The 72089-nt window shown below is 44.0% G+C and overlaps 5 protein-coding genes across 6 annotated transcripts in view; 2 read left to right on the plus strand and 3 right to left on the minus strand.

Annotated features, from left to right (window-relative positions):
* Positions 1-7630: 7630 nt before the first annotated feature.
* Positions 7631-9191, minus strand: LOC308321742 (tubulin alpha chain-like; the record flags this gene model as incomplete). Its single annotated transcript, XM_080772829.1, has 3 exons — positions 7631-8608; positions 8723-8871; positions 8966-9191. 3 exons carry the CDS (start codon positions 9189-9191, stop codon positions 7631-7633), a joined length of 1353 nt encoding a protein of 450 aa, XP_080628955.1.
* A 5736-nt stretch (positions 9192-14927) lies between these two features.
* Positions 14928-39148, plus strand: LOC308321743 (period circadian protein homolog 2-like; the record flags this gene model as incomplete). The annotated part of the gene is made up of 20 exons (XM_080772830.1): positions 14928-15244; positions 17229-17318; positions 17768-17922; positions 18198-18319; positions 19148-19349; positions 20480-20531; positions 21075-21217; positions 22647-22725; positions 23438-23544; positions 23822-23975; positions 24121-24229; positions 24986-25244; positions 26000-26153; positions 26352-26431; positions 26692-26886; positions 34461-34691; positions 35412-36712; positions 36968-37245; positions 37685-37835; positions 38993-39148. The coding sequence occupies 20 exons, from the start codon at positions 14928-14930 to the stop codon at positions 39146-39148; spliced, it is 4335 nt and encodes a 1444-aa protein (XP_080628956.1).
* A 6380-nt stretch (positions 39149-45528) lies between these two features.
* her13 (hairy-related 13) lies at positions 45529-48586 on the minus strand. The gene is made up of 4 exons (XM_080771507.1): positions 48202-48586; positions 47985-48071; positions 47717-47798; positions 45529-47613 (listed from the first exon to the last, which is right to left on the minus strand). The coding sequence occupies exons 1-4, from the start codon at positions 48295-48297 to the stop codon at positions 47120-47122; spliced, it is 759 nt and encodes a 252-aa protein (XP_080627633.1). The 5' UTR covers positions 48298-48586; the 3' UTR covers positions 45529-47119.
* Positions 48587-55440: 6854 nt separating this feature from the next.
* her8.2 (hairy-related 8.2) lies at positions 55441-57816 on the minus strand. Its single transcript, XM_080771479.1, has 4 exons — positions 57657-57816; positions 57433-57528; positions 57226-57304; positions 55441-56382 (listed from the first exon to the last, which is right to left on the minus strand). Exons 1-4 carry the CDS (start codon positions 57720-57722, stop codon positions 55994-55996), a joined length of 630 nt encoding a protein of 209 aa, XP_080627605.1. The 5' UTR covers positions 57723-57816; the 3' UTR covers positions 55441-55993.
* Positions 57817-61567: 3751 nt separating this feature from the next.
* Positions 61568-72089, plus strand: part of cab39 (calcium binding protein 39) — an 18941-nt gene continuing 8419 nt past the window's right edge. Inside the window, exons 1-6 of one of the 2 annotated variants that reach the window (XM_080772620.1) lie at positions 61568-61771; positions 67652-67809; positions 68080-68244; positions 70415-70533; positions 71333-71501; positions 71871-71930. In XM_080772620.1, coding sequence (XP_080628746.1) covers positions 67696-67809; positions 68080-68244; positions 70415-70533; positions 71333-71501; positions 71871-71930 — 627 coding nt within the window. In that variant the 5' untranslated portion in view covers positions 61568-61771; positions 67652-67695. The remainder of the gene's footprint in view (positions 61772-67651; positions 67810-68079; positions 68245-70414; positions 70534-71332; positions 71502-71870; positions 71931-72089) is intronic. The other variant, XM_080772621.1, reaches the window with a different exon arrangement.

Here is a 72089-nt window from a genome sequence, read left to right on the forward strand (position 1 = left end):
ATTTTTGCCGTATCCCCCCCGCCCCAGGATTAGCGGGGGTTCATGTGGTTAAGATTAAATCATGCTGCTGATATATTTTCATATATTGTCAAGGTTGTGCACTGTTTTCCCATAACAATGGGCCTATGATTATTATCAATAAATTAATATTAGACTATATCCATTATCCTAAATAACCTTTTTATCATAGATATATAGGCCTAAATGCCTGCAAACATATTTTCATTAACCTATTTTTTCCTTTATTCATTCATGAATTTAAAAATAACTTTACAAACTGTCCTTGCAGGGAGGTGACAGCCAGACTTATTTGATACAGTCTGTTCCTAGCGGAAATTCAGCAGCAGCGTTTTGATTGGTTTCTTGTAGTCAGTTGATTCTTCATATCCAAATGAGTGAAATGGCCGGGATGATTTGTTTATTTTTCAAACAGTTCTTAACTTCTTTATGAGGCGATCTGAAAAAACCTAATGGGGATTTCATGCAAATAAAAAGTACATGAACCCGCGGAACTACAGCGCCCTCTATCGATATTGACGTCAGAATCGGTGCTCCCCATACAGGGAGTATTGTCCGAAATCATCACTATAGAGTCCACTAGAATCTGGATCCCCGTATGGGGGATAGGGAGTAGGGAACAACCCTAGCAATTCGGACGCAGCCCATGTAAATTGCACACTGCCTTCATGATTTGACTGAGTCATTTTCAAAAATCCACCTGTTGGTGGCGCTCCTGTTATCCTGTTGAAGTAGACTACTGGCCTATGAAATAATGCAGCACCAATGTGAACTTCCTTTTGTTTTGTTTATTTAAAAAAAACGGCCCCACCCTGCCCGGCCCTTCTGGCAAATGCCAGAATTGCCAGACCGTCCAATCCGTGTCTGCATAGGGCCACCTGACTCCTATAACCGGCACTTCCCAGTGCAGGTAGACAGACATCACATTTCCTTTTTGGGTGTCAAGCTACCAGTGGTTTGGGAACCACATGGTTTAGACAACTTTAGAGGCCCTCCAATGTGTGATACACATTTTGGGCAGACAGGACACTGCATTCATGATTTGGGCCATTTCTTCGGGCCCCTGCTACAAAGTTTTGAAGCCAACCATAGCTAAACGGAATGGAGTATAAAAGGTGCATCTCACAAGATTGTAGACAAGATGTGTACCAGTGTTGGTCACCATGACCATGATGTTTAGACTCAACATGATCAAACTATTCATAAGGTCTATAGACTACAGTTTGATCATGTGGTCAGTTGCCTAATATTATATGAACTTGAGACAGTCAGTAGGTCACCGCTCCACACACACACACACACACACACACACTGTTTAGGTTCCCGAGGCGACATCAATGATACCAGGTAGGTACCTGACGAAGGCCCCTGAGGCCCAAACGTTGTATTGTTTTCCACTCTGTTGTCAATAAATTGTTTTGGGAGCTTTTAAAACGGCGTGCGGATATCTCCTCTTTCCTTTCTTATTCTTTTTGATCCTGCACCCATTGAAATGTGTGGATGTGCGTGCAGTGGTCACCTCTTGACCATCCCAGCCCTTGACTTCGTTCAGAGCAGCACCACTACCACCTGTTGTTATTATAGGTTGATGTTCCAATGTAACGGATGACCACTGTTCCATGTGGTCGGAGGGCAGGCCTTCCTGACTGAGCACATAGTCCAGGACTATGATGAAGAGGAAGGACTCTGCTCCTCTTTTCACCACGAGGAGGGGTAGCCGGCGGGGGTAGCTGAAAGCAGAGTATAGCATGCAGCAAGGACTAACTGCAAGCATGACTGGGGGGGGGGGGGGGATTGTGTTTTCAATGGGGCCTTTTGCATTTGCGATCCCACAATGAAACGGAAAGCTTTGTGGTGTATGTGATTCATCCGCTGGTTCAAGTAGAGTAATCTTTTGATGAAATTGGTTTCTGTGGACTTATGTAAGCATTTTGTCCACAGAACAGGTTCGCTCTTACTGCAGTAGCTCTGTGTGAGTCATCTTCGTTATATACTGACTGTTTTGTTTTTTTTCATCTATTGTCAATCTCCACTAACATGCTGTAAAAGTATGAAAAACATGTTTTTCATTTCAAGATCATTAAGGTCTTTATAACGTCATGGTCCAGAATGCTAGCTTTTGACCTAGTCTTGTTTTATATAAGCAGGTGTTTGTGGAAATTGGGGCCTGTATGGGAAGGATTTGTCGGCAGGGGGTTGTGACAGTGCGATGCCAAGCTACTTCCTGGTTTTGACATTTGGTGTTCCTCAGCATCTGTATCTGTGTTTGGTATTTTTGAGCGGTGCAAAGCGCTCCCAAGAGTGACTGTGTGTGTGTGTGTGTGTGTGTGTGTGTGTGTCTATGTCTGAGTACGACCTATTGTATTGACCCCTGCAGATGCACACCGAGCAGTCAGCTAATTGGTGTGGCATGGGTCTCACACACACACACACACACACACGCACACACACACACACACACACACACACACACACACACACACACACACACACGCACACACACACACACACACACACACACACACACACACACACACACACACACACATTGATTGATTTAAGTATTAACAGTTTGCAGAATTACAGTACATAAAGAACAACTAATTACAAAAACTGCTTGTATTGGGTGAGCTTGTAGATCGGCTTGTAGATCAGCATGCAACCAAGGGTAAAATCAGGCATTACGACGCCATCAAGCCCCGACAAAATACATTTTTGTCTACAAAATCAACTGTAGATTTTGTCAACTAAAATCTTATGATTTAATAATAAGAATTTACACTACAGTCTGCTATTCATAGCATATTCCACAGACTCCACTCCAATGATCACATAAACCTGCCAGTCAAATGCAATGTCTAATTTTATGCACTGTTCCGCAGTCTCCTTCTTAGGATGACCTATACTTTTTGTCTTATTTCTGTTCTATTGCAATGTGTACACTGTCACTTATATTGGTGGTGATGCGGCTCTGCAATTGCCATCCTAGCTGAAATGAGTACTAATGACACAGTCATTTCAGCACGATTTGTGTTAGCCTGGCTAATAAGCCACACTAATATCACACAACACTTTTTTTGCCAACGGCTGATTTGGTCTGGCTTATTAGCCAGGCTAGCTTTGTGTTGTATGTGGTGGGGTCATCCACTGAAGTAGGCTAGTCAAGTAGACTAACACTTTGATTCAGCAGAAGAATGAAATTGGTTTCTTTGTATGTCACTTTGTACGTCACAGTATGACAGCATGAAGCTCGAATTCAGTCAATTCAAATTGAACAAAAATGTTGAACTATAGTGAGTCAGTTGAGAATGAATTGCCTTGCATTTATTTCCATTGAATGTGAACAGGCCCATAAAATTGACTTGAAAAGACACAAATGACATTGCAGCAGAGAGGACAAGGAAGCTGTTACTGGGAGGGGAGAAAGTCTGAGTAAATCTTGAATTTATACTTTGTGTTGCACGCTGACGAAAGGCCAATCTACAGCCACAAACGGCCAATCACAACACTTTTTTCATTCGCAGAGAATGTAAACTGATTTGTAAAGCATATCAACTTAATTTCCTTGGGCGATACTTCCGCTAAAAATCCCGCAACTTCCGCCCAAGTCTTTACAGCGTAGGGCCCAATTGCCTCCCTCAAGCCCTGAGCCCTGAACCCTCATTGGCTGGGTTTCTCAAAGGACATTTCTTACACCTCTTCTTAAGAAGTGCATGGTTCTGCACATCATGTGCAGAACCATGCACTTCTTAAGAATGTGCAGCACATGGTAACAAGACAACTCACCCTTTTTACTCTTTTTGGTAGTTGTACGGGCAACTCACCCCGAACGTGAAGACAACTCACCAGGGGTGAGATGTCTTCACTTTCCGAGGTGAGTTGTCTCAGACAACTCACCCCGGAAAGTTCAGACAACTCACCCCGCCGTCTCAGAAAGTGAGACAGACAACTGAGCTGTCCAGTATTCCTGCACATGCTCCGTTGCTCCTCTAGGCCGCACACAGAATCCTGTGAACATAGACATTTCGTGAATAGATGTGCCACGCAATGGTAGGCCTCAGACCTGGTATAGGCCTCAGGACTCAGGCTTGAGGCCTGGTATGGCCTCAGGTCTACCATTCTGAAATTTAATTTAATAATATTTGGACTGCTGGACATTCGACAGTAGGCTCTCTTTACTCTTGAATGAATTGCATTTTTATAGCGCTTTTCCAAGTGCTCAAAGTGCTTTACAATGGTTCATTCATTCATACATTGGGAGGTGAAGCGGCGAACAGTCGACGCCAGCGTCCTCACTTCCCACATTCACACACCAATGGTGGCGAGCTCACACCGACCAACTCATTGGAGGCAGTGTAGGGTTCAGTTTCTTGCCCAAGGACACTTCGACATGTACACCGACAATGGGCCCCATTTCAATGCAATCAGATAGGACTTGAATGGGCTGTCAACTTGACAGTACTTTCTGTCCTTGACAGTGTCAGGACAGAAAGTACTTTTTTGACACTGTCACGCCCATACGGTCTTCACGATCCAACATGCGTTTCCACGTGCATTGGGTAACACTTTTATGAAAAAAGGACGGACAGCGATTCCGACCAATGAGCTGCTGTTACTAAAGCTGCGTCACAGGTTTCCCATGGAACCACAGAGCGCTGGGATTGGCCGATAGTTTAAAAGTCCAGGCTGGGCTTCGGAAAGTCAGTACAGTGTTGCCACCATGGCAGCTTATTATAAGCGACTTTGGGCTTATTTTTCTGTAAAGTAGCTTGTAAATAAATTGATTGATTGATTGACATTTTTATTTCACAGCATGCTGATTACAGAATGGGTACATTTCAAACAAAAGCACAAGTCAATACAAAAACTGTTACTTTGTGGACGAATCATGATTAAGCATTAGGCTGCTACACTTATTTACAACAGGCCGGAACAGGGTCCACCATTCACCAGAACATTAATTTTATTGTTCAAATTATACAAATTGGGAGGGGGGCGGGGTACAAAAACGGAACTGTTTTGACTGAACTGCTGTAGTAACCTGTAAAATGAATAAAAACAATACACTTCTATAAAAACAGGAAATCATCATATAAAGAAAGTAAAACAGGGAAAAACAATGTACAGGGGGGGGGGGGGGGGGCTTGTTTCTAAATTCTAGTTTGCTTCCTATTTGCCTCCAATTTGTTTTCATTGTTATTCAAACCAGTGGTTCTAAGTGAAACAAACATTTAAATGTTTTGTAAACTCTGAATAAAGTTCAATTAAACCAGGGAGCCCCTCAGCCCTAGACTATAGAGCAGGGGTGTCGAACTCATTTGGGGCGAGGGCCGCATTGGTCAAAAGGTCACTTGATGGGGGCCACAACCAGTTGCGGACGCACGCTCGATGTCTCAAGCCCAACACACACCGGCTCCGTCCGACGCGGCGCGTCAGCGCACGTCGGACGCCGCCGGTGTGCGATAGGTTCATTGAAAATGATGTCTGTTTTGACGCGCTGCGTTCGCAGACGGTGTGGGAGGCCCTTCAGTCAGTCACTGCTATAATATCTATCTATCTATCTATGCTCAGACCCAGCCAGCCAGCCAGCAAGCCACACACATAGTGCTCAGACCCAGCCAGCCAGCAAGCCACACACATAGTGCTCAGACCCAGCCAGCCATCCAGCCAGCCACACACAGTGCTCAGACCCAGCCAGCCAGCAAGCCACATACATAGTGCTCAGAGCCAGCCAGCCACACACATAGTGCTCAGACCCAGCCAGCCAGCAAGCCACACACATAGTGCTCAGGCCCACAAAGGGATTGTATTATCATTAAATGTTCTTGACATGAACTTAGTGTTTTTCCAATCTTGGGTATCATGCTTGCCAGGAATACTGGACAACTCACCCCGGTGAGTTGTCTGTACTTTCTGCGGGGGCGTGTTGGGCTCACCCCCGAAAAGTGAAGACAACTCACCCCGGTGAGCTGTCTTCACTTTTGGGGTGAGATGTCCGGAGAGTTGTCCGGACTTTCGGGGTGAGTTGTCTTGTTCAAAGTTCAAGGAGTTTTGTCATTCCATACAAGTACAGAACGAAATTTGATTACCCAGGTCCTGGTCAGGCATAAAATAAGTAAAATACAGCCAAACTATTCTATGAGATTATTGTTACCCTTGTGAGAAGATCTGTCTGACTCTGTTCCTGTATTTTCTCCATTTGTGTTCACTGCATGTGGCCACAATTAAAATATTTTAACATTCATATCTAGAATAGTGAGTGAAATACTCCATTAAAACTTACTAAAAAATCACCTGTGTGAACTGAGTGCAACTCCCCAACATACAGACAGGCATAGGGACAGACGGACATAGCTGGCTGTAGGAGTGGTTGCACCACTAAGAAAAAGGTATAAATGGTACAAATGCAGTCAAGGTCCCACAATTGACTACATTTCTCTGACTGTTGAGTGTGTAGACTCCTAGAAGTTTCGTTTTCTAATAAATATGTCTGTACTCTTTCTGTAAAGCGACTTTGGGTACCTAGAAAAGCGCTATATAAATCGTATATATTATTATTAGAAGATTTTTAAGATTTGCTAAACAATATTAGATTAAAAAAAAGAAAAAATAAACTGCCATTTTTGAATAGCCAAAGAAAGCTAAAATGACAGCTGCTTTCCCAGTTTTATGGGTTAAGAGTAAGACCAGACAATCTTGACTGAATTATATCAGCAGGCATAGAGAAGCTGTCCAAAATGTCCCCATTTTTTAGGACAATTAATGTGCTACAGTGTTAGCATAGATGTTACTGTAGCTGCTCTCCCTTGAGACTTCATACTGTAACATGTGTACATGTCATGCTGTAAGGTCTTCCTGGCATGGTGCCCGCATGCTTGACCCCCTTGAGCAGTAACAATGGCTGCGGTTACATGAGGGCTTTTTCATTAAGAATGAAAACTTCAGAATTACGTTTTTTGCTGCGTGTTTACATGGGAAATGGTCATTCCGAATGAGTGTTTACATGACAATACTTTTAAATCCCATTATTTCATTCCACATCAGGTTTGGGGCTGGGAAGGCTTCTAATTGGATAAGTTTACGTCCAGTGGTACTTTAGCACTCTACTAAAATAAAAAAATTGAGGTATTTCCACTTTTACTCCCCTACATTTCAGGTAAAACAATAAAAAAAAACACTTTTATGCCATACTACTTTATATTTGTTGTATCCTGTAGCCTATGAGAGGTTGCTCTCACAGATGTGAAATTAAACATGTCTAGTTTCTTATAATTAATCGCAAAACAAGCATAATATAGCCATACTAATTACATGGAAACAAGCATGCACAGAAAGAACTTCAATTGTTTCAATAGGATTTAAAAATGGAATAAACCGGTCAGTTACATCAGATTCAGATCTAAGTTTAAATCAGATTGGCCATGAAAACACACAAAACCTTAAGTCAAAAGAACGATACACCAGACAAATTAACTGCTTATACCAATTGGGTCCATTTAATAAAAGTTCACACAATCACAGGAATGAATGCAAAACCGGAGCGGATCTCACATGACCCATTTCACCCCCCATCCTATTACTTCCGGCCAACAGCAAACCGAAAGACAAGAGCCTAGAAGTCTTCCTCATCATCCTCGTCCGCTCCAGCACTGTCAGCGCCCACCTCTTCGTAATCCTTCTCGAGGGCAGCCATGTCCTCTCTAGCTTCAGAGAACTCCCCCTCCTCCATCCCCTCGCCGACATACCAGTGGACAAAGGCCCTTTTGGCATACATCAGGTCAAACTTGTGGTTAAGGCGTGCCCAGGCCTCAGCGATGGCTGTGGTGTTGCTGAGCATGCAGACAGCCCTCTGGACCTTGGCCAGGTCTCCTCCAGGAACCACTGTGGGAGCCTGGTAGTTGATGCCCACCTTGAAGCCTGTGGGGCACCAGTCCACAAACTGGATGCTGCGTTTGGTCTTGATTGCAGCAATGGCAGAGTTGACATCCTTTGGCACCACATCTCCACGGTACAGAAGACAGCAGGCCATGTATTTACCACGACGGGGATCACACTTCACCATCTGATTGGCCGGCTCGAAGCAGGAGTTGGTGATCTGGGCGACCGACAGCTGTTCATGATACGCCTTCTCTGCAGAGATGACTGGGGCATAGGTGGTCAGTGGGAAGTGAATGCGAGGGTAAGGCACCAAGTTGGTCTGGAACTCTGTCAGGTCAACATTCAGGGCACCATCAAAGCGAAGGGAGGCGGTGATTGAAGACACAATTTGGCTGATGAGCCTGTTGAGGTTAATGTAAGACGGCCTCTCCACGTCCAGGTTCCTTTGGCAGATGTCAAAGATGGCCTCGTTGTCCACCATGAAGGCACAGTCTGAGTGTTCCAGGGTGGTGTGCGTGGTCAGGATGGAGTTGTAGGGCTCCACTACAGCTGTGGACACCCGGGGAGCCGGGTAGACGGCAAACTCAAGTTTGGACTTCTTTCCATAATCAACAGACAGCCTCTCCATCAGCAGGGAAGCAAAGCCAGAGCCTGTGCCACCACCAAAGCTGTGGAAGATGAGAAACCCTTGGAGGCCAGTGCACTCGTCAGACTGAAAAAAATATTACATATTCACAACAGAAAAAACAAACCATTACATGGATCAAAAATACTATTTTCACAATAATTATCCAAACCGTTTACAAATTAAAGCAAAGGCCCTCACCATCTTGCGAATTCTCTCCATGACCAGGTCAATGACCTCCTTGCCGACGGTGTAGTGTCCGCGGGCGTAGTTGTTGGCTGCATCCTCCTTTCCTGTGATCAACTGTTCAGGGTGGAACAGCTGGCGGTACATTCCTGTACGCACTTCACCTGTGAATAGGTTTACAGGAGACAGTTGACAGTTAGTACTTTGACTTCTGTTCCAAGTTGTGACTAAAGTAGCAAGGGATTTGTTTAACTGTACCAATGACAGTGGGTTCCAGGTCAACAAAGACAGCTCTGGGGACATGCTTTCCTGCTCCAGTCTCGCTGAAGAAGGTGCTGAAGGAGTCATTGGCCACTTCGGTCTTATCACTGGGCATCCGTCCATCAGGCTGGATGCCATGCTCCAGGCAGTACAGCTCCCAGCAAGTGTTGCCGATCTGGACTCCAGCTTGGCCAACGTGAATGGAAAGACACTCTCGCTGCATAGGAAGAGAGGGGTTGGGGGGGGATTTTCAAATAGGACTTAAGTGGCTAATGCCTGTTTTGTAATAAAAGCCTACAAAGTAGCCAACTAATGTTTTCAAATATTGCAGTGGAGTAAATAATATTTGCCTCAGATTAAGATACTCAAGTACAGTACTTGAGTAAATGTACTTGCAAACTATTGGCAACACCATCACAGATGCCAATGTGTGTTCAATCTAGTGTAGCAGAACCTTCAGTGAGCCAAGCCATGTCAAGGAGGAACCAACATTAGACAATTATTTAGTGAATATGGCTGCAATGTCCCTTATTCTGGTGAAAACATCTATTCAGACGCATGCATCTATTCATGTGCACATACATGCAGGTCATTTTAAGTTTCCCTACAGCAGAATAAAGAAGTACTGCATGGTTCCAATTAATTGGTTCATTTAACACAGGTAGTCTTGTGTGATCTATAAAAGCATGGCCTATGCATCATTAGTTTTGGACATCAATCAAGAGACTGTCAGTCAGCACTCGGCAGCAACTTACTCACCATTTTTGTAAGTATGTCCTTCGAGTATAACCAAAAACAAAAGCGCTGTTCTTGTTGAGGGGCACTGCTAATGGCTCTCTTTTTATAGGACACTGATTAGTTGGGGAGCTCTGTAGTCATCAGCCATTGGTTGACACAGAATTGTAAACTAGACAAGGTGGTGGTTGTTGGTGAAATCACCCAATCTAGAGCTAAGGGGATAAAAAACTAATCTCAGTGGTATCCTGACATGATGGTTTCTCTATTGTTAAAACTATCCCTTTGGTTTTTCAGTAGGATAGAAAATAGATCCACATGCTCATAACAAGTCACATTGTAGATCGGACTTATGTGGTTACTGTAGGTTTTGTACTAATAATAAAATCTGCAAAGTAACAAGTACTAAAGCTGTCAAATGCTGTAATGTTAGTGGAGTAGAAGTAACAAAAATGGAAAGTAAAGTAAAAGTACCACAATATTGTACTGTGCATTGTAAGCAGTAAGCACTTCTATAGTACTTGAGTAAATGTACTTTAAGTTACTTAGTTTGTCCTCCCTTGAAAAACGCCTGTGCATGGTTTCTGCCTGAGGCTAATTAGTTTACACCAGCCAATGACTATAACCAGCTGTACTAATCGGGTTGATATACGTAATGGTCTTAACTCCAAATGTATACATCACACAGCTTTATATCTTCTAAATATCTCAAACACTACAAATTGTTTAAAGTAAAAATATCAAGTGTGCATTTCCACCAGTATGTTTTGTGAAAGTATGAAGGAATATGGAGGTTCCAAAGTTGAACTTGCATCCGACAGTAATATTGTAATTTGACCTCAACCTAATTGCAAAAAACCCAAACTCAGTTGATTTTGTATCTTCAATATATCCTGAATAACAGAAAAAAGTTGCCTGGAATTGTCTGAGGTGAAAGTGGTGAAAATTGCTTGTACAGTATGGCCATAGACATCCTATATATAGAGCCTCAGTCCCGTTCCGGATTTGTGTTGTTGTTGTTGGCATGTTTAAAACATATTCCAAATATTCCACTATTCCACTTTTTATCCACAAGCTTGTAAACCGGCTATTTTCAAATAGTGCCCATGTGGCCTATAGACATAGTTTGTAATGCATGTTATTAAGTAATAGCAGAAATAGCTACTTCTTTTTTGGGGGTTGTTTTCCTAGACCCGGTTGCTTGTTTCTTACTCATTATATGGCAACACTGTTGGAGCACCGTCGTACGGCGACGTGTATAAGCCGCGGGAGTACTAGGGAGAGCTCGAGCGCTGCACGGCTGCAGACAGTCATCACTCACCAGTCAGTGTGTCAACAATTCTTCTCGCCGGGTTCTGAGGAACGCATTTGGATTACCGTAAATTAAAAGTAAATAATTTGTATTTGTCTGTGCTTTAATTTAAGGCGGAACCACGGACCACTCTTCATGAACAGGTTCGTTTCCCCCCTCCCCTATCTCTACTTAAAAATGAAACAAAATAAAATAGGAGCGCGAGGGAAAAGTTGTATAACTAAGTCCGCCGCGATCATGCGTGAAAATGTGTGATGCTCTTGCACTACTTTTGGCGACAATTGTTTATAATTTAACGTGGATTTATAGATGTGTTTTTTTTAAATGGTTAACGTCTCTAAATATTTTGATGAATTGAACATGGTGGACCCTCTTAATGTAAACAAGTGTAATGCTTAATTGGGTTGTCCACTCGCAGTTAACAGTCTTTGTATTGAGTTTGTGCTTGAAATGTACTGTAATTCTGCAAACTGTTAATACATATTTCAATCAATCATTTCCGAATGGCTCGAGCGTGGAAATTGGCGTGATTTTTGCTGCGTGTCTGCCAGACTGCCACTCGCCACTTTTACTACAGTATCTATGTCAGTGTAGTATAGTGTACCGTGCACTAGATTGCAGGTCAACATGTGTGTACAGTGTGTACAGTACAGTGTGTACATGCTGGTTGAATAGCAGGTCAGTAGGTGTGTCACCGTGTGTGTACTGTACATTCCAGTATAGTACAGTGTGTACATGCTGGTTGAATAGCAGGTCAGTAGGAGATAGATGGGGGAAGGGTCCTTTTTGTCCATACAGTATCATTTTATTTATGAATATGTGTATTGATTCCTTGTCTAATTTGCTACACGTTTGAATATTTACTGCATGGTGGAAACCCCCCATAGATGTAATGAGTAATGTTAATGTAAAACATTGAGCTGTTCACTGGAACTGCTCTTATTGTTTCTTCGTTGCTCTGGACTTGGCTGTCTTTGTGTTCTGCCAGTGTGTCAGATTTGGATGAAATCAGATCAAAATGAAATGACATCATCCGTCGCCGTGGAAACGGCGTCTTCGGCGCAGATGTTCTAACGGCGACAGAACGCGTAGCTGTCCTCGCAAATGAAACTAGGGGCTACTAATATATACTATTCTCTGCCTATCGGGACGTAACTCGGACGGCGCTGAGTCGGGTCTGGTGGCCGTCGCAACGCTCGGCACGGCGACTCGCTCGGCTAGCGCCTCGCTCGGCGGTGCCTTACGTGGCTCAAGGCCACCAGACACGGCGCGCCTCCGTCGCGAGGCGAGGCGATTTCAAGTTGATCTGCTCTCACGTTAAACCGGCTCACCAGCTCTCACTGAATCTGTAGATGTCTGGGGGAATATTAATTATATGATATATCATATAATGTTAATCTAAATTAGCAGTCTACATGCAGCTACTGTGACTGTCTGATATACACCATCACACCACGTAAAGGTATAACAAATATAATAATAATATTATATATATATATATATATACACCCTGTGAGACACTTAGCAATGCCCAATTTTGCTCTAGTCTACACCAAGCCAATTAACCTGGCTTGGTGTTGCCAATTAAGCCAATTAACCTAATATATATATATATATATTAGGTTAATTGGCTTGGCGTAGACTAGAGTAAAATTGGGCATTGCTACGTGGCTTTACAATTACAATACAGGTGGTTCTCACTGACGTTTTAATTTCAAGGACCACTATAACTCTTGAGAGTGTACAAATGGAACCCAAATAAGGGTCCAACATTGTACCCTCTCGGAGTTACAGGCTTCTACGGGTCTAGTTGGAACCCCCCTTATAGGAATCCTTAAACTGAACCGAAATCCTACAGGATCCCAACCCTGATTATTGCTGTATGTATGTAGCCTGATTGTCAGACTCTGAGAGCCTCCAACCAGTGCGCTCAGTCGGGTGGGCGGGGTCTATGGGCTGGAAACCAGGGTAGTATGTACTATGTATGTTCTATGTGTGTTGTATAGATTCCTATGTTGTCTTTTCTTCCGTTGAAGTCTATTATGTAAGATATCGTATCTACCCCCCCCCCCCACCCCTCTTCAGTCTTTCTATTTCAAATTAGACTGGATGTATCCTCTGGCTGTGCATTTGATCCATGTGGGTTTATGAAACAGTTAGAAAAAAGATTTGGTTTGGAACTGGAGAAAATAGATTACCCGTGTGTTAAAATATTTAAATATATATCTATAATATAATATAATTATAATATAACAATAATTATAATATATATCCTAGCCTCGGTCCCAGCCTCACTCATCTGTGAAGAGAAAAGCCTTGTCACAACCTAAGACAGAGAGTGTATCGGCGGAAGTGTCGGGCCGGCAACATCCGTCAGATGTATTTCACCCAGATACAATATTATTTCGAACAACACTTAATTGTAAACTGATTTGTAAAGCGTCAATGCCATTGGTACTTCCGCCAAAATCCTGCAACTTCCGCCCAAAGAATGGATACCCTCAGCGTAGGTCTTGCCCAGCGTGACTATATCCATAATATATTATCAACCTTGTGGGGACTTTAACCAAATCGCTGGCAATTCATCCAGCTTCAGCCATACATTGTATATAAACAGACCATGTTTCTGTAAATGGCTATTTATTTATTTTATTTTGCTTATGCATAAAGCTTATGAATAATTATTAGCTGAATAATTATTTTCTCCAGGGTCCATCTTCAGCTTGATATCATCCTAACATCACCTAACCTAAGTTTTATAATGCAAACCATGGTGTGCTTTGTGAAGTGGTCAGCAGTAAATAATGTCAAGTATAATGAAGAAGAGTCATTTGTATATATTGGGCTAAATGTGCCAGACCACCAACGGTCCTTGAAGGTCTAACATGAGCAGCACAGTCTAAAAGAAGGTACGCTTCAGTGGTTTTCATCCCTACTGACTCATCTTTAAGCTTTGGAAAAATGTGAATCACACTGTTTTGGGGCTAAATTTAGCTAGAAAGGGCAGAGCACATCCACTGCAATATTGCATCACTTTGAAGCATGAGCAGCGTTCGTGTGTGCGTGCATGCGTGCGTGCGTGTCACATTAAAGCAGAGGCCGCCGCTGTTTTGTTTTTTAGGGTTGCAGCTACTGTTATTTTCTTTTATATTGACTACTTTTTTGATTACTCAAAAATCAAGTGTCCTTTTTATATAATATTCTTGGTGCATCAACAAATTGACATAGAATTTCAATTTGACTGAATTGATTAGTGTGTTTAACCACTTTTGTAGATTCTGTTTGGATTAGTTCTAATACTAGGTGAACCTAGCAACTGGAGGGGGATGCTGGTGCTGCATAATATGGACACCATTTCATAGTCTCATACCTCAATATTTATGCCAAATATTTGAATGGCATTACAATATAACAATGTTATAACACAGTTAGTTGTAGTAGTGTAGCAACCGTGAACTGTGAGAAACCTGCATATTATATAGGTATATTATTTCAAACATTTAATCTAAAGTTCAGTCTTGATGTTGTGCCTAGAGACTGAAGTGGTTTGGCCGAATCCCTGCACTCCCCTAAACTATTGACCTGTTTCCAACTTTCCATTGCAAGGTAGTGTACTGTCATAATAATGGCCATTGCGTTAAGTTGTGTTGTCGCTGTGATTTCCCTCCTTCAGACCGCGTCCTGCTCCAGAGAGGCACTGACATCCCATTCCTCCCAGAGTACCGCAGAGGGCGTGGCATCTCCATGGTCGCATCTTGTGTCTTTTGACCGTTTGCAATTGTGCCCACCACTTGTCCGAGGACGCCGACCCCAAGCGCTACCTGTACTCTACGTTGGACGGGCTCGATCGTGAAGGTGCCGGCTTCCAGGTGAAGGGAGAGGAGGGAGCTTCCTGTGGCTCCATCGGCCAAAATGCACCACATGGCCAGCGGCTACGGCGTGGGAGGGTGTGGCGCGGGGGCCGGAGGAGCTGAGCTGGGCTTGGCTTCGGACGGGAGCGACAGCAGCCACGAACACCCGGCCTCGTCGGGCTCTCCCCGCGACAACAGGAAGCGACCGTGCCCGACGATGCACGAGGACGTGGAGATGGGCGGCAGTGAGAGTGGGACGGAATCCCATGGCAACGAGTCCCAGGGTAACGAGTCCCACGGGAACGAGTCTGTGGGAAGCAGTTCCCATGGCAACGGCAAGGACTCCGCCCTCCTGGAGTCATCAGTGAGCAACAAGAGGTACACGTGTACATCCACCCCCAAGGCATTGTGGTTAATGAAGTGTAATTCCTGTCACTGCGGGAGAGATCTATCTGTAGGATGGAAGTGCAGTTCATTACATTTAGTGTGTGTGTGTGCGTGACGTGTGCGTGTGTGTTTGTAGTCATCGTGGTTCCTTCTGGGACTTTCTTGAAAATAGTAACACTATGAATACTACACAGTAAACGGGTCTGTTTTTGCCCTTTTAGAGTTAAATTAGCACTACATTTTTTTTGCTGGTGTACTAATAGTCTTAATTTTTTGTGTATTTATAATTAAATGTAGTTAATTTCCGTGTAGCACCCGTGGTCTTGTAAGTTTGAGTTTAATGTTTAGTCGGATGACGAGCAGATCATGTATGTGCTGTTTTCCCTGTTCTCAAGTAATCTTGATCATTCTTACCCGATTGTGTCTGGCTCAATGGCAGACACCTACTAATTAACTAATTAACTATGTTAATGAAGTTATTTATTTAAAGCAGACGGTCATGGCACCACATCGATGGACAATGAATTCATGAAAGTAATTAAAGTGCACCATGTGTGCATCCGGTGTGTGCTGTTGTATGTATTAATACCAGTGCTGTTGTCAACCCGCTGGGTGAATTCATTATTGTTCAGACAATACCACACCAGTGTGTTATGTAATTCTGACCTATAGTGCCACAGCAACAGATGGTCGGTCTTTACACCCACCACAATGACTCATATGCCAATGCTGTCTGGAAGTAATATGAGGCGATATCTATAGGTCAAATTCTGCTCTTTAAGTTCAGCACTTTATAATTGCCAGGAGAAAAATGCAAATTACAGTTGCTCTGCTCTGAGGATACTGCAGGTGACAACCTATGAATTTCTGATGTAGGAAAGTAATCAAAAATTGCGATATCGCAATTATGTAAGTATTTCCGATTTAATTAGTTTCCAATTATTTAACCAATCTACCGTAGTCAGCTGTTGCACCTTCTTGCTTCTTACCGTTACATAAGGCCTAGTAACCAGTACAGCCCATCCATCTTATATCAATACATCAAACCAAAAACCTAATTATAATCATACCTTTTGACAAGGTTATGGCACCAATCCTGTAATGAGCAACAAAGACATTATGAAAAGTATAGGCTAAGTCAACATACAGCATAATAATAATACAGACTATAAGATAGTAGTGCATTGCTGAGAGTAGTATAGTACCATGTAAATGTATCTGTATACCGGACAGTACTACAGTGGTTCCCAAAGTGGGGTCTGGCTACCCACATGGGTCCTTGAGGGAGTTCCAGGGGGTCCCCGGCTAAATGATAGTTTGTAACCAAATGGACCCTTATTGGTGTGTAACTCTGAGAGTTAAATTATCATTGACTTTACAATACAAATTGGGGTCTCAGAGATAGAAATGCCTAATTAGCCTAATTCAGGTCAAACCGGGGACCCTTGAAATGAAAATGGTTGAAAATCACTGCCTATTAGCATTACATACAATACATGGGCAAGTGTTGTGTCGTGATGCCAGTCCGCCCTGCCTGCAAAGGGCCAATGAGTGACGGAACGTACGTGGATGACGTGACAGAATGAGATCAAGATGTTTGCTCGGGCATCAGTGGGAAGTTGCCACCCACTTCAGGGGGTCAGAAGGAAGCCAACGCCCACTGCCTTCAGTTCATTGGCTGCAGCCCCAAATGATTATTTGCGATTAATTAATCGCACAACTTTGCCATACAAGCGTGTGTGGCTGTCATCCCCACCCTGGCTGCTTTTGTCCAAGCAACAGTGCTGTCTTCTTCTACTACAACAGTCAGTGAATTAACTTAAATTAAGGCACTGATTCCCAAATTGAGTTGCCAAATGTAGAAGATTGGGATTCATACCACATTATCAAGTATATCTCTCTTTTAATTGCCCTGTTTAGTTTTGAGATTTTTCTGTAGGCCATTCCATTTACCTGCCTGTTTTTGTCATTGCAGCTCAAACTCTCACAGCGCCTCGCCTCTAAGCAGCTCCAATGCCTTTAGTCTGGTGAGTTCCCAGGACAACCCTTCCAGCAGCGGCTGCAGGTTAGTAAACATCTTACAAGCACAGAGGAAAAAATACAGAGCTTGAGCTGTAATTGTATATTTATTTAGGTTTTTACGTTTTACTTTTAGGATAGTTTGATACTTGACAAATTCATTGGTTTACTTAAATGGTTTCTTAAGACATTCCTCCTTCCTTGATCTCCTTGACCCCCCCCCCCCCTTTACCTTTAAACCAATACAGACAATACAGCTGGTTCTCAGTAGAGCTGCTAACATGTGGCTAGTAATGCACCTCATTTTCAGGGTTGATTTCTAACGGCAATAAAAACACTTTCACATTGCATCGAATGTTGAGGACATACAGTACCAACTTAGTTTAGAATGTTGAGGACATACAGTACAGACATACAGTAGTAATGTTGAGGACATACAGTACCAACTTAGTTTCCCAGTTTGATAAAAGTGCATCTGTCTCGTGTGCTCTGCAGTAGTGAACAGTCAGCCAAAGCCAAGACCCGGAAAGAGCTCGCCAAGACCATCAAGGAGCTGAAGAAGCATCTGCCAACGGAAAAGCGTAACAAGGGAAAGCCAAGCACACTCAACACCCTCAAATATGCGCTGCGGTGTGTCAAACAGGTCAAAGGTAAGGCTTTCTTTTAATTTCATTTCAAATTCAGTTCACACAATTATTTGGGCCATGTCATTATTTTACATTATATATATTATTATTGTCAAAATATTTAGCAATATAGCAGCCAGAGCCTATGATTATTTGGGGGTCCTTGGGATGGAAGAGTTTGGGATCCTCTGCTATAAGAGATGTTAAAGGATCTATTTAACAAGACTTTCTGTCCATGTTTAATATGTGTGTGAGTCAGATGGCATTCACATTCACCTGGGTATTTCTTGACTTGACAGCCAATGAGGAGCACTACCAGATGTTGATGACCAATGACAGCCATCCGCCCGGCCTTGACGTGCCATCCTACACCATAGAGGAAATCAACCGCATCACCTCAGAATACACACTCAAAAGCACCGTAAGTACCTCACAGCTCCATGCCAGTGTGACCGTAGGGCTGACCCCAAATTAATCATATGAAGCCTAGCGAGCTTATTGTGGCCATGTCATAATAATAGGTAAACAGCTTGTGGATCTGCTGTTGGTGCCAAAGATATTTGGCGCTGAGGGGAAAAGAAAGAAAAAAAACCTTAAAAGGTCACTGTAAGTGCACAGATCAACACCTACTCCAGCAGGTGTTTCCTCTACAAAGCACACAAGCATATTAATGATTTCTGCACATAAAGGGACCCCATATCTTCTGCTTTGATGGGATCTTTTCCATGGATAACCATATACACAGGTCTTTTAACCATTTACCAATACATCTTTCCATGAAAGAAATATATAGCTATGTCTTTCTTTATATTTTACTCTTTTGGATAGCAGTCTTCTAGTAGAACAAAAAATGAACCTGGGCTCAACAGTTAATTATATTGACAAAATCATTGTGCTTACTTACACACTTAACCTGCACTGGTTTCTACTTGATGCCCTTTGATTGTTTCTAGTTATTAATAATTATAACAGTACATATCATTTATATAGCGCAAGTACTCAAAGTCGTTTGGCTTCCATCATAGAAAAATGTCGGCAGAGTTTATGGAATTTAATTGAAACAAAGCTACAGCTCATACATGGAGACCTAATGTTTACACTGTCGTTCATTAGGATATATTCGCCGTGGCTGTCTCTCTCATCACAGGGAAGATCATTTACATCTAATGTTTACACTGTCGTTCGTTAGGATATATTGGCCGTGGCTGTCTCTCTCTTCACGTTTGTCCTCTCTCATCATGTTCGTTAGGATATATTGGCCGTGGCTGTCTCTCTCATCACGGGGAAGATCATTTACATCTCGGACCAGGCGTCGTCCATCTTGAACTGCAAGCGCAAAGTGTTCGACAACGCCAAGTTTGTGGAATTCCTGGCGCCCCAGGATGTCAGCGTCTTCTATAGTTTCACCACTCCCTACTGCCTGCCCTCATGGAGCATGTGCGCTGGAGCAGGTAACCTATCCAGAGTGAAATGAATGCTTGAGAATGAAATTGTTGTGAGTTCTCACCTATCTAGGCCAACATGTGAGTAGATGTTGGATTTCAGTCAGTAGTACATCGCCCTTCAGCTGTGCAGAAGTGGCACATGGGAAGGCTACACTACACACACGGTCGCCCCCACACACACACACACACACACACTCACACTCACACTCACACTCACACTCACACACACACACACACACACACACACACTCACACACGGATATGGCTGACACAGATAGTGTTTTCACACATGTTCTATTTCGCAGTGCAGCTAACTTTGTGCGGCTGTAAGGCATGCAAGCCTATTTCGTATGTCAATTGTTAGACCTGTACATTTAGCTGCTTATAGACTATAACCCGCTTTGCAAAATGTACAGGCTATAGAGCGTTGCAGTCCCGCCCCCTTTCAGAACGACGAGGGCACCAGGAAATAATTCCCCATTCATTTTTCCCAAAGACGTTTCAAAAAGTATTTATTTAAAGCCTCGGACAAAGCCAACAGCCGAGTTGACAAATGTCACGATAAACAATTTTGATTGGATTGGTTGATAGGATTGGATAGGATTGGAAGAAGAAAGAAAGAAAATCAACAAAAAGAAAATGAATGGTGAAAATTGAAAAGGGCTTTTGGTTACATCTGCAAATGTGTCTATGCTCTACTGACCTACTTCAGGCCTGTGTAAAGTCATTTTGTGAATGGGAGCATTACACATACAGTAAATTGGTCACTCATTCATTGTCACTTCCCCTTACAGACAACATTTTTTGTAGCGCACTTCTTGTGCTGTACATCTTCTAAACCCGAATGTGTCTGTGTACCGTTATTACTCCCTTGACATTAGGCCTACCGCCTAACCTCACGGTTTACGATATTAACACTTTTGATGACTTTTTGATGAAAAATTTGTTTGGGGTGAATTTGAGTGTTTAAAACCATTAGAGACATTGTTTACTGGTATTCTTTCAAAGTATTACTGCTGAATTGCAGACTAGCAAAGAAAAGGATTCCAAGGCACAAATAATGATCCTGTATGTTCTTGCTTGTGTTCCCTTTCCCTGCTTATTTCTTTCTCCATCTCTGTCTGTCTCTCTCTCAGAATCCTCTCCCAATGAGTGCATGCAGGAGAAATCCTTCTTCTGTCGTATCAGGTGAGGATGGCCAGCTGATCATTTCCTGTTTCAATAACAAGCATGGGGTTCAGTGCTAGGGCTGGAGAGTCAGAGAGATGAGCATGAAAGGGTCGATGGTGGGAGGATTCTAGAGTCTATACTGAGTTGGCAGAAATCCTGTTGAAAGGGGGAAGAAAAGAAACAAGGCACACCAAAATCATAATAGAGAAAATTACTGTGATATAGAGACAACACAGATCATGACATTGTATTTATTTATCTTTGCCCTGGTCACACTCACCGTTCTGTGTATCAATGCTATCCTACAATCACAGACTCAAAATAAGCCAATCTATTTTAATACCTTGAACATTTAAAATGTACCTGCTAACATAATAACCTGTGACCACAAAATAATTACTATCTATGCTATTGACAAACGTCTCTTACCCATTATGATTATGTATACAGCTGTTTACGTGGTAGACAGTTGGACAGTTAAGAAAGCCAGAAAAATTTGATATTTATAATATTGCCGTCACATTAATCGTGTGTGTGTGTGTGTGTGTGTGTGTGTTATAGCGGGGGTAAGGAACATCAGGGGGACCTCCAGTACACCCCTTTCCGCATGACACCCTACCTGATGAAGGTGCAGGATCCCCAACTGTCCCAGGAACAGCTCTGCTGCCTCCTGCTGGCCGAACGAGTGCACTCCGGTTATGAAGGTGAGAAAATGGAACAATACACACAAACACAACACACAAATCACCGCGAGCCTCCGGTGTCCTCTGCGAGACATGTTAAGCTGAAGCAACTAGCATGGAAGCTAACGTTGGACATATGGATTAAGGAACCTTTCCCTCCAATATTGCACACAACCATGCTGTTATCCCCGCGTCCATCCGGTAGCTTTTAAATGTAAATGTCCCATCCATGGAGCAAAAGCGATATAAGCGGCTTCTTCATTCATTGATTTGTGTGGGCTTTGTTGTTGTCTGACTGACGGAGCTATAGAGTGGTGTGCTGCTGTGCAGGCGTGCAGCAGCCTATTCAGTACTTGTGAAACGCACAGTACTTGTGAAACTTTCCGCGGTTAAAACAAAGATGCGATTAAATGCGTTAATTTTCTTAACGCCATATTTTTCGTTCATGTGTTTGGCCCAATGCTGCTCGAAAGTGTGTGTGTGTGTGTGTGTGTGTTTGTGTGTGTGTGTGTGTGTGTGTGTGTGTGTGTGTGTGTGTGTGTGTGTGTGGCAAAACAAGTGTCTGTTGTGTGTGTAGTGGCAAAACACGTGTCGCCTGTGTGGCGTGTGTTGTGTGTGTGCAGCAGCAGCATTACGTGATGTGACAGATCATATGCAAGCGTTACATGCTTCCTGCACGTTTCTGATGTGACGGATGCAGGCGTTACATGCTTCCTGCACGTTTCTGATGTGACAGATGCAAGCGTTACATACTTCCTGCACGTTTCTGATGTGACGGATGCAGGCGTTACATGTTTCCTGCACGTTTCTATAGTAAGTGCGACTTGCTGTCGCAACAATTGAGAATGAAATTGTGATCAAAGCTCGGCTATCTAGACCAACATGTGAGTAAATGTTGGATCATTCAGCATTCACAGCAAACAAATTTAAAAACGTTTTCAACTTGAGAAGGCACATGTGTCTGGTCTATAATAGTTTAGAGCTATTCTCATGTGTTTAACAGTTTGTGTGCCCTTGTATTCATTCAAAATAGCGACGTGGGGTGCCCATCCGAAAAAGAAAAAAAAAGTTTTTAACTTTTTTGAATTTCTTTCAAAATGTTTTTCGTGTACAGAAGTCTTGGGCACACCATGGGATAATTCCCAGGACGTCTGGAGACGTCTTGGGCACAAATTGGGTTTATTAAGCCCAAAATGTGCCTTAAAGACATAACCACTTACGCACTATAAACAACATCGAATAGTGACAATAGTTGTTCTTCAATTTAATTTAATTATTTAGTACCATTTTGGAGGAACAAAACTGAAACTTTTATCCTATAATCACATGCCTGAAATATTGACACCAGGTTGAATTATTTTTTACTCAAAATCACAGTTATTTTCTGTGAGTGGTATGAATGGTGATGAAGTATAAAGCAGATTTAACGATGTCCCTCCCCTCTCTGCAGCTCCCAGAATCCCTGCTGACAAGCGCATCTTCACAACGACACACACCCCCAACTGTGTGTTCCAGGACGTGGATGAGAGGTGGGTGGGCCTCCACAAGCAACACAGTGTTTCACACCCATTTAATTAATTAAAGACTATCAGATTCTAGAAAATGATTCTAGAAAATGTCTAAATCATGACAGCTTTCTGAAAAAGCTATGTTTCTATATCACTGTTTCTCAAACCTTTTCATGTCAAGGACCCAAAAAATTATATGCAATTGCCTGCGGATCCCCATCTGAAAATATGTTGTTCCAGGGACCCCCCAGAAGCAAATATTTGAGTTAAAAACGTTCGCTGTGAAAGAATATATATTCGAAGATTTGCACACATTTTCACGTTTTTTCAAAAATATTTTTCCAACAGCTAAAGTTAAAAATAATGGTTAAAGTGGTTAAAAGCTATAAAGTGACACAGATGCGTCCTCAGCCCTCTAAATGGGTTAAATACCACACAATAAATACTACTACATTCCAGCTAGCACCTGTTCATTCAGGGAACTTTGGACTTGGGATATTTGAAAATGGCGTATTAAAGCTGCATAAAAACATCATGAATACAACCACTATCAGGATATTAGTATGTCTAATACTGTATAACGGAATAGTGCATGCATGTAAACTACCGGTAGGCAGAATAGCTGCCCACCGCTACAATAGGTAATGATGGGTTAAATGCAGAGGGCCAATTGTGTAAATGTACTTGACAATAAATGCATTTAATTAAACTTAACATGCTGCCTCTCCCTCAGGGCCGTTCCTCTGTTGGGCTACCTTCCCCAGGACCTGATCGGGACCCCTCTCCTACTCAAACTGCACCCAAGCGACAGGCCCATCATGCTGGCCGTACATCGAAAGAGTAAGGAAAATACATGTACAAGTGCTTAAGGGTATCAAGCTGAACATGTTTGGGAACGCCTGATCTAGTGTAGTGGTGATAATAGTACATGCATTTAAAAAAATATAAAGTTAGAACGGCTGTCTGGGAACCGCAAGGTCCCCGGTTTGATCCCTGGCTTTGTGTCAAAGTATCCTTGAGGAAGACCCTGCTGCCCAGATAGCAGATTGGCACTTTGTATAACCCTAACGCAGAGTATTTATGTGTTTACCATTTGTGCCACTCACTGTACCAACAGTTGTGCAGTACGCAGGCCAGCCGTTTGACCACTCGTCCATCCGTTTCCGTGCGAAGAACGGAGAGTATGTCACCATAGACACCAGCTGGTCCAGCTTCGTCAACCCCTGGAGCCGCAAGGTCTCCTTCGTCATCGGCAGGCACAAAGTCCGCATGTGAGTAGACGCATACACATACACATACGCATATGCATACACACACACACACACACACACACACACACACACACCCCGACTCAATAAATCACATATAGAGGTCCTCTTCCGGAACTTAACTTGCGTGTTTGCGCGTGTGTTCCAGGGGGCCTGTGAATGAAGCTGTGTTTGCAGCCCCGGCTTTCCACGGAGGAAAGCTCATGGATTCAGACATCCAGGAAATCAGTGAGCAGATTCACAGACTTCTACTGCAGGTTTGGACCACAACACACACACACACACACACACACACACACACACACACACAATTCAATTCAAAGGAGCTTTATTGGCATGAGAAAACACATGTTTACATTGCCAAAGCAAGTGTCAAAATATAGTAAAAACTGTCGTATTGCATCATTATATACTGTACATTTCATACAGGGTATTCAACTTTTTCGAAACAAATGGCAGCATTTGTTTTGCAGTCACTTTGGGACAAATAGCAGCATTGTTTCTCAAGACTATTTAAAATGTATGCAAAAATAAGATGTGTTTAAAGGTAGGCCGCTCTGTTTACATGTGCAGTAGGTCTAGCGGTCTACTTGGTACTTGGTACAGATAATAGTCCTTAGGGTGGTTGTATTCCACGGGCTAACCTTCTTTTGTCGCAACAGTTCACAAATCTTGCCGCTGTTTTTGTCGTTGGTCATAGTTTCAAACTCACTTTGGATGTGTATAATCTGTGGGAAGTATGTTTCTCTGATGTCTTGGTATAGTAGTGGGCAGGTGGTTAGAAAGTGTAGCTCTGTTTCCACCACATTTTGTGTGCAGTGGGTGCATATAGTCTGTCTTCTCTCGAGAGCAGGGTCTGTCTGCGTCTCTATTGCAAGGCTGTGTTCACTGAGTCTGTACCTACACTGTAAGTCAAGGCTTTCCTACACACAGAGAGTCGTCTTCTAGACTATACAGTAATCCCTATTGTTGCAGCAGTGGTTGCTATAACAACCCGTTCCCTCCATCCCCAGCCCGTCCATAACATGGGCTCCAGTGGCTACGGCAGCAACGGTTCCCACGAGCAGCTGATCAGTGCGGCATCGTCCAGCGAGAGCATCGCGGACGTGGAAATGGAGGAGACGGAGGACAAGGTCAAGGTCAAGCCTCCCCGGAGCTTCCAGGAGATCTGCAAGGGCGTCCACATGCTGAAACACCAGCAGGACCCCCAGGTCTACCTGGCCTCCGCATCTCCCTTGATCCCCAAACTGGAGCTGAGGAAGAGCTCTGGTGGTGAGTACACATGGATTAATGTTCTCAGTCGCCATGACTGATTTCAGTCATTTGGATTCCATAGAAGCATCGAAAATAGCAGATCTACAAGCTCAGCTCACAACACGGAGCAGTGTGACGTGAGCTTGTATATTTCCTATTTTCAGTCATTAGTTATTTTAAAAGAGTATTTGAAGTGATCAAACAATGGAAGCAATGGAATACAAGTTTAGAAGCAGTTTAGCAGCATCTTCCAGAAACATGAATGGTCTCAGAAATGTCATGATTTCTTCAGCTGGTTCGCCTAAAAAACATTACATTTTCTTGATATATCTTGATATTTTATTTTGCATTGTTCCATGAGTACAGATGAACACACATGCACACTATTCCATTGACAACAAACGATTGGCAAACATTCATCACACCTTCACGTCAGTGTTCTGGATATAATGGGTGAACATTTGACAAAAATAGCAGATCTAAAAGCTCACAATGCCATTTTCCCCATCTTTGATCTGAATTTTTTTGCGACGACATATAGTATAGTATAGGGTTGAACTTAATTAGTGTAATCATCTGTAGGAGTACATGTTGACACTCGCAAGTTGAACACCGAATTTGACTGTGTATTCAAACTTGGATAGCTATTAACAATGTGTGTTGACTTGGATAACTATTAAAATGTTTGTTCAATTTGATAGCTATTAATAAATTAACAAAGAAACAATTAGGCTGGAATAAGTGAGCTACAATCATTTTTGTCTTTTCTCCAGCAGCAGTCCAGAAGAGCCCTGTGGTGTGTCTGAAGCATTCTGAGCCCCCTCTTCTGGCCAAGGATAGTACTACAGCCAGCATGGCAGACCTAACCTGCAAAGACCAGACTGTCTACTCCTACCAGCAGATCAACTGCCTCGACAGTGTCATCAGGTGTGTGTGCATGTCTGTGTGTCTGTGTGCGTGCGTGCTATGTACAGTTGCACGCATTTGTTCAGTTCCCTCTGTAATGCCTCTCTCTCACCCACACACATTTGTGTTTGTGCTTGAAATGTACTGAAATTCTGCAAACTGTTAATAAATATTGCAGTATGTGCGCTCACACTCTGGGGTTTGCCTGTCTCTCATCAGGTACCTGGAGAGTTACAATGTCCCCATCACGGTGAAGAGGAAGTGTTCAACTTCTGACACTGACATGCAGGAATCTCAAGGTACACACACACCCACACACACACACACACACACACACACACACACACACACAGAAGTGCGCTGTAGAGAACACTTGAGATGCAAAGACTGATTCATACTAAGTTGTGTGCAGACGTTGTGACCTTGTAGATTGCTTGTTTTCAGTGCAAAACGGCACACAACTAAGTATAAATCAGGCATTATTGATGCATGAGGAATTAGTTTGTCTTTCTGTGGGCCCGTGCCAACACAACATCCTCTCTTGTCCACCCCCTTACAGATCCTTTAACGTTGGACAGCCAAAATGGACTGTCCGACATGAAAGCTCCCTCCGGGGCTGTGGCCGTGGTGGGAAGTCCCCTCACACCTCTCCCTCTGCTCAGCAAGGCAGAGAGTGTGGTGTCCATCACGTCCCAGTGCAGCTACCGTAGCACCATAGTCCACGTGGACGACAAGAAACCGTTGCCCGAATCTGGTGAGCTCCCTGTGTCCATTCTGGCATCCACATGCTAAATGCATGTGGATGGCACGTCAAAGATACAATCTGTATGTTTCATGTCCGTTGTTCTATTTCGTCCCTGCTGACCGCCAGAGGCGGTGCTTTAAGCATGAATATGTCCTTCGCGCATGCGTCGTCGAGTGTTGTATACAAACAAAGTCAATTTTGACCCCGTGATGACCCGAAGTAGTCTATATCTTCCGGCAGTCTGCAGGGGATCAGTCTCTAATTTTTCTCGCGCGTCGTGGTGAGAAATTTGCACTGGGCTGCGAGGTATTGCTATGCAATACAATATGCAGCTACGGTGCCTGTACCTGGTCGCCGGTAGTTCTGTGACGGCGTGACTGCCTGTCGGAGTAGCGTTTGTTCGCCCTCCAGGAACTGCGACTATGGTTTTCTATCTCCTCGATGAATGGAGTTTATTTCGCGGATTCACGTGGACGCAGGAGCGTCCAATCTCTCTCGCCGGTAAGGAAGGCTAACCCCCCTCGGACAAAAGGTACGTTATCGTTTAAAGTGGTGCTATCCCCGCTAAACAGACGTCCAAATGATATGATATATATTTTTATCATGGCATAAACTCTTGTGAGTAGAGGCTGCGTTCGCGCCGCCTCCCTGCTCTGCATAAAAGTTTTTTTCGACTGTGAACGCTAACAGACGTTCAAATTATATGATTATTGTATCATGGCATAAACTCTTGTGAGTAGAGGCTGCGTTCGCGCCGCCTCCCTGCTCTGCATAAAAGTTTTTTTCGACTGTGAACGCTAACAGACGTTCAAATTATATGATTATTGTATCATGGCATAAACTCTTGTGAGGAGAGGCTGCGTTCGCGCCGCCTCCCTGCTCTGCATGTTTTGTTCAACTATGAACGCTAGCGCTTATTATACGCGACTATAAGACTTGCCGAAGGATAAGAACACTGTCATAATATTACCTTCGTTTGATAAACACGCTACTGTCAAGCTTTGGTTAGCCCCTGCTGATGGCAAGCATTGTCGCTACATACTCTCAGCACTGCAGTCGACATATAACTTATGACTTAAGTTAGTTAAGGCTAACCGGCATCTTCTGTTTGACAAGCCCCGCTGGCCAAAGCCATATACCAATATTGGCAGCATTCAAGCTTAACCGCTTTTGCGAATAGCTTGTATTCTTGTTGTTATTATTAGCCCGGTACAGGAGCAGCTACCTGCGTCCTCCCAGGGTATTGATGTTGCTACCAGTATAGTCTGTAGCTAAATAGCTATTGGTGTACATAGCCTGTCTGGTTGTTAACCCAGCTGGCCCCCAGCAGTGGGCCTAGCTGAAGCTGCTACCAGTATGTATTATTATACAGTATGATTTTATATTATTTTATTTTAATGTGAAGCACTTTGAGTTACATTTATGTATGAAAATGTGCTATATAAATAAAGTTTATTATTATTATGTCTGGAGCTCAAAGCTCCATTAACAGTTTTTGCGTATACAGTGGGTGCAACTTGGTTTGTCCACCTGTAGGTCCCATTAACCCAGCTGGTCCCCAGCACAGGGTATCTGGCACTGCTGCCAGCGTAGCTCACAGCAGCTACCAGTAGTTTAAAGTTAAAGCTGTTTATGAACAGGCTATAGCTTGTCTTGTTTTTAGTAGCCCAGCTGGTCTCCAGCATAGATCTCTAACTGGCGCTGCTACCTGTAGTTGTAGCCCAAGCGCTTATTATACTATCTAAGATTAAAAAAAAAAAAAGCTATCTGTGTATAGCTTGCTTTACTGTTTGTTGGCCCAGCTGGTACAGGGCAGGCAGCGTATGCGCTCCGCTCCTCCAGCATACGGCCAGCTTGATGTTACTTACTACTAATGTTTGTTAGCTCAAGCATTTATTAACAGCTATCGGTGTATAGCTTGTTCTGTTCTTAGCTGCAGCTGATACAGGCAGCGTACGCGCTCCCTTCCTTCGGCAGGTGGCCCCTATTGGTGGAGCTATCGGTTGTAGCCTTTTCTCCAAAACTAGCTTGTGTCGGTTTATTTAACCAAACTTCTGGCTGGGGTAGGCAGCGTTAGTGCTCCCTCCTCCCAGCATGAATGCGTAGCAGTGCACACTTGACTAGTGTATTGGAAGTGTCTTTTGTTTCGCTCTGGACTAGCAAACATAAATTACAATAGTCTGGTTGCCCTTTCAGGGCAACCACACTAATAATAATGCACTTGGAGTTTGGATAAATGTCATAGTGCTGGGATAAGCGTTCGCATAGGAAACACTACAGCTGCTACATAGCAGCGTCCAAACCTTGACTGGAGGCTACTTTATTATCATAATTTATAAGTAAGCCTCCGCCGGGGGTACAGGTAGCGTACGAGCTCCCCTCCCCCACCGCGACCATGCAGGTCGCACAGTCTATCTAACAGCAACATCTGTGCGCTGTTTCTATGATGCACTTTACATCTGGTTGAATCTCAAAGTGCCACAATGAGCATTTGCATAAAACGTAAATGCATGCTGCGGCAGGTATAGCAGCATTCAGTTTTTCGATTAAGTCATTAGATGCCGATCTAAGTTAAAGCCTCTGCTGGTACAGGCAGCGTCCGCGCTCCCTTCCTACAGCATACGGCCCCACCCCTAGCAACCAGTAGCGTCCGCGCCCTGGGCTAGTTGGGACTGGTGTGCACCGGCCGGCCCAAAGGAACCGGTGCCACCACAACGGAAAGTTCCCACTTTTGTACCTCGAAAGCCTCTGCTGGTACAGGCAGCGTACGCGCCTCCTCCCCCCAGCATACGGCCAACACCTAGCAACCAGCAGCGTCCGCGCCCTGGGCTAGTTGGGACTTGTGCGCACCGGCCGGTCCAGAGTAACCGGTGCCACCACAATGGAGAGCTCCCACTTTTGTACCTCGTATGAAGCTCTCCTTCAGCCGTGAGCCAACCTTGGTCCTGCCCCGTGTGCCAGGAGGAAAAGGTCTGACCGCTGGCTACAGCAGATCCGAGAGGGCTCAGCTATCTGCGGAGTTGGCCCACATGAGGTCCATGCTCACTTCGGATGACACCTAGGCACCTCGGAGGGTGCCGAAGCGCCTCCCTCTCTGATGCCACAGCTGACTCGAGGTTGATGTGCTCTCCCCGACAGCTTAAGCTATGCACTTCCATGACTATGAGGAAGATGCAGAAGGCAGTGCCTCCCAGGCATCAGAGCCAGCCTCCCACTTCTCAGCTCATGCGCATAGCCGTGGAACATACTAAAGCAGGCAGTCGGCTCCTCCAAGCGCCTACTGCAGACGCGGCTTTGCCGTCTTCGCCGTCCCCCACGCCTGTACCTGAGTCAGCTACAGGCCTGCCGGGCGGACGATCAGGGCTTTCTCCCATCTCTATACCGATGGCGAAATCCTGGCAGCCCTGCCCTGATTGAAAAAAGTGTCCTGAGACAACCCGTTACGACTTGACACTTTAATAGATTGGAACGCACAAGGCGATAAGGGCTGGCCTGGGTTACATGCCAGCCACCAAGCCTGTCACTGCATCCCTCATTGTGTTCTCCAACGAGGCCCGGCGGCGGAACGCTAGGTGACCTCGACCCCAGTACAGGAGCACAGGCAACCTGCTCACTGGGGCCTCCTTTTCACACCTAATAGTGGCAACGTTAATACTGGCTCAGCCACCTTGGGTGTATCACTGGAGGCATTGGCGTCATGTCCTCAGAGCACGGACGGCTGATGCCCATCGTATCTCTAGCCCGTCGCCAAGCCGGGTTTCCACAGTCAAGCTTGACTGATGAGACTAGGCCAACTCTCCGTAGTCTCCCTGAGGAGCCAGGAGCACTAGGTGGTTCAGCCGGGGCGAGAAGCGCCGGAGCGAACCATCCAGGTGGGGAAGACCAGGCTGCAGCTTGTAGGCCTACGACACATCACGCCTCCCAAAGGGCCGAGCTCCAACATTGATGAAATCATCTTGACTGCCCTCGGAGCTCACGTATCACCGCCGGCCCACACTAGAGGCCAGCGTGTTCCCTGGCGTCCCACGCAGGGACCTGACTGTGACTTTCCGGGCTGTGCAGCGCCTTCTGACGCCAGCCCCCCATATCCGGCGGGTCAAAATGGCCATTATCAGCAACATGACGAGAGCCCTACTATCAGACCAGGAGTGATGTGTCCTCCTGCCCAAGGGCGCAACAGAGGCTGTATATCCTCAGTCACACTAAGGGAAGTCCGATCTACATACTTCCTTGTGACGCAAGACAGACGGGTGTCGACATGTCTTGAAGCTGATGGGACCCAACAGGTTTATGAAGTTCGTGCCAGTCTACTGGGCCGAACACGGCAATGTGCTGGAGCGGCAAGTGGTGTGCTCCGCTCTACAGCACTTCCTGCCGTATTTTTATTTAACCTTTATTTAACCAGTAAAAAAAATCACATTGAGACTTGTGTGCACTTCCTGCCGTACAGGAGAGGCGAGCACATTCTCATACGTTCGGGCAACACCTCGATCGTGTATCACGTAAGTCATCGGGCAGGGCCACGTTTGCTTGGCTGCTGTAGGTGTCTATGGACCCCCTCCTGACTTGGGCAGCCTCCCCGCCCGATCAGCCTATAGGCAAGTTGTCTGAGTGGAGAGCGGGACTACATGGTAGGCTCTCCCTCCCATCGAAAGCTTCCATGAGGGGAGCGGTACCCCATCCAGTGGTGGTGAACACTAATCAGAGGCTACCCCGGCAGAGCGGAGGTGGACCTCCTCACCCTGGACCTCACTAACCTCCCTGGTTCTCCCTAACGGAGACACCCAGCCCACCGGGCCAGGACGCAAGGGTCCGACGGTTTCATAGAACCTGAACGCCACAAATGGCTGTCAGCCTGCTGGACTTCTTAGGCTTCCTGCCACATAGCCAGTATGAACGGAACGACCTACATCGTTCCTGACACACATGGCCCTAAGCAGACCACCGCCCACAGGGCACTATCCTTTTAAATGCGCACTGCCAGAGGCACTGCATATGCCTTGCCACTGCCTCTCTGATACGACCAGCGCCTCAGAGTTATTTAGGAGGGTCACACCATACTGCTGGTTGCCCCCCCCCAGCCAAGAAGTACTTGGTCTCCAGACCCAGTCGGAGGACGCCATGGCGTCTCCCCGACAGAGGTCTCCCCAACTGGGAGGCGGTCGGATACGGCATTCAAATGCTCAACGCCCCCAACTGTGCGTTTGGCCACTGGCGGCCCTGAACCGCTGTGTGGAACCAGCCAGGCATGCCACCCTGAATTCAAGGGTGACATCCATGACATCCATCAGGCTACTGTACGATAACCGATGGAACCTATTTCCAACTGAGGCCAGAGCAAAGACCTAGTGCGCTGCTCTGCCTACCTGTCTGGAGTTCCGCAGTCCCTCCTAGACAAGGGCCGATCTCCTACTCTAAAAGCATAAGTAGGGGCAATATCATGTTGATATGCTAGAATCAATATTGCTGTAACGAAGCGTGTCCGTGAGCGGCACGTCCCGTCTGTTAGTGACTTGCGTTCGAAGCAAAGCTCAGACGGCCTGAGTGTCTCTGTGGCCGAACAGTGTTCCTCCTGAGGGTGCTGTCACATACACACCTCAACCAGCCTATACGGCTAGCATAGTTTTACCCTCCACCAGGAGAGTGGATGGACGAGCGGGACCTATTGCGCCCAGTGTGGGCCCTGAGAGCCGCTTGTTAGACCTGCCGAATGCTTTCGGCGGTCAGAATGGCTGTTCCGTTGTGACGATGGCCCTTTCAAAGGTAGCGCTCTCTCCAGACAGCGCCCGCCCCACACTATTGTGGATGCCATCAACCACGTTTATGGGGCGAGTGATCGTACCTTACCATTTGGCGTGAGGTGCCACTCTTAACGGGAGCGTCCCCACATCATGGGCTGCCCCGAGGGAAGTACCCCTGGAATGTATCTGTGCCGCTGCCTCATGGGCATCACAGCGAGTTGTCTGTTCCTCTGGGTGAGTGTTGCCACTCCCCACCCGCTGGACGTGGTCCTCTTACGAGACTCCTCCAAGCCTACTCCTTATGGTTTGTGATCAGGATCCCTCGTGACTTGGCTGGCATAAGTCATTCATGCTTAAAGCACCGCCTCTGGCGGTCAGCAGGGACGAAATAGAACGATAGTTACGTATGTAACTACGGTTCTATGAGTCCCGAATGACCGCCAGAGGCACTCTGTCACTCAGAATCCTCGAGTTCGCGCGAGAAAATTCTGTAGAGACTGATCCCCTGCAGACTGCCGGAAGATATAGACTACTTCGGGTCATCACGGGGTCAAAATTGACTTTGTTTGTATACAACACTCGACGACGCATGCGCGAAGGACATATTCATGCTTAAAGCACCGCCTCTGGCGGTCATTCGGGACTCATAGAACCGTAGTTACATACGTAACTATCGTTTTATCCTCCCCTGATGGAGAGAGGCAATTGCAAGGATGTTCCAAACTACCATAAACATGGCGCCACAAAGATGAATTGGACACCATAAAGATGGCGTCCAATTCAACGTGCCTTCTGGTTCAAATAACTATTGACATCTTTCAAACAGTAGGTGTCCTACAGACACCAGGGTCTAAATGTATTAATGTAAGAGCAGGTAGACCACCTCCAACCACTGCAGATGTGCTATTTATATTGTATTACCATACTCTATACATACAGCTTGGTAAAAGTCACGTTTCATTGATTCAAATAAGTCCTGGATTGTAGCTTTAACACTTTAGCACTCGAGAGTGTCATGCATGCCCGTTTGTCTCAGTGATTTGACTGGAAAACGGTTGGTATCCGGAGAACTCGCCAGTTTACCAACTCGCCGCGATTTAGTGCATTTTAGTTTTACTTCACCTTAATTTAAATTGAATTGAGAGAGAGAGAGAGAGAGAGAGGAGAGTTAACACTAGAGAAAGTAGGAATGCTAAAAGTTTAAACACCAAAGTACCGAAACAATGTAATTCATTAGTAAACAATTCCTGAAATGGTAGGCCTACTTATCATTGGTATTCACAATTGCACAAAATAAATGTATGACTTTGGAAATGAACTATAACATCTGTGAGTTTGACATACTACACTGATGAAGACAGCATGTTAGTGTTAGCATAACGATGAAGACATTGATGAAGAATTTTTGCCATGGCGACTTGGTAAACTGGCCAGTTCTCCGGTATCCAAACGGTTGACGTACGACGAGTAAACCTAAAAGCATAACCGATTCTGTTAAAGGGCCACTTCACCCCTTTTGCAACCAGATCTTATTATTAATAAGAACCCACGGCACACTGCCAGACTCTGACTACCGGCCAAGGTGCCTGGACCGCTGAGCCACGGCCCAGGCCCAGATCTTATTTTAATGATGTTTAGGACGCAAGAAACACTTTCCTGGGGGTTTTCTGTGTGTGTATTTGTGTAATATGTGTTTTATTTCAAAGTGTCTGTGATGTCATGGGCACTGGTCTCACTGCTGGATTACTAAGTGGCCCTTTGAGAGTTAGCCCTCCTGCTGTTGTTGTTGTGACTGGCTATTTCTCTCCAACTAATTTGTGTGCGACTGCAATCCCATAACAGAGATCATTGAGGATGTGGCTGAGAGTCCCCCAGTGGTGGTGTCCTCCTCGCCCAGCCAGGAGAAGGAGGCTTACAAAAGGCTGGACATGACCAAGCAGGTGCTGGCTGCGCACACCCAGAAAGAGGAGCAGGCCTTCCTCCACAGCTGTCGAGATCTCCGCAGTGCCAGGACCTTTCAGAAGGACTGCTCCACCTACCTCCACAAGCACAGAGAGTTGACCCGTTTTCAAGGTACAGCACAGGGCCTCTCACAATGAACATAACATTAATATTACCTCAGTTAACAAAATTATTGTTAATCTTTTAAGATTAACAGTTACCTGAACCAGGGTTAGGTACAGGCTTTAGTTCCGACATACTATTGGTCCGAGTGTCATTAGACCGACAACCTACCTCAAACCCTAACCCTAAACGCAAGCACGGGAGCAGCGCATGTTCGACCGCATGTCCGACTATGTTGTTCCTGCATGTCGGATCTTTGGTGTGTCTGATCTGCGTGTGCATCCCCCAGGGTTTCCGCTAGGCATTTGCCTGGTAGGCCAAAATACGTGACCAACAACATCTTATTAAATTTAATACACGTCACGTGTGTGCTTATGTGAGTGTGCACCACCCACCCATTGCTACAGCAAGTAGCGCAACACACTTTTTTTCCCAACCACAGATGCGCTGCACTCTAGCACTGTTCCTTCGGCTGTCAAAAAGCATAATTTATCTACTCCATCATGCAGGGGTGTTGCTTGCTTGCCAAAAAGAACATAAAGTATTTTGATTGGACGCATGATATATTATCTACATAGGCTACATGATACCAGCATATAGTTAGTCACTTGCCTATAATCTTTCAAAACTCTCTCCAAAGCTCTCTCCATGTCACCGTGTCACTGTGCTTGTAGGTAAATTATATCCATGTTCCTTCCTGAACCAACATGCTATATAATCTCCCTTTAGAATCGCCTGGTGTCCAAGGGAGCTCTAAACCAGGTGCCTACAGGTCTGAGCCCGCCGCCAAGAAGGGAAGCCGCAACAGAAAGTCCAAGAAACCTCGACTGAAGCAGCCCGATTCATCAGACAGCGAACCATCAGACAGTGACCGCAAACCTCGCCTACCACTCCAGGGTCTCAACCAAACCTCCTGGTCCCCGTCGGAGGCCTCCCAATCAGCTTTCAGTGTTTCCTACCGAGCCATGGTGCCAGCAGCCTACCAGCTCCCTGTTTACCCCACGCCCCCAGCACTGGCCCCATGCCCAGACCCCTCCCTTTCCACTGGATATGGGGAAGGACAGAACAGCCATGCTGCCACTCCATATCCCACCCCTATGGTTACTCCAGTGGTGGCGTTGGTTCTGCCCAACTATCTGTTTCCCGCAATAGGCCAGCTTGGTCAAATGGATCAGATGGGGACGGCTCCTAGTCCAGCTTTCTTCCCTGATCAGACACAAACCCAAACTGCCTACACTACCCAGCAGCCCTTCCATACCCCACAACCTGCATACACAATTCAAACACAAGCCTCCTTCAATAGCCAACAACCATTCCCTGCCCAGTCTGCCTACACTACCCCGCAGCCTTTCCAAGCCCCTCAGTCAGCCTACACTATCCTGCAGCCTTTCGAAGCCCCTCAGGCGGCATACACTACCCAGCAGCCCCTTCAAGCGCCTCAGGCAGCCTACACTACCCAGCAGCCCCTTCAAGCGCCTCAGGCAGCCTACACTACCCTGCAGCCTTTCGAAGCCCCTCAGGCAGCCTACACTACCCTGCAGCCTTTCGAAGCCCCTCAGGCAGCCTACACTACCCCGCAGCCCCTTCAAGCCCCTCAGGCAGCCTACACTACCCTGCAGCCTTTCGAAGCCCCTCAGACGGCCTACACTACCCAGCAGCCGTTCGCAGCCCTGCCGTCTTTGCCGGTCCAGGCTCCGTTTGTGAGCCAAGCCTCTTACCCAGACCAGCCCTGCTCCTACGGCCTGACCCTTGAGCCCTCTAAATCTCTTGCAACGGAGCCCAGAGAGGGGGCCGCATCTCGCTCCTCCACCCCGGCGTCGGCGGGCCATGAGGTGCCCTCGTGGCCGTCTCTGTTTGAGTCACGGTGCAGCACTCCTCTGCAGCTCAACCTTCTGAGCATGGAGGAGAAGCAGCGCTCCGCAGAGAGACAGAACAACACAGGGCCATCAGCTGGAGCTGAGGACAGCTGCACAGCAGGAGCATCAGGACAGCAGGGAGGAGCTGTGGTCGTCAAAACTGACATCCCTCAGGTGAGAGGCATGGAGAACGTGGGAGGAAGGAGAGGTGTCTTAGAACTGTCAAATGAGGTTGTTAGCAGATTGTTTATCAATAACCATTAAATACTCTTTGAGCCTACAGTCCCGGGCTTTGAGACACTTAAAGCTAGCCAGACTGTAGCTACAGTCAGTCTATTTCCGGTGTGGTGCTGGTCTTTTGTAATGCTTTTTGTTGCATTCAAACACCTGCTGCCATGGATTTGTGATGTTCGGCTCCTCATTTTGCAGATGACTTCTCCAGTGCACGGGGCCCACAGTGACAGCAACTCTTCACTCAATGACCTGGAAGTCCTTCTGCAGGAGGACACTGGCTCGGCCACCTCAGGCTCCAACGACCCCAAGACCAAAGCCATGGGCCGAACAAGGGGCCAGTCCCATTCCCAGAGCCAGGTGTCCGGTCAAGGGGAGGTTGAACACTTTGTCAAGTGTGTCCCCCAGGAGCCTCTGTGGCTGCTAATGGCCAACGCGGACGACAAAGTCATGATGACCTACGAGATGCCATCCAGGTGAGTGATGAGCTTAATTGATTCATCATCCTCCCATTGCACGATGGCATGCATTGCTCGCTGAAAAGAACAGATTTTCAACCTACTGACGCCCCGCGGTGCTTGACAATGTGTTATTGTCTGCACGCAATGTGTGAGGGAGCATAAAGAGTTAGAGTTCTGGATGTGTAGTGATTCAACAGCTAATAATTGTATTAATAGCTGGCAGGGAAAGTGTTTAATTATATGTCGATTGTGTTCTTGCTTGGATCAATGGAACTAACATAATATATATCAGTATCTTAGTCAGTATCACACAGTATCAGTGCACATAGAATCAAAGAAACTCAATTGCAGTTGACTTTTTACTAGTTTTATTTTTTTTGTATAAGCCGTGCTGATATTTTCACTCTGTGACGTGATAATAAATCCTGATGTTGTGTTCCTACCTGACCTACAGAGACATACAGAGGGTTCTGCGAGAGGACAAGGAGAGGCTGAGACAGATGCAGAAGAGCCAGCCACGCTTCTCTTCCGACCAGCGCAGAGAGCTGCTGGCCGAACACCCCTGGGTGAGGAGGGGAGGCCTGCCTTCTGCTATCAACGTCAAGGTCAGCATCACATGAACACACACACACATTTGACACTGTCATAACTGCAGAGTATAAAGTAATTCATTGTGTGTACAGTTTTGATAATTACGTTGCCGGTGAATAAATGAATTTTCCTACTGGGGTCCATTTGGTCATTTGTACTCTGTCAGAGTTAAATAAACCCTGAGGATTTAACAGTACCCTAGTACCTCTACCTTCACATTCAGTAGATCCTGTGATCTTTTGTGGCCAGATGTAATTTCCTGGGGACTATAGTAAATATTAATAAAGAAATCTCAGTGAAATTTTGTAAAAAAGGATTTATTTAGCCCCATGTTTGAATGCCCCCCACAAAAGAAAGCAGCAATTGAAAAAAAGATTACACTCACCTTTTACTTTGTCTAATAACAACCTAAAACCTGAACCTTGGTTGAAAGTTGTCCTTTAAGTTGAAGGGTAAACTTAAACATTATTTCCGTCCATTTTCCACAGCATACATTTCGTCTTTTTTCTTTTTTTTACATTTTGTAAAATTTTACTAGAGGTGCTCCGATTAATCGGCCACCGACTATTGATCAGACGATTTTCACTACAAATTACTCGATCGGTGATCGACAATTTACCCGATCTGGAGAAATCGCTCTTTTATACCATTCAAGTGGTATAAAAGTCAATCAGATGCAGAGTATAATATCATTTTGCAGCTTTGTGACAGGCCTAAACATCCTCCCCTTCCTCCCCACACACACAAGAACAGTTTAGAAATATTCAAATTTCCCCATACGCACAAGGGGCTACATCTTGCGCCACCCCTTAACCCTTATCCCTAAACTTATTTGCCATGTTTTACTATTTTAAAAACCTTTTAAAATAGTTAAAATAGCTGATCTACAAGCTCATGTAGATGTTGAACTACCGGTATTTTAAAATTATTTTCAAAATAGTAATAAATGGCAAATAAGTTTAGGGATAAGGGATCAGGGTGGCGCAAGATGGAGCCCAAGATTGCTATCGGTATCGGCCGATCATGAGTAAAACTATCAGGGATCGGGATCGGTCCCTAAAAAACTGATCGGAGCATCTCTACAATTTAGTACTGTTTAGGAGTCCACTCAACCTTTATCCATTCTAGACAGTCTATCAATGAGAGTGCTTGTTTTTTATGATTCCACCAGGAGTGTGTGTACTGTGAGGAGGCAGCATCAAAGCCCGTACAGGAGGATCTGCCAGACATGGACTTGGGGGACATGGGAGGAGAGTCAAGTCAGGAGGGGCAGTGCCCACTGGGCCAGACAGAGGAGTCCCCACTCGAGACTGACTATGGCTCATAGACACGCAGTGACCACCAGAGGGAAACACTCTGCCAAGTATGGACCATCATGTTAAGGAACAGACAATTAAAACAGTTACTGTACATGGTCTGCTGTACAGTCCCCACTCGAGACTGACTATGGCTCATAGACACGCAGCGACCACCAGAGGGAAACACTCTGCCAAGTATGGACCATCATGTTAAGGAACAGACAATTAAAACAGTTACTGTACATGGTCTGCTGTACAGTCCCCACTCAAGACTGACTATGGCTCATAGACACGCAGCGACCACCAGAGGGAAACACTCTGCCAAGTATGGACCATCATGTTAAGGAACAGACAATTAAAACAGTTACTGTACATGGTCTGCTGTACAGTCCCCACTCAAGACTGACTATGACTCATAGACACGCAGCGACCACCAGAGGGAAACACTCTGCCAAGTATGGACCATCATGTTAAGGAACAGACAATTAAAACAGTTACTGTACATGGTCTGCATTTCTGTGGCGTATTTATCCAAAGCACTTTAAGATGTGCATTACAGTCATATGTTCACACACCGACGGTGGATGCCAGGTTTTCAGGACACTTTGACACAAAGCCAGGAAGAGCTGGGGATCGAACCGAATGTAGCCATTAGTAGCCAAGTAGTCCACGGTGGCCTTTCTACATCCGGAGCCACTGCTGCCTCTACCCTTGCCCATTTAGTTATACTTATTGTATGTGCATAATGCACACACGCACTTGAAAACCTTTGCTGCGACACTTTATTGTTGTGTCGGTTATGTGGATAATCATGTCGTTTGTAGTGGAGAGACATGTCAGTCCCATACATACTGGGACTGACAAACACGCACATGGAGCTTAACAAACACGCACATGGAGGTGCAAACATTGTGACCCTAGCATATGGTTGGTTTATGACTTGTTTTAATTTAACATGCCTCAACCCTCTTGAGGCAATAGTTTACAACATCAGCAATTGTTGTGACACTTTGATATAAAAGTCAACCCCAAAGAGTCTGTGGGCTTTATGTAAATGCGTAATAATGTACGTCTCGTGATTATAAAACTTTTGTCTTATACATTCCAAAACAATTGGATTTCATTTAGCGAAGGTGATGAAATGTATTGTATATAATTGTATATAGTTTCAGATATTCTGTTTTTTTTGTTGTTTTATTCCTGCAAATTGCCAAGTCATATAATTCTGTTGTCTTGTTGACTTTATTTCCCCAAATGTCTTTGCTCCCTCATTGGACATAATGCGGAATACAAGTGTACACTATTACAATAGCGGGGAACAATGTCTATTTTCATAACTTCTTCTTTTTTTTGGTTTATTTTTAACTTACACTGAATGTGTGTAAGTTTTTTTGTTGTGTTTTGTTCCCCATTTCAAGAGTTTATGAAATGTCATTGTGGACCTACCTCTAAGAAACTGATCAAGTAGTGAATAATAACAATAGGATGTACTATAATGTTTGTGGACAAAACACAGTGGTTAAGATACTTAATCAATTCCTGTGTATGGCGTATACAGAGTCTCTGGATGCTCTCTCTGCCTTAAAGTCCCTTACACACCAAACCGACTTGTCCTTACCAGTCGGGTCAGACGTCGGTTGGTTGTAAAGATGTTAAAAATACTTGAAGGGACGTTATGACCTCTCTGCTGAATGTACTGTATGTATGAATGAATGGGCACAGGACAGGCTCTCATCAACCATCATGAAACAATCATGAAAAACGAAATGGCAACTATAATCTATATTTGTCTCTCTTATTTTGCGCACAATGTATTTCCGGGGACAACTTCCGATCCACATGCATGTAATGTAATCTTTCACTGCAAACTGATATTAGGACATCAGCTGTAAATGGAAGCCTAATGCATGTAATGTAATCTTTCACTGCAAACTGATATTAGGACATCAGCTGTAAATGAAAGCCTAAAGCGAGGCAGGGGACGGTGTTGCACATTTTTAAAAGCCTAATGCCCATCTTCTAAGGTCTCATAGAGGGAATTATTTTACATGAATTACACACATGTGGGTCATCATAGGAAGTATTTTATTCAGTAAATTCATACACATGGTACGGTACCCTGTGTATCAGATCAATTTGTTTATTTGCCTCTGTATGAGCCTGTGGTATATTAAGCAATTTTGTAGGTGAGAATATTGTATTGTTTGAGACATTGTAATAAATGTTCTAATTAATAATTTGACTTATCTTTATGCTAGCAGAGCATGACCTTACTCCTGCATCAACTGTGATTGTTGTTCTTACCGCCGTTGAGAAGCAGCCAGTCTCCAGGAATCAGCACCATATGCCAATGGGCTCATCTCAGCCATCAGGTATTCAGAATGATTTGCCACAAATTCATGCAGGCTTTGGATGAAATTCCACCCTCTCATTTTTATTTTTTTAACTTATGGAGCGGTGCCCGTTGGGCACTGGTCTACTTAGAACGATGCAAGTTGGAAAAATGCCCCACCCAGTTATTACTTGCGCAAGCAGAGCGTGCAAGTAATGTTGTTTGTACGGTGCTCTGATGCGTATGTCTGTGGCTGCGTATGACGTAATGATTAATTTGTGCTTGATATGGCATTGGTTTCAGATTACATACATGTATACAGTACATAGGGGCATTACCTTTAATCCAACTGGCACTGAAACATATTATTACGTCACCATCGAGAGCCAGTTATACCCTGGCATTGGTACATATCTGCATCACGTCATATGCTGCTACGGGACATACGCATCAAACGACCCAAGTAACCACAGTATACTGCTAATCAACTTACAAATTACATATGTATAGGCATTTCCTTTCCTCACCGTCATTGGGAGCAACATCAAATAATCCTTTGGGATATGAAACCAAATGGCCATTTGATAACACAATTAGTGAAAAATATCAGAAGATGTGTGAAAAGGCTCAGGTAAGAGGTTTTAAATGTTTTATTTTTCTTTGAGAAACTACAAGTGGATCCTGGACTCTTCTAAATCGATGGGACTGTATTTCTTTTATAGATAGAAGCTTTTACCATACTTCAAAATACTTTTTTTACCTCCAAAAACTAAGTACATAGGGTACAGGTACAGCTATAGCACATAGCTAAATAATTCAATATTGAAACCGTTATTTCACAGATGCTGAGATTTGAAAGTTCGTAGCGGTTCTAGTTATGTCTGTGTCCCTTTTATGCCCATATATGGAGTTCTTTGTCAGGCATGACCAAATATGGAGTCTATGCAGATGTCAGACGATCATTGATGTCAGAACAATCATTGTGTCGGAAAAGGGCCAGCTCCATACACTGGCGTAGAGTCCATTGGGCCACATGGGCCGTGGCCCAGTTTAGAGCTTGCCCAGTCTAAAGGCCTATTCATAGTCTGGATTTTCGGTGGTGAGCTGACCACCGGAGCTGAAATAACATTGAGCGGTGGTGAGTAAAAACTGAGAGAAGGGCTGGAGTGGTGGCGGTGGTTTGCTCTTCACCGCGGCTCGTGACGTCATGTTGTAGTTCGGTTGGCCCCGAACCACCGTAAATCCAGACTATGTATGAGCCTTAACTTTGAAGAGAGGGGGCGAAAAAACTAGAAAAACAACAAAAGATAGCCTACTTTGGCAGCCATTGTGCATGCAAATGTCTGTTTAGTAGCACCACATGGCATGCAAGCTGCCTTTGTTTTAAATGGTCCCCCATTAGCACGTTGGCAAAACCGTTCACGGCCGGAGATGCGCTAACTTCTCCCCCCCGCAATGCTAATTTGCCCAGTCAATCATTTAATCCACACTACACGCCTGGCTTTATATATGGAGATAAGGGTAATCCAGTCCAGAGCCCGAGCAGAGGCTTTTGTGCTGGTTCTGGCCAACCGGTTATCCGACGGATTTGACACTGGGCACTGTGGTGTGGAACGCGTGTGTCGAATTTGATTTGATGTGCGTACTTGAAACTACTCTTGAAACACTCTAAGAAGGTTTGAGACCACCTGATGACTTCTCTTCCAGGCCAAGGTTTAAAACACTAGCATGACTGACTGAGAGGTCATTGTTGAGGTCATTGTTGAAGGTTCCCCTTTCATGACTATCATCATTCCATCATCTCAGAAATGTTTGACATCTGAAACATTTTCTAAATATGAATTTAAGCACATGCTACTTTTTCTTCAGTGATGCTAGTGTTCTGAACTCCAAACAGTGACTTAGTTCCAGGTGCCCCGTAGGGCTCTCTAACATTTGGGGCATCAGGGTAAGCACCTTATTATTTTGCATTACATGGTCGGAGCCCTAAGGAAATGAAGCAATCGTAGATTGAAAATGTCAAAATCAATCAAAGCGATTTGGGCAATAGTTTTCAAAGATAAATAAATATATACACAAATAAATACTGACATACAATTTTCAATTTAAAATATAAGCATTTAGCAGACGCTCTTAATCCAGTAAGCAAGAACAAAAACATGTTAATACATCATATACATAAAGGTCATCATGAATCATACGTAGTAGGAACCTAACAGTGGAATATCATAATGAAACTGTAATGTATGCATATAGCGCTATGTCTACATAAAAGGCTATCTAAGTTACTATGTTGAGCCTTTGCATACGCCTGTAAGGTCGTCGGGGCTAGGGCAAGTGCTACGACATAGACAATAACAGTTCACAAGCAGATTATCGGGATATGGTGTGAGCTTGTAGATCTGCTATTTTGCAGCAGCACAATCAGGAAAGGGTCTCTGACGACTATTATTTTCAGAATACGGTAGGCCTACCCTGTATAAATGAATGAAGAAAAGATAAGTCTGTCTAATTAAAGGCCCTGAAGCAGTATAGGCCTAGACCCCCCCCCCCCCCAGTCTCTTCCACCCTTTGAAAAGCTGGAAAATAAGCTGGCTGTGTGGCTCTCTCTCTCAGATCCTCTCCTGTCATGGTTACACAGAACGACAGCTTTGATCATCGCCTGTCCCACTCCCATTTCAACCACCAACATTCACACCCTGTCCAATTTGTGACCCAGGTGTGAACAGCAACAAGCCCCCCTGGGGCTGGCTTGAAATGCTAATCCGATTTGTGAACTACAACAGCCTGGGTGGAAGTTGGAACATAGTAAAATATAGCAACAAATGAATAAATGCACATAGTCTAAATGTTGAACCATCACTGTGTCAATGAGCAAATTAATATAGGTTTAGTTAACATCAGGCGGTGCGACCAACATGGCTACTGGGGAATGGCAATATTTAAACCATTGTACCATTCCCCACTCAACCAGAAATATATAGGATTTTAGGCTTAAATAGCCTTAAGATACAATGAAAGGTTCACCCAGATTCTCAGGTCATTGGGACAGTCCGAACTAAACATAACGAGCAGCGGTTAGTATATTCCTATGTATGCGCATGCATAAAATGAGTGGGAAATTGTGTGGCAACATGAGTTTAATGTATTTTAATGCAATCAGATAGGACTTTTCTGTTTATGGGCTGGTTGTCGAGGCCAGAAAGTCGTAGGCATAACTTCCGGGTATGATGATGATGTCACACGCATACCCTCTATAGTCCAATGCAGTTTATTTATAGCTAATCATTTCTTGGACACTGAAAATGTTATACTGTTATTTTTTCTTACATTTTTCGTTAATATTTTGTGAAAAGCACTAAACTTGCCTTGCCCTTCACTGTCATTACACTGGTTATAACCCCAATTGTCACGACATGCAGTGTTCAATATAGGCATAGCTATGCCTACATGAAACCTGCGGTCTGTATCTTTGTATAACTGCTAGTAGCTGTAGACTATAATGTGACTGAAGAGGAGACGTGGTGGTTTGTGGAGCCTGCTCGTTTCGCTTGTTTCGGAACACAATGCTTCCCCTCTGATGGTGATGGTTGGATGGGAGGAGGACCGACAGGATCTAACGCTCCTTTGTGGTCATTGTTTATAGAGGTGTGAGGAGGGACACTTTGGGGTTGGTCAGGCAAAGGTGTGGATGTGGAACCCTTTCATGTGCACATATAGGCATCTTTTATGGGGCAATAGACTAGACTTGAACAGACTTGAGGTTTGAACATGCAACCATGCACGCATTCAGGTACATGAAGCATACGTACATTTTTCTTCACATTCTGAACTTTCATCTTATGCTATTGCCACTATTATAGTCAGGCATAAACTACATTTTTTATGAACGTTGAGTAATCGACAAAGAAAAGCTGTTTGACAAAGAAAAACAAATGACTGCTATTAGGCCTGCATGGACTATACCCCCCCCCCCCCCCCCCCCGGGCAAACACGGGCACACATTTTCAGTTTTGACATGTTAATCCACATTTTTACATGAAGCCATTAGTCTCTAGCCTATGGGCATAACTGAGTGGGCCATAAACGTATAGCAAACTCGTTTAAACTCTCAGCAATTAGGCCTACAACTGGTTATTGGATGATGACATTTGCATTAGATTACTTTATTAATCACATTTGTTTACATTTTTGTAGCAAAACACACATCATTACAATATCCTGGAGGAGGCTATGGGGCAAATAAACTACAGGCCTGTGGCCTTAAATAGCTATAATAGAAATATTTATATGGGTCGCATGCCAAAGTTCTCGGTTTTCTAAAAGAGCATTGTCCTTGTGAATCCTTTATACACATCATATTTACAACAAAAATAACAACTGAATTATGCAAATCCTTACTTTTACTACTCTCTGTTGGGTCAATCTGAGAACCCATTCGACCTACTTCTTCATTGGCAAATAAAGGAGAAACAGCTCCCTATTTTAGTTGACGTGAGTCAACAGTCTGTCTCAAGAGACTACCGTTGGGTAAAAGAGTGCATGGGCACCTGAGTCCTAAAAGCTTATTTTATACTATTAAAGGTTTTCTACCATAGAAAAAAATATTTGTACCTCAGAGTGAAATAAAGAATAATGCATTAAGGTGGACGAGTATGTTTGTCTGAGACATGAACATGCCCTCTTTCAGAAAAAGGGGAAAATCCTGTAAAATAATATATATTTTGTTTTGAAAAAATTACTAAACTGAAATGGCACAGAATAGTAAGAATGCCCCACACATGATTTGAGCATTCTTGAACATTGTAGCCTAGATTTAAGGCTTAACATTTCAACGAATAGTGAGATAGCCAGTCATTATTCTGGCATAATGATGTACAATGTCTGTTCAAATCAAGTAACCAAAGCAGTCAAATTAGCCAATTTCACTTTTCTCAGGTGCCCAAAACTGCCCATCTCTTCTTTTCACATTTTTTTGTGGGGAAAATAGCCAATTCACATTTCTTAGGTGCCCATTCTGTATATATCCATTGCGTTATAAGTGAATTTCCTGCGTCGTCGATGCTCTCCATGGTAGGGGGAAAAGTCACAACCGTGGCCTCGGTAAGTAGGCCTATATACTCCATACTAGTAAGAATACATCCCATGGTAGCTCTGATCCATAGCTCTAATGCCTTTGCATATAGAGCTATATGATACTCTTCTCTTCCGGCTCACATGAAATGCAGACCAGCTTCTCGTTTGTAGCGAAAATAAAAATAAAGTTTTCACTACTCAACAATACAAAGGCGATGTGTGTTATTAGAAAGCCTACTTTCCCTGGTGGACACACTCTGAGCCCCCCACCACACATATAAAATGCACTTTTTGGCCAGAAAGGGCCCTTCACCGGAAGGAAAAATCTCGTCTATGGGGTTTTTTTTCTTCCAGTGGAAAAAAGCCAAAGGTGCATTTTATATATTGTGGTGGGGTGCTCAGGGTGCCTCGACCAAGGAAAGTAGGCTTTCTAATAACACACACCGCCTTTGTATTGATGAGTAGTGAAAACGTTCATTTTCGCTACAGAGGAGAGGCTGGTCTGCTCTGCATACCATGAGTGCAGGAAGAGAAGAGTAGCATAGCTCTAATGCAAAGGCATTAGAGCTATATGGCTAATAGGCTGACTGGGTTACCAGGGCCTCCACATTGACTGAGAGGAGGAGGCGATCATGCTGGGCATGATGCTGGGGGAATCTCGGATCTCCATTATCTCCATACCGTCTGTGGTCGTGGAGCTGGAGCATGAGCTCTGGTTGTGCTCGCTCTCCGTGTCGTCCATGTCCGAACACGACAGGTCCTCGCCGCTGGAGACGGGGGAGGACGAGCCACAGGTACTTCTACCTCCGGGAGAGGCGAGAGCAGAGCACAGCGCCTCGCCGGCGCTCCAAGTGCTGCTGCCGTTCTGTCCGGAAGAATTATTTGTGTCCGTCATTAAATCCATCAGCACGTCCTGGAAGTGGTCCTCGTTCAGAGGCATGCACTCCAGCAGATGGTTGAGGAGCTCCGCCGCGACCGTCGCGTCTATCCCCGGACAGCTGGACACGAACATGTGGACCTCGTGCATGCACTGGATGTAGCCCGCCGCGAACCTTTCACTGGACTCTCGGTTCTGCACATCAGTCTCTGTGGGGGAAGAGAGATAACACACGAAATGTTTAGAACCCAATAGCCGTTGTTGTTGAATCGTTGTGTCTGTGTGTCGTATCGTGATAGGCATGTGTCTCACCGTGCGTTCGATTTTTTAGGATGTCCTCTACTTTCTTGACTGTCATCTCCAGAACCTCCGCGTTTTCCATCTTATTGTGAAACTATAGTGTGAAGAAAATACATTGAGTTGGACTCCGATTTGCAACCCAGCAGCGCAGTTCATCCGACAAACTATAGGCTAATCAAACATTCAGGTGAGGGATGAAGTGCACCGTGACAGCAGGAATATACGGTTATTACGGTATAGCCAGGTTATGCATAAGCGGGCTACTGGCTAGCCTACTTACGTCTGTGTCTGCGAGCAGAGTCCGGAGTTCCAGCAAACTCTCATTGATGCGAGCCCGTCGCTTCTTCTCCACCAGCGGCTTTCTCGTCTGAAAGGGAGAAGCGAAACCTGTGTTAGCCTATAAATGTGTAACGACCGCGTCAGACTCATATAACCGAGTGGTTCATAAAACAAATGGGATAGGATTTGTATCGCGTAGACCGTAAAGCCATGCCTACCTTTCGATCCCCTTTCTGAACCCAGTAATCATCATCCTCGTCCCCTTCCAGTCCGGTATTGCTGCTGGGAGACCTGGGTCGAGCCGAGGGGGCCATGGATGATGGTTGGAGCCCAACGCGGTGCGCAGGTCGCCCTATGTCCGCGGTTCCACTGCTAGTCCGAGATCCAACAATTCGAGAATGAGGGGCAGCTGGCAACAGGAACCGGTGGTGTGTGTGTGTGTGTTGGGGGTGAAATAAAAATCAATACTCCATGCGCGCTGCCCTCTGTTTATTGTGCAATCCCAGTGAGACGTGTTAGCTGCCGCCGGGTAGCTGTTGTTTGTATTTATAGTGGCTCATTATCATATGAATACGGGGTTTGGCTGCTCCTGTAGGGGGACAGCGGAGCGCACACCGCGGCAGCCAATGAACACGCACTCCTTTGTCTCCGGCCCGTCTACTGCGAGGACCTGGAGTAGGCCTATTGATGCATATTTTGTGTTAGGTCGCCGGCGGCACCGTTTTCCCCCCCACTTCCACTGTTTACAACTTTACATGGTGGCCAGAATAGCTAGGCTACCCAAACTATAAGCCCCTCCTATATTAAGCTAGTGTAGATTTTCGTCCTACACAAATATTAAATTCCCATTGACAATGAATGGAGAATTTACGTCATATGTGTCTGAGCAAATAGACATGTTACATCATGGTAAGAGCGCCCCTCACTTCACACAAGTGTGATTTCTGAGGGGCGTTAGCCCCTCCTATATACTACAGCTTTTGTCCCCACACGTCTCAATATTTGCCATTGACAATGCAAGGAAAAATTAGGTCAAATGTTTAAGTTAGGCAGCTCGACAGAGTGCATTTCTAGTTATATTAGATTAATATATGACATTCCCCCCCATATTGTTCAGCCGTAGTTGATGGTGGTGATCATTTTTACCATATTAGCAGGCATTCCTTGTTTTGTCAAACCAAACTATCGGCTTTCTATAAAAAATGCTAAAATACTCAAATTCATTGTCATAAGTTCATAAAAAATTCATGATGTATAATAAATATGTGGTTTATAATTGATTTCATATGAGGTTTAAAATGTAAATATGATGTGATGATAGCTTTCTGAGGCAGAACAAAGTTCCCTGTCTGTCAGTATAGCTACACTGGACCATAACTGATTGACTGATTGATCCATGATTGCCTGGCATTGCACACAGGTGGTACAAACTTTTTCAGACTCTGGTCACTCTGCACAAGGAAGCAGTACACTTGCAGCAGTGTAGTGTGTTTGCACTGCTAAAGTTATAAATAACATTAAGTCAAGGAGAAATGGTCAAAGAGACATTCTAAAGACTCTAAGCAACGCAAGAATCAAGAACCTCTTCACACAACAAGCGGCCAATGAGGTATTATATTTGAGTTGATCTTTGTTGTGTTGTATTGTGGTGTTTTGACAGACACGTTCACCTGCGCATCCGTATTTCTTCGTTTGATCAATATTATGTATTGTGATGCACTTTGTTGATTGTTTATGTGTTTATTATTTTTGTGTGAACATTTATTGGGCATTCAATCAAGGCCAATAAATGCCCGTTTATAAAGAACCGACCGACCTGTGTCGTCAATGTTGTGAGAAGAGCTACACAGTGACTTTGACGTGGAGGAAGGACCCCTGTGACACCTGGAAGAGAACTTCACTTTAAGAGTCCCTACAGACGCCGGAAACACACAGCTGTGCTGATTGAAAATATTGTCTACATCTGGGGAGGAAATATTATCAAGAACTTCAACTATGAGTACTAAAACCATCTTTATGCATTTGATGTCGACACCCACAGATGGTTCAAACCACAGGTTTCTGGGACTGTCCCAGAGGGTAGAGATTTCCACTCAGCATGTGCCTTGGGGAATGTGATGTATATTTATGGAGGATTAACCAAGACTCGACACAATATTAATGACAACTGTAGGCTGGACAACACCACAATGGTCTGGTCTTTCATTATAACCAGAGGAATTCCATATCCTGCTACATACGGTCACTCTGCCACAATCATAGGGACGAAAATGTTTGTATTTGGGGGCGGCACGCAGTATCCACATCTGTACTACAACACCATCAGAGTGTTTGACACAGAGACCAACCTCTGGATGGACACACCTTCTGCACAGCTTCTTCCAGAAGGACGCTGTTCTCATTCAGCCTTTAACTGCAATGGAGAGCTGTACATAGTTGGTGGCCAAAAAGGGGATGAGGACAATCATCTGTGGAAATTCAGCCCAGAGACCTTCTCCTGGAAGAGGCTTAAGAATTACCCACAAAGAATACCCTATATACCCCCACTACCCCATCTCACAATGAATAGGTCTATGTGGGAGATCGTATCATCCTCTTCAGAGCAGAGGAGGACACACCTGATCTGTCCAAAACACTTGTATGTCTTAGACTTCAGTCCTAGCCTCAAAACATTATGTAAGCTAGCAGTTATTCAGTACGGTCTGGAGCAGTCAGAACTCACACACATCAGGTGGGAGCTGGCAGCCATGACTACCAACAGCAACTACGAACAAGAAAAATAAAATAATACATCAAAATGAAGAATAAAACGAATAAATAACACAGACAAGTGGCATCAATAAAAATATAGAAATACAGCGTGCCCGAATTCACGATGTATAATATTCCATATTCTCCTTCAAAACCGCTCTCAGAGGGCACCTACAGACTTTCAAAACTGGCCCCCGTAAAATTCGGAATCCCCCCACCCTTTTTTCTCCTCACTGTATATGTTTCTTTTCCCTTTTTAACTCCTTTATGATGAATTCCTGTTCTGTTCTTTGGCTATATAGAAGTGTCTATTTGTAAGTCTCTAAATGTTTTGATGAATTGAACAAGGTGGACCCTCTTGTAAACAAGTGTAATGCTTTATTGGGTCGTCTACTCACAGTTAACAGTCTTTGTATTGAGTTGTGCTTGAAATGTACTGTAATTCTGCAAACTGTTAATAAATGTTTCAATCAATCAAACCCTTGACCTCCCAGGAGTGTGCGTGCTTAGTCTTCCACGTCCCCCAAGGGGGTCCTCACAGATATTAACGGAGGGCCGCCAACACACTTGTTTTTTATGTCTAGCTTTTAGTGTGTGTGTGTGTGTGTGTGTGTGTGTGTGTGTGTGTGTGTGTGTGTGTGTGTGTGTGTGTGTGTGTGTGTGTGTGTGTGTAAACACAAACGTTGTCCTAACACAAACATTCAATGCCATTGATTGAGTGCCAAGTTTTACATCATAGTGTAACATTAAAACCTGGACATAGGATGTGATTGGCTGGAATGAGATGATGTGTGACTATGATTATGATTATATGATTAAACTTCACACGGGTGTGATTGTTTTTGTCTTCCCCTGTTTTTGAGGGGTGCTAGCCTATGCACCTATGCTGTGTGTGTGTGTGTGTGTGTGTGTGTGTGTGTTGTTACTTTAGTTTACACCGATTCCTTTTTTTTTTCTTTTTTTGCCCTACTCTGTCCTATTCCTGTTGCCTGTGTGTCCGAGGCCCTTCAGATTTACCCGGCTGTTTTGGCGGATGTAATGCGATGCCTCCAGTTGGCAGCTGCTAGCGGCGGCCTCTTGGCCCAAACTGAATCAGCCGGGGAATTAAGAGCCCCTCTCCAAAGAAAGCGACAGGTGTTGCCCTGCGCCTCGTTTGTTCTCCCCGTTGTGTAGTGACTTCTGAATTGTGTGCATTACTGTGCAACTGCATTTCTCACGAAAGGCTATTAGGCTTGGCTGTGCTGCAGGGTCTCTGGAATGTCATATTTGGTTTATATTGAGGCATATATAGGGCTTAATATATTCCATGCATGACTTGTACATAGCTATAGGCCTATATGGGTCCGTCTGATTATTTCTATTTGTAATATAGACAATATTAATACAGGAATGATTGCATCAGGCTTGGCCTTGTTTAGTTATAGCTGGCCTAAAGCTGCAAAGCCTGAATGGCATGTCCCTTGGGATATTGACGGGTAATGAGAGTGACCAGCAGCAGGCCTGCCTTTGCCCTCGTTATGTAGGGCCTATATTTCGTGTTGTCATGCAAATAAGCACTAGGCCTACTACAATAGTTGTCTGTCTATGTCCAGAAAACGCCTGAGAATGTGTCTGCGCCATCTTTCAGATAGGCTATAGGCTAAACAGCATATAGCCTAAGGCTATATTTGTTTTACGGTGCACTTTCACGCACGGCGTTTCCGCCACTGCAATAAGGGGGACAACATGGTATCTTTGAAGTGGAGAGTTCTGGCACCTCGCCACGCCACCCCCACGCTCTGCTCCAGCCCTCTCTATAATGGAGTGTGGGCCGGGGCGGGAGCAGCTGTCTCGGCCAGCTTTTGTTTGTGAACTCGCCGAGGGACCGGGCGTCTCTCTCTATACTAGGAGGACAGTCAGTGGCTCTCAATCTGTGGCCGGGGCCCACTTCTGGGCCGTGAGCATTTACTCAAAATAATTTGCAAAACATTAATATTTTTGAGGGGCGCCCCTCCTTTTGCGTGTGTGTGTGTGTGTGTGTGTGTGTGTAGCACGGGATGTGATGATTTGATTGGCTGATGTACAGTATGATGATGTAATGTATGATGATAAGAAGAGCGCCACATAATCATCAGCTGGATTATGTACTTGACTTAGCAGAGCCATAGAGTAAGTTACAACTCCCTTCACTTCATGAACGGTGAATGTTAACTGGTAAAACACTTTTATTGACAATATAACATTAATTTAAAAAACATGTACAAAACCCCATTCATGTTTCATGTTCATGAGTCCAGATGGAAGCATGCACATCCCCCCCAAAAATTGCTGAACTAAAATACATAAATTCTTCCAAAATTTAGAAGAGGAAGGGAAGTCTGTACTATAGTATAATATTTATTAGTATGTATACAAGGTAAGAGTGGTTACTATAGCACTATAGGCCTGCCTATACAGCAGGGGCCCACACGTTTTTGATTTGAGAGCTACTACTTTAAAAATGATCAGGTAAACCAGATCTATACCCACCAAAAAATGTACCTATCCCATTGCTGAAAATGGTTTAAAAATCACACCTGTGTGAAGTGAGGGGCGCTCTTATCATACATCATCTCATACTGGCCAATCAGAATGCCTGTTGCCTGTCATTTGTCTTCAGAGCATGTCTGAAATAAATGTCAGAGCTGAATTTGACATCTAAATATGAAATAAATGCTTAATCATGTATGCTATATGGTGTAATGTTAGAGTCCACAGAAGTGAACCTTTCATGCCTATGTTTTCTGCAAGACATTTACTATAAGCCATATCTCCAAAACTGATGGGTCAAACTGCATGAACAACCAATATGTCATATTATATTATATTTGAAGCTATGATGCCCTGCTTTCACATGACAAAAAACGAAAATGGAAAAAAATCCAATGGCAGCCCCTCAGTCAAGCTGGGTCACATTTGACCTAATTTCATTTCAAATTCATTGTCGATGCCATTTAACGTTTGTGTTGCGGACAAATTTATGTCATTCACCCATTCACACACACATTCATCAGGTCCTGATGAAGGTCGACCGAAACGTTGACCCAATAAAGAGCAACATTTGTGGCAAGTTTCTGACAGTGTGCGGGATAATTTCTTTGTTTTTCAAAGATAACCTTTTTATTAGAGTTATAGGAAACCTGTTTGATGCCAAGGGTGTTGTCATGTCATTTTAAATGGTCAAGAACAAATTTGGAGTCCCACAGAGGGATTTCTTTGCTTATTTACAGGCTCGCCACTTTATCAATAATTACACTAAGTTTCCTCGAGATGTGCCTCGTCTCGGACCCTTGGAGGGCTCTATTATGCATTATACTAAAAAGAAAGGGTTGATTTAGTATTTTTATGATACTTTTCTGAGTTATGACAAACACAATATCGATAATGTGGCTAGAAAATGGGAAAGGGACTTTCAAACTGAGTACGATGAAGATTGTTGGTCGGAATGCATTAAATCTTCTCAGTCTACTTTTCTAAGTGACAGGTTCAAAGAGATGCAATATAGAATACTTCATAGACAACACAGAACACCTGCATTTTTGAATAAAATCGATCCCAGTAGGTCCCCATTGTGCATTAAATGCAAAAAAGCGGTTGGTACATATATACACTGTTTCTGGGAATGTCCCAAGATAGCCAGGTTCTGGTCTTGTGTGACAAAATAATTGAGTTCAATTATGAAGTCTACGATCTGTAAAGATCCTGGGCAATTTTTATTAGGGCTGCCATCCGAACTTGGGGTACTAGATCCTAGAAGGGCTACTTGATAAGCTTCTCTGCGTAGCTAGAAAATGCATTTTGTTCAATTGGATTCACGAAAAACCTCCATCAGTGACTCAGTGGTATAGAGAAATCTATAGAGTAGGCCTACTTCCAATGGAAAGGCTCAGACAGTGCTGCTCGCCATTTTATTTTATTTTTTTGTTTGTTTGTTTTGTCTTGTTTCTGTGCTTTTTGTTTTTTTTGTCTGTTTTATTGTATTGTGCTTATAATTTATACCTTTCATGATTCATGTCATGTGGTCTACCTGCACAGCCGTTGTGATCTACTGGCCTTTTGGGCACTCCTGGCCTACAGTGTACGAACTTCCCTTCTTATTATTCTTCTAAATGTTCTCTTTAAAATCTTAAAAGTGATATTGATCAAAGCTGGAACGGTTGACGGTTGAAATAGTTGACACTATTGACTGATGGATCATTCAAATATGCTCTAAAAATGCATGCGGGTGACGCAGCCCACCCATCTGACCACTTACACTGCAATGGGCCCTGATTCAGTAAAGATTGAGAACCACTGACCTACACACTAGTTAAATTTGGTTCTTTCAGTGCAAAAGTTCAGCTCAACTCTTTGTATAAGATCATGCTCAAATGAATGCTTTACATAATGTGACATGGGCCGGCCCAGGAGGGAGTGTGACATTGTGCTTGTTAAATTTGAAATGGCATGACCCTTGACCCGTCACTTGTCATTGTGCGAAATGTCAGGAAGACAAAAGGAAAATAACATGACACATTTTCCAAAATGAGTACACAAAACAAATGATAGTATGTGTAACGTGTTTATTAATGCTTTATGTTAACAATACGACAAAGGAAGAAGAAATGCAAACTATACAGTGCTGAGCAAAGCCTATAGAGGAAGCAAAGACAAATACCATACAATATCAAATAAATAAAGTGGTTAATAGTACAATAAATATAAGAAAGATTAATAAGAGCCTTCTATAATGCAGGCTACAGGAAGTCAACTTCTGAAGGGAAGTACTGAAAAGGTCTGTATAGAATCATATAGCACACCTAGAATAACTGGAACAAAAACTGCCCCACATGCTGGTCTTCTGAGTAGCATATCTATAAGATACATAACAGAGGAAGAGGTCTAACAAACAGGAGATTTAAGAGCAATAAGTCAAGTCCACTATAGTTCAGTGTTTCTCAAACATTTTCATATTAACGAAACTATATACCAAAATTGGCATGTATTTGGCTGTGAACCCCCATCAGATTTGTGTTAAAATTATTCAAATTCTTTCACAAAATTTCAGGATTTTTCTAAATGATTTGAAAACAGCCAACACGTTGTGAACTTGTAGATTGGCTATTTTCGAATAGCCGAACAAATAAAATAGGGCTTAAGTTGTTTAATCTGTTCCTCATTTTTTTGGGGACTCCCTGGAACCCCCCCCAAAGACCTGTCGGTCCCCGGACCCCACTTTTAGAACCAGTGCGCACTATTAGTTCACCAGGGTCTCCACATCTCCAGCACACCCAAGTGATGGGGACTATGGAGCAGTGGGCTGCTTGGTAGGATGAGGGGCCTGTCCTGGGACGCAGTGACAGGGCAAGGGGTCCCACCCTCTCTCGGAGTCTGCCTCCCTGGCCTGATGGGTGTGCTGGGGAGCCCTGCGCCTTGACTGGGAGGTCGAGAGACGTCGCGCCGGGGTGTGGTGGGCTGAAGGGGACGCTCGTCAGTGGACCTGGGTAGGGACTTGAGCAGGTGGTTGAGCAGACGGGAGCCCAGAGTCTTGTCCATCCACTCACATGTGAGCAGCATGTTGTGGACCTCATGCATACACTGGATGTAGCCCGTGCTGTACTTCTGCTGTGCCTCCAGGCCTACCATAGGATCTGCTTCACAGAGGGAGGAGACCATGACGTCAGCCTATAGACACTCAGTCAATGCAACAAATGATGATAGGGGTAAAATTGTTTTCATTTCATTCATTCTCAGAACAACAAAATATAACTGAGAAAAGGACAAAATAAATACCGTAAAAAGGAAAGATTAGAAGAAAAGAAAAAAAGGAGGGAAAAAAGGGCTAAAGTTGTCTTTCATTACATATCCCTTATATTCATGTTTGAAAAAGCAGTAGGAAGAAGTTCAGGGTCCTATACCCTTTCTTTGGGTTTCTCAAATACATCAACATTTGTATTTTTATACCCTAATACTGTACAAAAGCAATATATGAAACTGTTATTGTGTTATTTTCCTGAATATATCACACTGATGTAGCCTAACAGTAGGTCTTATTTAGCCTGATTTAAATGAACTTTCTCTTCTCCACAATCCACACTGATGATGTATTGTAAAGTAAACTCTGTGGGAGAATTTCACTTATACTGAGATGATAGCATATTGTTGTGCTGTGCTGCCTGTGCAGTGTGCAGCATGTGATGATGTCTCCTTGAACGCTGAATCTGGTGGGAGCGGTCTACGGGCAGTCATGGAGGCTGAAGCCTATAGCCTACATTGCAATATGTTATAGCACTCGTTAACCTTCATTTTTCCACGCCCTTGGAATTCAAAGTGCCACCATCACTTTTCAAGCATTCATTCTGTGTATGCTAGTGCTACAACTCCTGTCATTACTCCTGACAGATACTGCCCTCTACTGGTAGAGGGCTGCCAATTAGGCACTCGTGAAATACACTTGTTGATCAGATCAACAAGTGTCCAGGCCGCTCACTTACCATTAAATGTAGTAGTTTGAATGTTTTGCAAGTGTTTCACTGTCATCTCTAGAATATCCGCCTTTTCGAGTTTGGATTGCTGTGAAGAGATAAATAAAATAGAAAGAAGAATTTTAGTAAGTAGGTCAGCTACTATAAATGCCATAGATAGGCGTATTTATTGACTGGCTTTAAAACAGACAGTAGAAATGAACAATGCCTACTCACATCAAGTCTAAAAGCTCCGATTACAGTTTCTTTAAGCTGGTCCAAGCAATTGTTTATCCTTTCTCGTCTTTTTCTCTCGATGAGTGGCTTCCTCAGCTATAAGAATAAAAAGTGTCACTCGGTTAGTGGCAAGAAGAGGCATGAACACAAGTGTATCCAGAGAGAGAGAAAGACAGACAGACAGAGAGCTGTTGTGTTTTATCTGATGTAAGCCGGGGAGGTACCTTTCTTTCTTCCTTCGCACTCGAGTGTTTTCCCACCACGTTGTGCGCCATGGAGGATGCGGTCATATTTTCCTCGTTTGCCGGTACTTGTGTTGTCCTGAATCTCAGTGCGTCTATAAGGCCCTCGGCGCGGCGCAGCCCTCTTATTTATAGGGCACAATTAGCATGTGAATGGTCGAGCTCTTTGGCTGCGGTATTTTCCCACACACGGGGTCGCTCCCAGCGGTCCGCTCCCATCAGTCAAGACTGACAGGTCACTGGCTCCATTCAATAGCCGAGATACCCGCTCTGGAGAAAACACAAGCGACAGATGTCCAGCCTGAAACCATGCACCACCTCCCACCGAAAAAAACTTTCGTTTCCTCTTCTCTCTCTCGCTTGTTTCTCACAGGGAGATACGTGACGCAAAGCGCGCGGGTGCCCACGTGGATTGTCATTCCCAGGGATGAACAAGGGTGTCTAATTACCGAGGTTTACTCCGGGGAGCACTCGCCCATTCTTTTCAATGAACAGGGGCAACATTACCCTACCTGCAAAAAGGCGAAACCTATTCTCTCAAGGCTCATATAGAAGAAAATATACCCACTATAGATGTTTGACAAAGAGCCAATGCATATAAGTCCATTATTCACTGAAACCATGTTGGTCTTTTCTTAACACAATATGGGAACCCATTGGCAAAACAAAGGAAAAACAGCACCGTGAGTGAGTCAACACTGCTGTCTCGAGAGACTATAGTCTGAATCTAAACTGTCCCCCAATTTAAAGATTTAAAACATACAGATGAATTTGGACCCTATTGTAAACGTGAGGTGTAATGCTTTATGGTGTCGTCCAGTTAACCGTTTTTGTATTGAGTTTGTATTATGTAGCCTATACCTATTCTGCATATAAAATACAATCAATCAATCAATCAACCAATCAATCAATCAACCAATCAATCAATGTTGAAGGAGTAGACCTTTAGGTTTACAATATGTTTCAATCAGTGAGTAAATTGGTGCATATGGGCCATGGCTGTATGATTATATGCTATACAGGCTATAGCCTACACTTTATTTCGTTTTTTATTAAAATATTTTTTAATATAGCCCTATTCTGAGACATATCCGATATAGGAAAAATGGTAGGTCTACTTAATGTACTTAATTATTACTTAATGAGCATAGATGAAGGCATGAAGCTACATTGAAAATGGGTTAAGTCGTCCTTTAAGATAAGCGTATAGGTCTACATGCCTATAGTGAAATCCATGTGTCGGAGCTGCTTTGATCATGTTCGGCGTTTGAAAATGTCAAACATCTGTTGTGAACTATTATTTCACCGGCGGAGGCAAAGTGAGGCAGATGTCAAACTGACCAGATGTCCCCGAGAGTTGGCCCTGCGCCGGGGCCGGGGGCCTCATGTTTTTGAGCCACGCGACTGCCAGGCAAAGGGCTCGATCGTGGGAAACGCGGGCGAACAATGAGCGGTATTGAAGCGAACCTAATCACCATGAAAAGAAGAATAACCTCGAGGAGCAGCGGCCAGTTGGGGAGGAGGCGGCCGAAGCAGGTGCTTGACCAGTGACTGGCCAGGCAGTGCCACAAGGTGTAGCATGAGCAGCTTATAACGCAGTGATTCTCAACCGTTTGCATTCCATGGACCTCAGTGCATTTTAGGCTATAGCCTATACGCCCCCGTCCCCCCCATTTGATTTGCTACTTTCTTTCTTTATTATGATTATTATTATTGTTTTTTTTAAATATCTTTAGGACCCCAATCTATATTCTACACTGAAATCCATACATTCTTCAAATAGGCCTAACTTTTTCTAAACGACTTGTTACAAGTTACAGGGCGATATAGGCAATAGGCATATGCTACAAACAGGTACACTTTTGGAATAATTGGAATACCGGTAATCGGCAGACCTTACTTGCTATTGAATGGGGACACAAAAGAGTCTAGGACAATAAATATTGAATTATCTCTCTCTCTCTCTCTCTCTCTCTCTCTCTCTCTCTCTCTCTCGCTCTCGCGCTCTCTCGCTCTCTCTCTCTCTCTCTCCCTCCCTCTTGAGTAAACCCGTCAATCGAAATGCATTCCCAAAAACGTATTGGAGGGAGGGGTCGAGCGCCCAGGGGACATGTGGACACGCGACCAACATGCAGTCAGCCCCTCAGCCACGCGATGTTGTTGTCGGAAATGTTACCCAAAAGACCGGCCGCGCGCGCGCGCACGAACACGGAACACACATTGGCAATGTAAAAAAAGTACACGTTTTGCCAAAGCAAAAGTTGAACAAGACAATCAAGATTGTGCATTTTATGGTAGAGTTACATCCATATAGGAGACATTAGCTTTATACTTTTGAAAGTTGACAGCATTTCAATGTTTTTGCATTCACTTAGTATAAAAACATTTGCGACGTATAAAGTATAGGCTATAGCAACAATTTATTCAAATGTAATTGAATAAAAGTTATTTCTCTCTGTTTAGTAAAGGCCTATTTAATTTGCTTTAAAACAGTGTAGGGTATAAACAGTGTACTGTACTGTACACACATTGTATTCCATTTGACATTCTTCTCCTGTCACAGCAGCTCACAAATCTTGCTGTGCACCGCACATTAGTCATGCATGTTTTCAAACTCTCCTTGGGTGGTTGTAATTGTAACCCGTGGGAAGTATATGTCTCTGATGTCTGGTACAGTGGGCAGACGGTTAGAAAGTGTAGCTCTACCTCGTTTTGTGTGCAGTGGCTGCATAATATAGTCTGTCTTCTCTTGGGAGCCAGGTCTGCCAGCCTATGGCGGCCTTTCTCAATCGCAAGACTATGTTGTGTTCACATATTGATGTCCTAATTTTGGATCAGTTACAGACAGTGCTCAAGTTCTGTGTATTCACTGTTTAGAGCTAAACAGCATTCCATTTTGCTCTGGTTTTGGGTATCTTTTCCATTTCCAGTGTGTAAAATAGCTAATTTATTTTAACTTTTGGGGTTTTGATAATTAGTGGATATCGTCTTAATTATGCTCTGCATGCGTTATTTTATGTTTTCCGTTGGATGCGGAGAATGGATTTGCAGAATTCTGCATGCAGTGTCTCAAATTTGTGTTCTTTCTCTCTCAACAGCTAGCTAGCATCCTCATCCTCCGATGATAAATTGAAAATGGAAGACCCTATGTAAACAAGTCTTTCTGGTTTTATCCTCTTAGCAGATTTTGTATTGACCCGTACTTTTCTTGTAGCCTACCCATTCAAACTGTTAATACAATTTTCAATAAATCAATAAATCAATAAATCAATACATAAACCAATCAAACAAACAAACAGCATTTATTACATCAATGACAACACAACACATGTCACGGCAGTTTTGAGACAGCATTTCACCAGTTATCTCTCCATTAGTCACTCTCAGTCTCAACGTCTCAACAGTGCCTGGGCTCTTATGTTATGGGTTTAGAGCGTCCTCTAGTGGATATTTGCCACCTAACCTCTAAGCCAGTGGTTTTCAACCCTTTTCATATAAGGCCCATTGTATATTCCATTCTCTAATTGTGTAGACTTCTTGTAAATTAAATTAATTAAAGTAATGCAGATGCTCTGATGCTTAACAAAAATGTAACTCTTGAGAGTGTGAAATGAAACCAGGGTCCACTTGGTTTCATTTTACACTCTCAAGAGTTAAAGGGTATACATTTGGTTTACCAACCATCATTTAGCTGGGGAGTGGGGACCACCTGGAATCCCCTCAAGGACAACTGGTGGTCCCTGGACCACTGGTTGAGAACCACTGCTCTAAATCTAAACGACCAGTATTGTTGCCATAACCCTATCCAGCCAATGGGAGGCGCCAGATCCACCTAGCTCCCAGTGACAGCCCCTGAGTAGACAAGCCACATTGCTAAACCTAGTACACACAGTCGCACGCAGAGAAAGAACTAGGAAACAGTGGTCACACAATTACATTACAAACGAGGGGAGGCGACGCACAAGGAAAACAAAGGAGTTTCTCGTTCAGCGCAGCGCCCAAAATTGGCCCTTGTTTATTTTTTTCCTTCTTTTTTTGGGGCAGATCCAGACAAATCGGGGGAGGAGACCATAAGTGAGAACATCGTTCGAGAGAAGGTTTGATCTTGTGCTTATTTGATCTAAACGGTAGCCGTGGAGCTACCCAGCCAGCCATTGTACTTTAGACTGGTGCTGCTGCTGCTCATCACTAGCAGACGGAGATGTTAGCCTCCTAGCCTGGGCTAGTGATGATGATGAGGATGAGGATGATGATGATGATGATGAGCAGACATATTGGGGTATTATTTGTGGTGCTGGTGTATGGGTGGGAAGTGGAACGACAGTGTCACGATCGCATGCTTAAAGACCCAACGAGCTCGAAGCGGCGACGCCAGTGTTCGGCAGTATATTGTTATTTCTGACGCTACTCTTCAGACACATTCATGTGCTTTTTAAGTTCATGTTGCTAGCAGTGAGCAGCTACAAGCCTGGACCACAGGCCTGTTGGGACGCGGAACGCCAAGGATGTATCCGTGACGTCACAAACACTATCTCCATCTATATATAATCTTTTTGATACCTGGCTACAGTAGTCTACAAGCTTGGCAGTATAAAAAAAATCACACCCGTGTGAAGTGAGGGGCGCTCTTATCGTACATCATCATGATGTAAAATCATAATAGACACTATGCCTATTATGCTCAGACACTGACGTAAAATTCTCCATTCAAAAGCTGCCTCAATGATAAATCATTCTGATAAAACGTATTATAAAAATCATGGTATGTACAACTAGGCCTATACAAAGACAAAGTCATGCATGGCAAGAGTCGCATGCCAAAAAAATAAAGAAAATGGTGTACTTCATTTTAAATGTAAAACAATTCATTTTTTTGTAGAGCTGGTGACAACGGAGCATTTTGTTATGTTCCAAGGGTCTGAATATGAATCACTTCCGCTATATGACACTTAGATGTGACATAACTGACTTATCCTTGGTTTGTTTATAGTCTCTCTCTCTCTCTCTCTCTCTCTCTCTCATAATACACAACACACACACTGCCAGCAGCACTGTTGTTTGGTGGACAGTGATTTTTTAAATAGAATGCAGGCCATGCTAGCTGAGCCCAGGTGAGACTGACTGACTGCTAGACAAGTGTAGAGGCACAGTCACTTTGCTCTGGGCTTAAAGAACTAAAAACACTAGTGACTAGGTGAGCAAATTAAGTTGAGGATTGTTTTATTTGCTGTGTGCATAAATTGTTCACATCATACACATTGCATTAGTCCTTTTAAAAAAAAGTCTTTCTAGCCTATGATATGTCAGTGACTGTGAGAAGAGTATCTCCGTATCTCATTCTCTAGTAATAATTGAACTCTGAGAAATATGAAATATAACAGGTCCAAAAGAGTGTACCTGAGTTACAAATCATGGATACATTTAACAGCACTGAGGATTATGTGGGGAAGAAGTCGTGCAGAGTCTCAGCTCAAAGCCACCAGATTTACAATCATCAGAGTTGGGTGGTGGTTAGGTAGAGGCAGCTGCTGCACTGTTTAACCTGCCATATGTGGAGGCACAGAGGCAGGCGGACTATTTGCGTCATGGACACTGAAGCAGGTCAGAATGCTGCCTGCTGTCTAGTAGATAGTCTGTGTGAAAGGCGGATTTGGCCACCTGGCGAAGTGGCAAGCAAGGAGGTGTGTGCACCGCAGAGATTAATCAAGAATTAGCGAGGACGAACTCTGCCACCGGCCGGGGGAGAACAGAGTTCAGAGCGAGGACACAGTCGAGTTTATATCTCAGCAAGGTCACGGTGGCGCATGACATGACACATCCGATATGAATGATGCCCTGTCACTCTGCCACTTTAGTACTGCTTGGTTGTATTCCTGGCTCTAGTTCAGCGTTCTAAATGGGGACCCTCTGCCCACACGTTACAGTACAGGGGGCGCTTTTTGACAGCAACAGGCTTTTGGTTTAGGGCAGTCACAGTGGTTGTGGTTCTTTGAAAATAGACATTCTAAAAGTTCACAACCAATCTTGACAAATCATCTTATCGGGCTCCCCTGGATTGGAACAACTGTTTATGAGCCGGTCCTTGACATGAAAATGTTTGAGAACCATTCCTTCAATTCCACTATTTTATCGTTTACATTACATTATCAAATGATCATTAATTATCAATGATTCGATGACAACCCTCTTGGGATCAATAAAAGTCTAACATATTAAAAAGCTAAATATAGCTTATGAGATACAGAATACGACATGTGTTATAATTCCTAATAAAAGAAAAGGGGGAATTGCTGTAGCATTGACACAAATTTAACATGAAATATAATAGAATATGAAATATAACTAAAATACATCGCATAGATGTACCTGGGACGTAGAATATTATATGTACTTGGCTACTATAAGAGTGAAAAAGCATTAACATAATCCCTCTGGTTGCAAAGGCAACAATAAATCTGTCCTTGAGCAAGGCAACCCTAATATTGCTCCAGTACAGCTGCCCAGTCAGTGGCCAACAGTGTAAAACTTCAACAATATTTAATTGACACATGTATTAGAAGCTCCCAGTATAACAGTATTAGACTGTGGTTGACTGGTTGTACTGGGTAGGTCCCAGTACAACAGTACATGCAGTAGTGACATGCAGTAAAGGCCGCCGGGAGTCACGACAGGGGTCGAACCCGCGGCTCACCAGACTGGATTACCAGCCAAGGTGCCTGGACCACTGAGCCAAGGCCTCTTCTATCTCTGTTGAACAAGCAACTACTTGGACTGTGTACACGATCTTCCATCTCTACTATCGTTGACGTCTTTGATCTGTGCATCTTTCTAGTAGCTAGTTTGTTGTTAGCTGTTAGCTGAGACGGCAGTGCATCTGTGTGTCAGAGATATCAAATACACGCTGTATGGCTTGGGTGTCAGCTGACAAAATAAATGAACAACATCCCCAAACACAGGCTAGGTTCTCTACCTGTGCTCAAATGAGCATGACGGGTCACGGCACACAATCAAAATATAAATACAATTATAGATGGAAAGTAGTCCATGTTGTGAATGTACAATGTGATGTTGAACTTTGGTTTAATTTCAGAAGAGTTGACTCAGTCATGCCATTTGACTATCTGAGCTCGGAAGACAAATGTAGGGCCGACACTTATCAGTACTGGTGGTGATTAAAGTGTTGAAAACTCTTGATATAGCATGGGCCCACCCACACAGAGATGTACCTAGCCCTGCACTAATCTTAACAAGTTAAACCCTATATACGTTTGCACAAAGGTGCAAGGTTGATGGATGGGCTAGGGAACGCTACTTCATCTATACCAGCATGGCTGTGAGCTTTGTGAATTGGTTAAGTGTGTATTAAGTTGGGGGTTTGTGTTGGTGTGTGGACTCGTGATTTGAGAGATCTCTTGAACTGACACACATGTTCATTGAGGTGTGTGTGTGTGTGTGTGTGTGTGTGTGTGTGTGTGTGTGTGTGTGTGTGTGTGTGTGTGTGTGTGTGTGTGTGTGTGTGTGTGTGTGTGTGTGTGTGTGTGTGTGTGTGTGTGTGTGTGTGTGTGTGTGTGTGTGTGTGTGTGTGTGTGTGTGTGTGCGTGCGCGCACAGTGTGAGTGAGAGAGAGAGAAACTATTGTCAGTGTTACTGTTTACTTTGTTTGTAGATTCTAGCCTGTGTTTGGGGGAGAGGGTCATGCAAAGTATATGAACTATGTCATGAATGTCATGTCGTCATAGTTTAGGTCAGGGGTGCCCAAAAGGTAGATCACGATCTACTGGTAGATCACAAAGGCTGTGCAGGTAGTTCAGATGACATGCCCCTAAAACATATATAATTTAAATAATATAAAAAAGGGCCTGTTACCCTAGTGCCCACAATGGAATACTTTGTTTACAAGAATGTTGAGCACAAACATCAGTAGCATTACAAAGTTATATCCTGCTACTAGTACCAATTCAAAATGTCCCATTCCAAATGCATTTTGTTTATATGCCAGTACCGCTATTCCAAAGGTCCCTCGAATAACTTTTTCAGCTATTTTCAGCAATGGGATCATATTTTTTGGTGGGTAGATCTTGTTGATGGTCATTTTGAAAGTAGCTGTCAAGTCCAAAAAGTGTGGCCAGCCCTGGTTTACAGTAGGTACTGTAGGCTAGGCCTACGTGATAAGGTGACTCTCCACCAATCTTACTACTTCAGACTGCTAGTCTCTTGTAGTCTGTTGGCAGACTACAACTACTGTTGGCTGACAGCACATTGCATTCTTGACACCTCCACACCACACCAGGAGGCGAAAGTAGCAGCCCGCCAGCGTTGCTATTGTAGGTCTGTTTATTATAAGCGATTTTGGGCTTGTTTTCCTGTAAAGTCGCTTGTGAATATTCATAATTGTAGGTTTTTTTTTTTTGGGCTTATTTCTGAAGATTAGTTGCTTATTTGGGCTTGCTTTCAAGATTGTGTTAGAAAATTGTGAATCTGGTCACTCATTTTCATAGACCTGGTCGGTTTTTTCACTCACAGAATCTGGCAACACCGGAGAAACGGAGACAGTCTCTCAGACAGACTCTCCGTTCCTGCATAAAAAGTTTAAAAACAAAACACTTTTCACCAGCCCAGGGCTAACGGCGGGCTAGCCTGTCGGAAACCCGACCAAACAAGTCCAGTTGGCAATCGACCTCCGACTATACTGTTTTGGGCTGGGTTAAACATGAATTCAAAATGATCTGTCACAATTACAGCCTTGCAATGAGTAATCAGCCATCCAGCATGCCTAGATGGATATATCTAGGCGTGATAGGTAGACTGATAGATAGATCATAATTAATAAATCAATCTTTATTCATTGCACAACCCACTGCCATTCATTTGTGATGGCAGTTAATAAACACAGGACCTACAGACCCAACCTATTGAACCTAATTGTACCTTAGTTTTATGTGAGTAGTAGGGTAAAGTGTTTACTTCTTTGTCAGCTAGAAGTTCAAAGTGTTTATTCATCTTCAAACTTCACATTCATTCACTATAATCTGCTGCTCCTGCTATTCTTAAAATTGGGTTTAATCTGCCTCTGTCCAGACTTGACGATGTCCAGTGGGATATCATCGTTATTTGAGCACAGTTGTGACTTATGAATCGTTGGTTAGTCATAGCCGTTTTATAGTGAAAGGATTCAGAGGAACTCGATAGTGTTGAAGCCTTAGTTCTTATATTCTCTCACTACTGCTCATTCCACAGAGTGAGTGATATCTTTCTTCCTATCTTTCTTAAAGGGTTAGTTCAGATTTGTTGACTGAAAGTTGTAGGAAATTCTGGTCTGGTTTTTGTGGATATAAGGGCAGATTCACAGTTGAATGAAGTGTACTCGGATGAGGTAGAATCAAGGCCAATGTGAATCATGGCCAGCGGGGACCAGGCAATCGTATTCACTGGAACAGTTTGAATCAAACTGTCTCAGTGTGAATCTTGCCTGTGAAGTAGCCTGGGGTTTATTTCGGGTTTATGATCCGGTCGGGGACGGATGATATCTTATGTCATGTTGTAGTCATCAGACAGGAGCCCCCAAACCTGCTGAACCTGGGAAGTCTGGAGGTGGGCACATAAGTCTGGAGGTGGGCACATAAGTCTGGAGGTGGGCACTGGGCACATACGTTGGTGAACCAAGTTTGTTGTCTGTTTCCAGCGCTAGTTTGAACCGCCCTTCTATACCCAGAAAAGCACAGGGCTGGCTCTTTCAGGCTACCCACCAAATGACCGGAACTACTTAATAATTCACTAAAACCAGAGCAGAACTCTCACTACAGGACTCAGGCAATCAATTAATACCTTTTGCAAATCTTATATTAATGGCAAGTTTCCCCCCCAAAATCTGAACTAAATCTTTATGTTTACATGCAGGCCTCCTTTGAAGTCATCGTCATCTTCTGTCCTCCCAGGGCTCTGATCCGCCCTTTCTCGTCTTGTCCTGTCTATTTTTAGGTGGACAGCACGCTGCCTGGTCGCCCCCCTGGTAACCATCCACCATGCCTTTCCCCTTCGGCAAGTCCCACAAGTCGCCAGCGGACATAGTCAAGAACCTGAAGGACAGCATGCAGGTGTTGGAGAAGCATGACATCTCCGACAAGAAGGCGGAGAAGGTATACAATACAAGTATTACATGCTTGGCCTGTTTTGGCCTTACCAGCTGAGATTGGGAGGTCAGGGTTCAGTCCATGGCCGAGTCATACCAAATACTATAAAAAATGGTACCCAACAATGCCCAGCATCAAGGGTTTGGAGTGAGGTCCCTACAACATAGTCATTAAATTCCTAGAAATATCTTGAAATTTCAAAAGACAGTTTTCCAGGCCTGGGAAAGATTTGGAATGAATGAATTAAATGTTTTGTATTTTGGTCCGTCCGTCCAGGCCACAGAGGAGGTGTCGAAGAGCCTTGTGGCCATGAAGGAGATCCTTTACGGCACCAATGAGAAGGAGCCACAGACGGAGGCGGTGGCCCAGCTGGCTCAGGAGCTCTACAACAGCGGCCTGCTCAGCACCCTCGTAGCGGACCTGCAGCTCATCGACTTTGAGGTGAGAAAGGTGCTCGGCACCCTCGTAAGTGCAGTGGTTCTCAAAGTGGGGTCCCGGGTCGGAGTTCCAGGGGGTTCCCAGCTAAATGATAGTTAGGAACCAAATAGACCCTTTTGGGACTGTAACTCGGTGTACAAATGTACACTCTCAAGAGTTAAATTAACAATGATTTTTCAATATAAATTATGGTCCCAGATTAAATAGTGGTCCGTAGAGTAATGCAGGGCAGACTGGGGCTCCTTGAAATTAAAATGTTTGAGAGTCACTGCTAAAGCCGTAAAAATCTCTGGTGGACAGATGCTGGATTGTACGTGACTTGAGTGGCTCACATTTGGATAAGTGGGCATGCACATGCAATGTGTCAGAATCAGTCTTGTGTGTGTGTGTGTGTGTGTGTGTGTGTGTGTGTGCGTGTGCGTGTGCGTGTGCGTGCGTGTGCGTGTGCGTGTCAGCTACTGCGCTGGGCTCCTGTGAGTCACTCCATCACACGATGAGTCACTGTATCGTGCTATCTGTCTCACCGTCTTGTACTCATCCTCCTCTGCATTGGAACAGGAAAGGATATAAATGAATTATCATATGATGCAATATATGGGAAAGTACATTAACCGGATTGATATTGTCACTGTAGTGCGCAGGTGTTGAAATCGTTGCCTGCTCATCTCTCACAGTAGCTACGTGACGTGTGTCCCGTTATCTGTAGAAGACATCTGTCTTCCTTCCCAGTTCCCACTACTGATGCAACACTGCATTGGAAAACAGATTTTGTAGCATAAGGATAGATATTGAATATGCAAGTCTTTTGCCACCAGTGGCATATTTCCATATTGGCTAATTGACATATTCCATGCAAATTATCACTTTTGAAAATGCAGTTTTCAGCCAACAACTCGAGATGAAAAATGAGATGTCATAATAATATGTCAACTTCTGCTTTCACTGCCTTGCTACCAACTTTAAAAGTCTGTGGGTTATTATCGTCCTTTTAACCATAGTTATCGGAACCTCATCAAATCGTGTCTACCTCACCAGGTCGGTTTCTTTTTTTTAAGACGAAGATGTCAAGAACAGTGTTTGTCTGTGTGTCCGTCCCCTCAAAAGTAGACAATCACAGGCTCACAGTTCATGCCGCGACATCCATAACAACATGACACATTTATCTATGAAACAGCCTGAAATGCCTGGTGAAGGGAACGCGAAACTCACAAAAGCATGTGAATTTGGTGTGTTTTTTTGAAAATCCATCCATGCATGAAGAATTCGCTTTTTTGTTGAATCATGCCTGCCTTAGTTCACTAAAATAGTAATTTACATTCATTGATTATTGTGATATTATAGTATTTATATAGATCACTATTTTCATTTGGCCAAATGAGGCGTACACCATCACCACTCTGCATTGTGAGGTGTGCAGCTTCGTTCACAAACTGCACACACAGCAACTTAATCTCAATTGCTAATGATCGAGCAGAGTCATCATTACTAGACACTTTTGGGCCTTTTAGTTTAACTTGAAATGGCTTAAAAATATATGTGGCTTGGGCCGGCTTAGCGGTCCAGGCTGGTAATCCAGCATGACAGTGTGTCGTGGGTTTGGGTCCGCGAACTTTGCTTTGTGTCTTCCCCCCCATCTCTCTCCCCGTTTCCAAAGGCAAAAAATACCCAAAAATATATATCTTTTTAAATAATAATATAATAAGCTGATAATAATAATAATAATATAATAAGCTAATAAACTGACCAATCTGGCTAAGAAGAGGTTGACAAATCTGAAGCAAATGTGTGTTGAAAACAGGATGGTTCCCTGTTGAGTGCGCGCACGTGCGTGCGGCCACAGGCTCTCATGACGTGTGAGTTAGGGCATTATGACATTCAGCCTGGGAAACTATTGAGTGATTGGATGAAACGTACAACAGTGTAAAAGCTAATGGATGCGATGGAGAATTATTGCATTGGTGTGATGGGACACAGGTAGCTACAAATAGTGGGAGATGACATGTGAGTTAACTTGCTTTGTTTGACTGGTGCACCCCTAGAATCTATGTACAGAGACAATATACTTATATCCTGTACTTACTGGATAAGACAATGTACATGTTTCAATCGTCAAAATCCGAGTGTAGTTCCCATTGGCCTTCGATAACTGTGTGTGTGTGTGTGTGGCCAACAGGGGAAGAAGGATGTGGCTCAGATCTTTAACAACATCCTGAGACGTCAGATCGGCACCCGGACGCCCACGGTGGAGTACCTCTGCACCCAACAGAACATCCTCTTTATGCTGCTGAAGGGGTGAGGAGATGCACCTGCACAATGCACACACGGATGCACACACACACACGCACAAACACACACACACACACACACACACACACACACACACACACACACACACACACACACACACACACACACACATACAGCTTCTCATTTCTACATAAACGGTATCAAAATTTCCTACATTCCACTTTAGTACCATTAAAAAAATTCATCATAATAGGTGAACAACACCCTATGAAAATAGCTGAACATTTGGTGAAAATAACCTAACAAGTTCACAACGCAGCACATTGTGGGTTGTAGGTCGGCTATTTGCAGGGAAAAGATTTGGTGTTGTATGAGCCTTGGAAAGACCAGTGGGTAACCCCGGTCAAATGAGTATAGTGCCTGTTAAAGAATTAATGGCTCTCTTGCCGAGTATGTTATGGTTCTAAGAGACGCACGCTGTTTATGTTAAGAAGAGTTTTGGCCTATAACATGCCCAAAATATGGACACCAGGTTGAAAGAGTCTCAGCTAACCAAGCAATCATTCTTGTCTAAAATATTGGTCACACATCTTTTCAAATGTAAAATTGCCTGGATTACTGTGGTTCACCCCGACATCACCATTGCTTTTGTCTTGACCCCATTGGAACTAAGCAGGTTATTCAATCTTTAGAAATTGCTATGAGCCCACGTCCAGCCCAAGTATTTTTGTTGTTGTGTGGTTACTGACTGTACGTTCAGTGAACAGTGTGCATGGCTGAGTGAGAGACAACCCTATTGAGAATGCTAACTGCTAACTGCAGCCCATATTGTTTCTGTGTCCAGGTACGAGTCCCCAGAGATTGCCCTGAACTGCGGCATCATGTTGAGAGAGTGCATCAGACATGAGCCGCTGGCCAAGATCACCCTGTGGTCAGAGCAGTTCTACGACTTCTTCAGATATGTGGAGATGTCTACATTCGACATAGCCTCAGATGCATTTGCCACTTTTAAAGTGAGTGCTGCTTTGCTAAGGCAGCTGCTTGACCTGATTTTCTTTTTACATATTAATCAGGCCTGTATGCGTTTTGGTTTTAATTAATGCTCTGAACATCTGCCACGGTTGTGTGACTTGTGACTCCATAAGTACACCTCTAAAAACACCAATTAGGTAATGGCATGTTCATTTCTAATTGAAATAATTAAAATTCCCTGCCTGATGAACTACTACAGTGGTTAACATTTGCAGTTGTCAGTAGCAGACATTATGTAGGCTGACTTAAACACAGGCCCAAGTATTGATATGCTATGGCTGTATTCCAGATTGGCCTCCTTTTTTAGCTGTCAGGCAGAAAATTCACTGCCCTGTGTTTTATATTCCCAGGACTTGCTCACAAGACACAAGCTACTGAGCGCCGAGTTCCTGGAGCAGAATTACGATAAGGTAAGACCAGACTGACCTGAAACCTGATGATGGTTGTATTGCTATGGTGAACTACTTAAACATAAGTAGAGCACATCCGTGGTCATCATGCATACCTAACAATAGATGCCAAAAAATCTATTAAAATTGAATCAATGTTTTTGCATTCTCTATTTTTAT

Source organism: Protomyctophum bolini (assembly GCF_963924005.1).
Source record: "Protomyctophum bolini genome assembly, chromosome: 9".
NCBI classification, from domain to species: domain Eukaryota; kingdom Metazoa; phylum Chordata; class Actinopteri; order Myctophiformes; family Myctophidae; genus Protomyctophum; species Protomyctophum bolini.

Bases quoted from the DNA above. Each gene is read 5' to 3' on its own strand.
- her8.2 (XM_080771479.1), bottom strand. From the start codon at position 57,722: ATGACCGCATCCTCCATGGCGCACAACGTGGTGGGAAAACACTCGAGT. The intron at 57,529-57,656 runs GTACCTCCCCGG...TTATTCTTATAG, and splicing joins GTGCGAAGGAAGAAAGAAAG to CTGAGGAAGCCACTCATCGA. The intron at 56,383-57,225 runs GTAAGTGAGCGG...TCTGTGAAGCAG, and splicing joins TCAAACTACTACATTTAATG to ATCCTATGGTAGGCCTGGAG.
- her13 (XM_080771507.1), bottom strand. From the start codon at position 48,297: ATGGCCCCCTCGGCTCGACCCAGGTCTCCCAGCAGCAATACCGGACTG. The intron at 48,072-48,201 runs GTAGGCATGGCT...TCTCCCTTTCAG, and splicing joins TTCAGAAAGGGGATCGAAAG to ACGAGAAAGCCGCTGGTGGA. The intron at 47,799-47,984 runs GTAAGTAGGCTA...TTCACACTATAG, and splicing joins CTCTGCTCGCAGACACAGAC to TTTCACAATAAGATGGAAAA.